Genomic DNA, 70,473 nt, shown 5'->3' with positions numbered 1-70,473 from the left:
AGAACCCTTGCCCAGCGGCGGCCCCGCCCCTTCCTTTCAGGCAGTCCGAGGCCACTGGCGAGAATCCCGTTTCTCAAGCACGTGTGGCCTTTGTTCCTTTAAACCTTTAAGGTTCTGAAGTGCCTCCCAGCTCAAAAGTAATAATAATAATAATAATAATAATAATAACAATAAACATATTTTCCTGTAAAACCCTCCACAAACTATTTCTTCAAGTTTCTTAATCTTCTTCTATTCCCCAATATTCTCTATTTCAAATAAATAGTCTGTTTTCCGGTCTTTTTTTAGCTCTGACTCCAGCTGTAAATACCTTCAGCCCCACTGCCCTCTGTTCACGGCACGGAAGGTTGAACTTTCAGGAGGACCTGACTTTATGAGCCTGAATCCCATTAACTACTCCTCAAATTCCTTATCTGAGCAGCTGCCGCTGGTTACAATTTTATCTACTTGTTAACGGGCACAGGGTGACAAGTTCATTGTAAAATGCTCAGACTCTTGGAGTTTGCAAACGGCCCGTTTCTACAAGGAATAAGCCGAGTCTCAGGAGAAAGCACTGTTTTTATTTTCATTCCGCAGCGTCCGTGTCTGTGCTCGAAAAGTCGTCTTGCTGTGGGGAATATATTCTCATAAATGCGCATGACACAGTGTCTATTTTTAAAGACTTTTCAATCTGGAACTTAAAATTCAAATCTGAGAGGTGATGGATTTTGAAAAAGATACACAAAATCATGAAAAAGCCAGGTCTCATGGCTCCTATTGTACATAATGGAGCTCTAGTTAATAAAAGGCAAATCTAAATTTAGTAATACTATGTGGTATTTTGGGGAATGCGAATACAGAAGTAATGTTAATTTAGAAGCAACATAAATTGACCATCAGCAGGAAAAGAATGTAGCTGCAGAATACCGGCCATAATTCAGACAAGTGGGAAGTAAGTGTTTTGTTATTGTTCTATATTTACACTTTTGCTGATTATTTGTAATCTGGATCCTTAACTTAGTGGGCCAGAGATAATGCCTGTAGTGCGCAGCTGTGGGATCCATCTGAAAACTTCACATGGATGTGGAGACAGCCACCAGTACCTACCTTCCACTGACTTTGGTCTGCACCCAGATACCCACCGAAGGCCTTTTTGCCCCAAGGACAAGCCACTGGATTGCAAATTGGAGCAAATGCTGACACAGACTTTAGAAAAAAAAATAAAAAACAAGTTATATGTTGCTAAATAAAATATGGACATTTGCAACTTGCTTATAAACTCTGACATGCCCTGAAAACCACCGTGAACAGTATTCCTTTTGCTACATTATGAGCTTAAACTGTAGCTCTCTCCGTAGCACATCTTTTGTGTGTTCTGTTGAGAGAGCTAATAAAACTAGAGGTGCTAAAATAGTGCAAAGTGATACATTACACTTTCATTACATAAGGCCTGGATGTAATTTTACACTCAATTTCTACTTTTTTAAATCCGACACATGTTGTTAGATCTGAGACATTATTTCTCTGGAACTGTGCCAAGAAAGCACTGAGCAGCGCCCCTAAACGTGGCAGGATTTGTAACGCCATACAGTTCCGTGCTCCCTGCCACGCTGCCGGTCGCAGCACCACGGCGTAACAAGAAAGTCCCGGGGTGAAGTGCAGAGAGGGAATCCCTCCGCTTCAGACTGCTTCCCAGTGTTACGGTTCTTTTGTCTACTGGCTTTTCCAAAGGACAAAAATTCAATGAAGTTTGACTGTCTCCCTCAAACACAATAAATGTGATTGCCACACACACACACACACACACACACACACGCACACAGAATAAAGCCCTTATTTTCAAAACCCACCATCATGCCATCAAATCATTCACTTCATAATAAAGCTTATCAAATGGAAACTCTGCTGCCATGGAAACTGCTGCGAGAAGTATTTCCATTTCCCAGAAGCGCCCCTCAAATGGCTAGAAGTCCTTCCTAAGCGAACACAACGGATTAGACAGCTCTCGAGGCCTCTGACCGGCCGCCCTGCGGGTCCAGAGACAGAGGCAGGCAGAGGACGATGCGCCACCGCTTCGGGCCCCCTTTCTGCCCCGTGCGTGCTGCGCGGGTGACACTCTCCCTGCGGGGTGATCCCCACCCGGCTCATTCAAGCAAACAGCAAGGGAGCACAGCTTCCAATGAATGAACAGGAAGGCTGCGAGAAATATTTTCAATGAAGCTGCACTCCAGTTTTCATCAGAGGCATGGAAAACACAATTCTTAAACTTGTATAAGTCATGGGTATCTTCTCCCTCAGAAAACCAAAGTCAAAGATATTCCTGGTAAAAGTATAAGTCCATGATAGATATTGCCACCATAACATTAGTCAAGAATAACCTTTAGGGAAAAAATGCCTAGGAAACTACAGTTTGAATTGAAGCAATGACATGTAAGATGCAATTTTTTTTTTAATATGTGTAGTAGCCCTGACTGGTGTGGCTCAGTGTGCTGGTCATTCTGTAAACCGAAAGGTCGCCAGTTCAATTCCTGGTCGGGGCACAAGCCTGGGTTTCGGTTCAGTCCCAGCTGGGGGTCTGTGATCGTCAAGCGATTTCTGTCTCTCTCTCAAACATGGAAGTTTCTCTCCCTCCCTCCCTCCCCCTCTCTCTAAAAAAATAAGTAGAATCTTTTTTAAAAAAGTAAAAAAATAACCCCTGACTAACAGGAAGGCTGACAAGAAGCCGCTGTGACTGAATGCTTATGCTTCTGACCCTGTGGCAGGCACACGCTGTGTGGTCGGACTTCATGCCCCTCCCTTCCCCACAGCCTCTTGCCATTCTCCACACTTCTAGACAAGATCAGTCTCAACACCACGATAAACCATGATTCCAATCTTCAAAAGTCCCCAGTATTATACTACCCAGGGGAGACATTTGCCCCTAGGAGCACCGGTGACCTTACTCGGTATTTCCCAGGGTTCTTCAAAGCACAAATCAGGGCCCCGTGGCCTCCCATGGAGTGGCCGAAAACAGACATCCTTTGGGGGTCCACTGGAAAGTTGGCATTGATGAGTTGGGGAAGCTAAAAAAAATTTTAATAGCGTGACACAAGAGATGAGAGAAAGTGAGACTTTTTCAGTTATGCAAAATAATACCATGATCAATACTTCTAAATCACAGTCTTACAATGGCATGAACTGAAGTTTTTTAAAAAAAATTGTATTTAGTGTTCATTTAAATGCCAGTAGTGGTAAACTCTGGAATTTTCACCAATCAGTAAATCTGTACCATATTCTAGTTAAAAATTCTCAGGGTTTGCCTAGCCTGGTGTGGCTCAGTGGATTGAGCACCGGACTGTGACACAAAGGGTCACCAGTTCAATTCCCAGTCAGGGCACATGTCTGGGTTGCAGGCCAAATTCCCCAGTAGGGGGCGCAGGAGAGGCAACCACACATTGATGTTTCTCTCCCTCTCTCCCTCCCTTCCCCTCTGTCTGAAAATAAATAAATAATCTTAAGCAGAATCCTCAGCACTAGAAGGACTCTTTGCCCCACACCGAGGTTCGTTCCGGCAGCCCCCCCGGGCCACCACGACACGACATGAGCGAGTCACCTCCCGCGTCACGTAGGAGTACATCCGGTAGTTCGCCTTCCAAGGCTGCTCGGTGGCGTCGACGTAGAAGCCCGCGCCGGTGCCGAAGTCCCAGCTGTCCTCCTCCCCCGCGATGCCGCAGCCGCCTGCGGACGCGAAGGGACAGCCCTGCGGTTCCCGCCCCTCGGCAGAGCGGCCCAGTCCTCTGCCTGTGGGGGCACACACACTGCCCGGCCCCCCGAGTGGGGCCGCCCGCTCTCCCCGCTGCTGCGGCCCCGCGGTGCGCCCGGAACCGCACTTGCCCTGTCCGCCTCACCCGGCTCAGGGCCTCCGTCCTCTTTCCACCCGTCAGAACCGCGTCCAGATCCCTTCTCCGATGACCCCCTCCCCCAGTGCCCACGCGTCCGTAATCTGTTCACCGCCGTGGTCTCAGAAGGAGCAGGGGACAAAATGCTTCTGCTCAGGTCACGGTCACGGGTGGGGCGGGGCGGGGCTCCTCACAGGCTTAGAATCATTGTTGCGCCGTGTTTCCCATACCCGCCCACCCCGCACCGGGTCTTCCTGTGTTCCTTTCCAGGCCTTTAGGTTTTGTTGTGCGTCTCGCATGTGGTTGAGCAGCCAGCCACGGCCGTGCCGGAGAGAGGGACAGGAACAGGTGGAGCAGTCCCAGGGGAGTGACCTCTGCGTGGCTCTCAGCCGCCCCGTGCAGGGACACGAGGTTTGGCATCTAACCAAAGAGTTCGTGCATGATCTTCAGCAAATTCTATCCTTTTTAAAACCAAATCTTTGTATTTTAAAAGTTTATCCCTAGATAAGTTTCAGCTGGCATGTAAATTTCATTTCCTGAGACTCCTAGGGTCACGAAACAAGTTTATCGACCTGATGGGTTCAGGCTGCCCGAAGTTCAATGTTCTCTAATATAAACATTCTAACCATGTACAGCGAAACCACTACCTTTTAAACCGTATGATTATTTGACGACCAGCGGCGATGAGGAAACACAACCGTCTTGTGGCAAGACGGCTCACCAGTCGCAGGGAAAGTGTGTAAGCAGCTGGTTGTGTCACGATGCCATTTGAAAGACAGAGAGACAGCGAGAGCATGGAAGGACGCCCCAGTGTCTGCACTGTCTCCCTGAGGCCTGGGTCTCACGAAGGACCCCGGGGTGAGGGCACTTACGGGGGCTGGTGTCCGGAGCAACGACCACAAGTCCGTGTTCGGAGGCGGCCTGATGGAAGCCAGACTTCGATATGAAATTCTGTTCCGTGCATGTTAAACCTGAAGATCAAAAATATGAGCTCAGGATAATACCATCTCACTTGGTATTGTCACAAAGCTTCTTCTTTTTTTTTTTTTTAAGAAACAACCCTGAAGAAGACATTCAGGTTCCCCTTCTCACACAGTTTGTCACAGGGTTAGCCTGAGACCTGTCTTGGGTGAAACACTCGCTCCCAGAGCCGTGCTCTGAAAGTCGCTCGCTGAAGTCTCCGTTCCCGACACCCTCAGGACCAGACGTGCCTGGGCGGTCAGACTTTCCCAAGCTGCAGGATACCCGCGTGGTGCCCAAACCACACGCCGCAACAGCCCCAGGGAGGGCAATGTTGTCACACCTGCTAATTAGACACGTTCCTGTTCCTACATCAAGACCTAACTGTTCACACTGAGAAAATACTGTGGTCATCCTAACACGAGTGAATATTTTCATATACAAGTAGGTCATAGCAATAAAATGCAGCCTCACCATCTCTGTATTCCTCAACGGACTAAGAAGAGAGCAGTGGCCACCATACTCCTCCCTTAAACGGAGAAATTGAGTTTTAGCCCCGGTTTTTACGACTGTTTCTGCCACTTTTCCTACTTCTGTGGTTTTTAGTTGTGTGGTTGGCGACATGCGCTACTTCTGGTTACGGGAGTCTAATGCTAGAGTGGTGGGAGGATGGCCGAGAACGAGCTGGCCCCAGGCGCCTGAGCTGAACAGCACCTAACCCGACTGCCCTGCTCCAGGGAGGTACCCAATGCCCTGCTCATTAACTAGCAGTGCTGCCTGCCAAAGCTCGCTGGTGTGCCCGATGCAGTACAAATTAACTACGGAACACTTTCAAGTTTCTCTCTCTCCCCTACCAGCCAGCAGAGGCTTAGGAAGTGACTGCCCAGCCGAGATTTGATAAGCTAATGAATACAGGACACGAAGTTACAAGCCTCACTGGACGCAGTGTTCCGGGCGTTCACGGAACAGTAAGCCGTGCGCACACACACACTCGCACTAGTCATGGGAGGAGAACCAGGTCCTGGTCTGGCCACCGCGCTCCTCGGCAGCGCCCCCCGAGACCTGAGAGCCCCACCGCGGTGGGGAACTGCCCCCAGGACTGACGCCACAGATGGGTTCAAGGAGGCAGGACGGCAGTGCAGAAACCACGGGCTTCGGGCTCCCGACGGGATCTGGTGCCACACGTCCCTCGGCCACTTCCTGGCTAAACAAACGCAGGCACGTAGCTCCACTGTTCTGGGCCTCAGGTCTTTCATTTGAAAAATGCGCGTAATATTGTCTATTTTTACCCCCTATGGCGGTGTGAGGGTTAACTGCAATAACACAGAGAGAGTTCTGAACTGTGTCTGCGACACGGTGCCTGGCACGTGGGAAGTGTACTCTGCTTAGAGACCAGAGGAAAAACCTTGTTTTGTAGTTATAACACACACTTCTTAATCACGGTAGCAGGGAGTGACCTGGAGACTCTCAGAAATGAAGGCAATTCTACCGGCAGGATTACTCTCGCAAGTATGGAGATGATCACTAACGAACATCCAGGTTTTACCTGATATTGTTCTATGTGAGTGGTGCAGTCTCTGGAAGAAATGCTCGGGCAGGCAGGAGCCAGGCCAATAACTTCCCTACGCTCTCGCCATGGAGTCCAGGACTTTGCACTCCTGCTAAGTTACTGGGTCTAACTGGAAAGAGGTGAAACACTTTGGGTGGGGGGGGGGGGGCGCACAGAAAGCAATACACAGATGACAGAGTTACTTGAAGCCTATATGATTTTATGAACCGATGTCACCCGATAGATTTAATTAAAAAGATAATTTTTTTAAAACGTGATTTTGTATTTAATAGGATATTTGTGGGGGTGGTGATGTGTGTATAAAGCATTACTGTACGAAATCCACAGACTTCTAGTCCTGATTCCCAGTCCTGCTGTGTTTGGATCCTATGAAATTTAACCTGTCCCCTTTCTGCAAGGAGACTGGTGACTTGGGGGGTGGGGGGGGAGGGTTCTTTCCTGGGGGACATGCTGCCCGAGGAGAGCTGTGCCCCAGTGCTCTTGGCCTTCCTCTCCCTAGAAGTTTTAACGGGTGACATTTAGGTTCACTAAACACAAAATTAAACCGAAACAAATCAGCAGTGAAAGGCAGGTAGTGCGGGGGGCCTGAGAGGCCCCCTGGGACACAGCAGGTGCAGACTGCGCCAGGCCCCCATGCCCCTGACACACGGCTCAGAATGCACACTCAGGAGGCCGGACACACGCGCGAGCCGGGCGGGGAGGAGGAGGAGCTCCGCCCCCGTGTGGCACACGCAGGCGGGCACTCACCAGACAGCCAGTAGAGCGCGGGGCACTTCCCGGTGTCCGCCCTGGGCGGCAGGTAGACCGCGAATTTCATTTTGCAGCTCAGCTCCACACTGTAATTGTAACAGTCACACCAAGTCAAGGCGCCTCATCAGTCAGGACAGAGACATAATGGAAGTGACTTAATGCCCCACGTAAGTGACTCCACCAACGTTTAAGGAATAGGCGGGGGTCTGTCTGGAAAAAGTCCAGCCATCGTTGATTTAAGGAGAATGGTTCATACGATCGGTGTAACTGGCAGCCAAGGAGGGCCGACGGGAGGGTCCATGTGTGAACAGGGAGGACTTCACTGTACTGGTCCATGGGGCCGGTAGACACTGGTGAGCGAGCACGTGCACTGTGTGGCCGTCACATTCAAAATGACTGAGCCAGTAGAGCAATGACTCAGCATCAGATTTTGCATTCAGCTTGAACCTTCCTCCACGGAAACTACCCGGATGATGCAGAAGGCCCCAGCTGTGGGCAGCTGGTGACCGGCAGCTTCATTAAGGCAACATGCCCACTCATGCATCGCATCTCGGACAGAGTTTTTTTTTTTTTGGCTAAACATCAAATCACTCAGGTGACTCAGCCTCCCTACAGCCCAGATTTGACGCCCTGTGACTTCTGGCTTTTCCCCAAACTAAAATCACCTTTGAAAGGGAAGGGTTTTCTGACCATCGATGAGATTCAGGAAAATACGACAGGGCAGCTGATGGCGGCTGGGAGAAGTGTGTGAGGTCCCAAGTGCCTACCTTGATGGGGACTGAGGTGTCATAGTCTTATGTACAATGTTTCTTGTATCTGGTATCTTCTTCAATAAATGTCTTTATTTTCCATAGTACGTGGCTGGATACCTTCTAGACAGACCTTTTACCCTGGCCCTTACAGAATGGGGTAATTCTTCAGCTCAGCAGAGTTCCCTATTAACCAACCGGAGCCTGTGCTGAGCATGAAGCTGTCATTTTGGCCAGAGTAAATTTTTAAAAAAGTTGTAATATCCTCAGTGTAGCACTCATATTATTAAAAGAAAAACTGTTTGTTTCCAAAAAAAAAAGTATAAAATTTTATAGAAACTAAATGGTAAAGATCTTAAATTACCTGTTTGCTCACGGCACTGAAATGTGCCACATTCTTCATTTGCTCTTTATCACTAACGTTTTATTAAAATCATTAATATCAAGGCTAGATAATTTTGATTAAAAATATATTTCCGTGTAAACAGTAATTCATGCAACAATAACCTTTCACGGTCTTACAGAATCAAACAGATGGAAGGGAGTAAGAAATACTTAAATCGTATCTTAGTAGTTACCTGTCATGTTCAAAAACTTTCTGGAATCCCCCAAAGCACTTGTTGCTGGAAATCTGTTTCAATGCCATTCTCTCCCTATTAGGGAAGATTAAGCTCATTAATTTCTACAGAATTCGTTCCTGAAAAATTTGAAAGAAACCTGTTTTCCGATAAGCTACTCAAACATACAACAAGTTTTTCACTTGGACTTCTTCACATGCGAATTTTCTCTAATAGATAACATTAAGAAACTGACTCAACTTTCAAACAGTTTCATTTGTTACCACTTTAAAAAATCTGTATACTTTGGTATGTCGTTACCAATTTATTAACAAGCTGTGTGTGTGTGTGTGTGGACTGCCTCCAATTCTTTTTAGAAAGAGGCAGAGTATTGGGTGGGTGGGCTGGAATGGGAGTAAAAGGGAGAAAACTCTACTTGTACAATGATTAAAATAAAAAAATAGAAAAAAAAGAAGAGTATAAATAAGTTAATAATTGACTTTTTTAACATTATTTTTATTCTCTTTTTTTCCATTACCATTTGCCCCCCTTATACCTTTGACTACTTTAGTGTAGAAGATTAAAACTTGTTAATAGCTTACCCGATAAGTATAACTAACAAAGGAGTCAAGGAATTGGCGTGACTGATTATGGTTGATCTTAACACAGGAGGAAAGTGATGTAACCATAATGATGTTGATAACAACAACAACAACAGATAACACTTACTGAACACTCCCAGTGTGACGGCCACTCTTCTATGTGTTAAACCACATGAAAGTACTCATCTTATGAGAGTTTTTCCGGGAGATGGAAGCCCAACTTTTAGACCATCCTTTTCCCCCTGAAAACAAGCCACCTGGGAAAAGGTGAAGCTGTTCCAAGTGAATGAGATGTGCAGCCTGGCATCGGGAAATTTTGAAGTTTGGGAATTCTTCGCTGTCCCACAAATCTTTTCAATTTTCATAAATAATTTTAAACTTAAATGTGAAAATACCATACATTCATTTTTTAGTTATAAAACATTCAAAAACCATCTGTATCTTGGGTGCTTATGGAGCAAGGAGGAACCAGACCAGTTCTGACCGGGAGCTCTCAGGGGAGGGCCCCCTGCGCCCCCCCCCCCCACAGGTGGAGGGGCCACTCGGGCCGCCAGCTTTTCAGTGCACGGTTCTGCGTGCTGGCCAGTCGCGGTACTGGGGTTATTCCTCAAAGGTGTGTAACAATAACCTTAAAAAGCTAATTGTGGAAATGTCTTTGCAAAATTCTCGGTAAGGTCAGTTTCAATCCTGCCTTGAAGTAATCCACTCCACAGATCCAAATACGGAGATTTGCATCGGAAAGCTGGGATTTGACCCAGAAAGTGTGCCCCCCCCCACCCCCCTGCCACCTGCTCTCCGTGGCTGAGCTCTCCTGCCTCCGGAGAAGGTCCCTCAATACATTTTCTTTGGCACTCTAAGATTGACTAAGTTTGTAGGATTAAGGTACCTTAATTACACACAGGGCAATCACCTTCTATTTGCAAATGTATGCTTCTAATGCGTAAAAGACAAATTCTTAAACAATAAACCGCTCCCTAGATGTTATTAATTATTGAATATTAGCTTTCGCTCTTCTTGTTCATGATCCTACCTTACATAATGAGCAGACGCCTAACTTTAACACAGACCCACGTGACCCAGGAATAACACCGATTTGCTGAATCAGCCCACGAGGAAACCCTATTTTCTTACACCTGGCAGGGACCGTTTGTCTTTTCCCAGCACCCTGGGCACCAAGGCTGTCTCTCGTGCCCAACAAGCACCTACGGATCGGTTGTTGAAATAATGAGTAACTAACCTTTTCACTTCTTACCACCTATTATGTGAAAGTTTTAAACATCAGCTTATCATCCTTTATCACCCCTATGCTTGGTGGTTCACTTTAGTAAAGTACAACTAGTCTACTTCCTCTGTTCTTTATTCAAATTCAAAATCAGAGAAAACAAAGTTAAAATACTGTTTGTTTACATTATTTTTAATAGTTCATTTCTTATTGTATTTTTTCATTACCATCTATCACCCTATACCCTGCTCCACCTCCACCGTCTGCCACCCCCCGCACCCGGCAGTCACCACACTGTTGTCCATGTCTGTGAGTTCTTTTCTTTTTGGCTCCACCCCTGCACCCCCCTAACAACCCTCCCCCACCCCCAGAGCTGTCAGCCTGCTCCCCATTTGTGAGTCTGTCTCTATTTTGTTTGTGAGTTTATTCTGTTCATTAGATTCCACACATATGTGGAGTCACGGGGCACTTGTGTGTCTCTGACGGGCTTGCTTCACTGAGCATAATGCTCTCCGGGTCCACCCGTGCTGTCGAACAGGGTGAAACTGTCTTCTTTATTACAGCTGAGTTATATTCCACTGTGTAAACCTGAAACACTAATTTGGAAGACTGTGTGCACCCTATGATCGCTGCAGCATCATTACAATAGCCAAATTTGGAAGCAGCCCAAGTGTCTATAGGTAGGTGAGTAGATAAAACAGCTATGGTACATTTATACAACAAAATATTGCCTTTTAAAAATTAAAAGTAAAACAGATTAAAGTAGATAAATAGATAAAGTAGATTAAAATAAAACAAAAGCTTTAAAGTTTTTTTCTCTAACCACCCATTTTAGAAACTACCCTCAGTTACAAATCAAGAAAAAAGAGAAGCCCAGTAAAAAACAGGACGTAAGCTAAGAACTAGATGCGATACACTCTGATTTATGACATGGCACACTAGGTGATTTACATTTTCCACTACATTTTTTATGAGCAAAATGTTTCAAAGCACATTATTAGGTTTCTCATTCAACTTTCCAGGTAACACACAAGAAATAAAACGTAAACGCACCTGTCCAACTGCTACTTGCTCTTCTGTCTGCACCAAAGGGTAGATGGTCCTGGAAAAAAAACACCAACTGGTTTATAAACGGGACAAACCTTTCACAGCAAAGGTTACACAATCACATACAACAGATTAATCATCCCAGCAGAGAAGACACTCAGTTCTCCTGAAGCGGGTGGCTGCCTCCCCATCCCGCAGCGTGAAAGACGTGGCTGACGAGGCAGCTCCGCCCCCGCCCCTTGGCCATTCACGTCGTTACCCGGACACCTGCTTTGCCTGGTGTCTAGTCAACGACTTGGGCTGGAATAAGATGCCCACGAACACAGTTTATCTTCTTTTCCTTTAAAATAAAATTATTTTTAAAAAGTTTTAAAGTATCATTTGGAAGTAGGAGAGGTAGTCCACTCCTGAGGGTGAAGAAAACAGGAGGGAGGACCAGAAAAGGAGAGGAAGGTTAAAACGCCGGGATCTGCCCAGCCGAGAGCTGCAGGCCAGACTTGTAACATCGTCGGGAGGAAACCGGGAGGAGAGGCGAGGAGTGAGGCCGACTGTGCGGACCGGCTAGAAAGGATGACCCAGTGGGAAGCCGACCGGGCTCAGGACTGATGCTCCAGTGACCTACGCAAACAGACCAACAAGTAAATAAACAGCCACTTACACCGTACGTACGCGGTGTCATCCGTCTTACAGATGTTGCATGTAAGTTCTAGAACAGAGTTTGTGGGAGAAATGGAGTGACAGAGTAGGGTAGAATAACAAAAACCAAAACAAACTCCTTCCCAAGAAAAGCCCAAAACAAAAACAATGTCACAGTGCCAGTGGGAGCGACCTGATTTTCCTGGACAGTCAAGGAGACGAACGACAGTATTCTTCAGAGAACACGGGTTCTCCCAGCGCACCCACTGTGCGCGCCAGGCCATCAGGTAAAAACTAGGGAAAGTTGTCCTTGTCCACAAAGCACATACTTCCCGAAAAGGCCACACTGTCCAATCTTACTGTCCTTCCTGCTACTTGTTGAAACTAAACGTCACCTGCCTCCAGAAGTCTGCTCTTTGCATCTGCACCCATTCTTTCCTGCTTCCCACGGGACTCGTCAGTGGTCCACACGTCTCCACGTCCTTCCTACCCAGGTCACCCCAGCATCGCTGGATGACTGAGCTGCTGGCGGTCACGTCCTTGTCCAGACCCTCTCCTCGGTGAAAACTCAGAACCTGGGTTTTTCTCTTCCGCTCCTCCTCTTCTCCCTAACTCCCTCGTTCTCTTCTCGCTAACTCCCGTTCCCCAAGTGTCAACCACACCTTGCCGGTGGAAGAGTCGAAAGCTGCTTATCTAGATCCAATCATTCTCAAGCATTAGTGCCAGAATTTGAATTTCTGGATGGATCCCTCTAAGATGTGCAGGTGGCTGGTAAAACTCGGGGTATCTAACATTAAGCTTATCTCCTACCCTCAAACCATTTTTTTTTCTTTCCTTTCTTTGTCTTTCTTTGTACCCACGCCTGTCTTGCCTAACCTGTTTAAAACGTCTTGAAGTTACCCCTTCTTTGCCTTCCTGCTGTCACCATCCTAAGTAAACACGAGAAATGAAAACTCAGCCTCCTCTTCTGTTTCCCTCTCGTGTGTCCCCCCAAAATCAAACCTGTGTGGCAGCCTGCTCAATGGATACATATGTGTCCCATTTTCAGGCTTAACACGGCCAAGAGGGGGTTGTTAGCCACTGTTTTTTAAAACTGTGATTAAAAATCATAGCATAAAATTCACGGTCTTAACCATTGTTAAGTGCCTGGTAGTGTTAAGTTTATTCTGTCAATTTAAAAAACGTGGTTGGCTTGTTGTCCACAGTCACCATCAGACGGGACATGCTTAGCCACCTCCACACACACTTCCGTCCCACTTTAACTGTGTGCGAAGCACAGTCTCTCTCCCTTTGTAAAAACTCAGCCAGCTTGCCCATAAATGAATGTTTCACTTATCCTGGGGGAAGATATGGCACCCATGGACTCCAAACACCCTCACTGGGCTCTTAAACTTGCCTTCCATGGTCTCACACTATTTTTCTGGCCGCACTTTCTATTCTACGTTAGTTGAAGTCCACTGTGTAGATTTCTAGTATCGTCTGGAAGCTTCCACTGGGTGGCTTTGCTCAAGGCCACGATGCAACGTTTTTAGAGCAGGTGCTGGGGCCGACCCCTCCAGGTTCAAATTCTGGCTTCACCACGTACTCTAGTGACTTTGGGCAATCCATGTCATCTTGCACACTTCGATGGATTTGATAGTGTTGTTTCCGAGACTAAATGAGTTAATTCAAATACTGCTTAGAAAGCACCGCTGACTATGATATGCCCACAAATGTCAGCTAGTGTTACTCCCGGATCCACAAATGACCTCTGACAAAGTCTGCTCACGCCACCTGGGCGAAGCCATCGGAGAGTCCCCCAGGCCACTGCGGGACTCCAACCGCACCGGCAACACGCCCAGTCCTGAGGGGTCCCAGACGCGGGCGCAGCCCGGGTGGCCGCCGCTCTGCCGGAACCAGGCACCTGGGGCGACCAATGACGCGCTTTGTGGCCTGTTTGCTCAATACACTGGGTGTACATTTTGGGAAAATCTGTGCACGTGCAGCGGACACCTGACAAACCACAGCTGCCTCTCGGGTACGGCACGCCCGAGCGCCGCGAGTAACACACTCGTGGAATCCCGGGGAACTGACAGGAATTCGGGACACAGTCCCCGCCCAGTGCCCAATGCCCTCGGCCTCCTGCAGACTCGGCGCTCGCGCCTGCAGGACTCGCCGGCGGCCGCGGCGCCAGCCCCGCCCCCGCCCCCGCCCGGGCCCCGCGGAGCCCGCGTGCAGCCCGAGACCCAGGTGCGCGCAGGGCCTCGGGCCTCTGCACGGACCCAGCCTTACCTCCCGCGGCGCCAGTAAAAGTAACTGAACAGGCGGTCGGAAGCGGAAGGCGGGGCCCCAACATGGCCGCCAGGGCCCCGCCCCGCCCCCTCGGACGCCCGCCTATCCCCGTCTCCGTTGGTCCGTGGCCCCGCCCCGCCCCCTCTGACACCGCCTATCCTCGTCCCCGCCCGCCCGCGGCTCCGCCCCGAGGGCTCCGCCCCGAGGGCTCCGCCCCCGCGTTCCCGCTCTGGCCCTCACCTGGCCGCTGCGGCTGGCCAGGTCCACCCTCTAACCCGAGGCAGCAGGAAAACGCCTAGGCTTGAATGAACCTCAGCTCCGGTCCAGTGTAACTGGTGGACAAGATTTCCACGTAGCTCTGAAGCTATTTGGAAACCAGGACGTAATTTCGTCTCCTTCCGCCCAACCTCAAAATCTTGCCAGTTCATCCCCTTGGTACCTGGAGTTAATCAAGGACCATTTTTAAATCTCCAGGCACATAGCAAGTGCTCCACCAGTGGTCTGTCTCTTTTTCCCTTCTCTCAATGAAAGCTGGCTGAACTGAGTAATAGTTGCTCGTTGATGGCTTGCAACAAATCTTCCCTTGACCCTTTGCGTGAGTGAACTGACTGTGAGTGTACTTTGCCTGTTGAGAAAATTAACCCAATTACAAAAAACCAACAGCTACACTGACAGATCGTAGATAATATCTGAAAGCCAGGGCTAGTTTCATGGGCGGCAGCCTGTGTAGCAGACCAGGGTTCCTTGCCCAGAAGGACCTGCGCTTGCTTAATTCTCTCCTGGGTTTAATTTGTTACTGTGCCGCCTTGGTTGCTGTGTTTGAACAAGAGGCCCCCTATCTTCCTTTGCACTGGGCCCTGCTGAGAGGACTGCGGGGTGAATGACCCCTGCGGCACTGACGTTGTAAACACGAACGCTGCGCGGAAGACGGATCACCTGCTAGAACCGGTGCGGTGGCCCAGGCCATCTGGCCCCAGTCAACTAGCCTGTGGCTGGAAACTGTGGACCTGTGGATCCACTGGGACTGAGCCTGAAGACAGTGTTCATCTACTCAAAAGAATGTTTTTATTCTGCAAAAGCACTGAAATGAAAAGCCTTTCTTTTTATTTCTTTCTACTAATTTAAAATGCAACTCACTGAACCAAAATTTTCTTCCAACTGAGTGATTTTAATGCCCCTAGTATTTTTGGCAGCTAGAATTAAATGATTTAATTCTGAATTAGACTAGAGGTACAGGCTTGAACTAGAATGTTTCCATTGATTTGGGCGTCACGTAGCTGGTGGTCACAGAGTGAGAAAGCATGTTAGTCGTGTTCTGAAGTCATGTTCTGCGAATCAAGTTCCAGGAGAAAAGTCTAAAAATACACTTTGCTTGAGATACTAGAAAAATAGAGCTACTTGAGCACAAAGCGGTAACTTCATAGTGATGGTCACAAGACGTCTGGTTTCTGCTTTTTGCTTTAAAGATAACATTATTGACACTTAGGAGATATTTTGCAGAACCTTGGCTCTTCAGCCCAGCAGGCCTTGTTCTCACAATGGAATTTTGTGCTGCCGATTGATGTGCTGTTCCTTCGGCACACAGGAGGAGATGCTAAAGAGCTATCCGTGACTAAAGAAACACAGGCTTCTCTCTCAGGTCCTGGGGACTTCCCCGTCTTACTACATAGCCACAGAAAAACTTCCTACTGTTGCTTTTTGAGAGAGACAGATTTGGGAGGCCCTGCTCTCCCCCCGTCTCATCTCAGCCGAATCCAATCGAACTTCCTCTGTCTCCGAGCACCCATGTCTCTGTGTTTTGACCAACTAGCACATCAGGTACATGGACCTGAATCTGGGGAGGTGATTCTGCGGTGTCGCAACCAAAACAACCTTGCAAGCTGTTGAGAGCAGATAGAAAACACACAGTTCCCTTTTTATTTTTTATTAATAATCTTTAAGAATTTTTCAGTGGTACTTAACAGACAATACAGGATGGGGCAAAAGTAGGTTGACAGTTGCGAGGACAAGAATAGCCATAGTTTATTCTTGCTATTATTTATTAATTATTGCATTGTTTTCCATACGAACAGCTGTGAGCCCACTCTTGCCCACCCTGTGTATTAGTTTCGGGTGTGCATTGTGATCAGACACTTATGTAACTTACCAAGTGGTCACCCTACTAAGTCTGGTACCCATGTGACACCATGGCTATTACAATATTATTGATGATGTTCTTTGTGCTGTACTATATGCACCCTTGTGACTGTTTTTGTAACTGGTAGTTTGTATTTCTTAATCTTTTCCCCTTTGGCACCCATTCCTCCAACCTCCCGCATCAAAGTGTTCTCTACATCTAGGAGTTTGTTTCTGTTTCGTTTGTCCATTTGTCTTTTAGACTCCACACGTAAGTGAAATCATATGGTATTTGTCTCTCTCTGACTTATTTTACTCAGCATAGTACCTCCTAGGTTCATTCATGTTGTCGTAAATGACACGATTTCACGACTTTTTGTGGACTTTTTATGGTTTGTTCGCTCTAGAGGTCCTGGTGCCTTCATTTCCATCCCCATTTCTGTGGGACGCAGGCAGGCGGGTCCTCCCAACAAGCAGAGCTGCTTCTTCGCTCTTTAGTGTAGCTGCTAATGGTAATAGCCACCGTGCGTTCAATACTAGGCCAAATCCCGTTCACGGATCTACCTCAACATTTCATTGTTTCGAGGGTCCTCGTGGGTTTCCGGACTCGGTCAGGTCCATCTGGTGGGCGGGGAAAAACCCCACGCATGAGCCAGCGCTCCCACATTCTCCCGTGGACGAGCGCAGGGGCGGGCCAATCAGAGGCGAGTAGCGCGCTGACCGTGTTCGCTGGGTGAGTACGGGCGGCGTTTCCAGGCCGTCCCCACGCTTCTTGCTCTCCAGTCCTGGAGATGCTCAGTTGTCTTCAATTCTTCTTGATCAATCACTCACGAGTAGCTAACATTTCCTATGTGGGGGGAATTCAGGGGAAAAAAAAAAGCGCCGTCTTATTTTTAAACAATTAACACATAGACAATGATTAAATGTGTGCAGGCTGAGTTAGTTTTAGTCTAAATATTATTTTATGTGTATTTAATTATCTTTTTTCCTTTTTTTTTTAAAAAAGATTCTTTTCGGCCTGCTTGTTTACGTGGACTTAATTTCCACCTTTTGGATGTCCTTCTGACACATATCCCCGTGGTGAGCCCTGGGCCACAGACTGTACAGCTTTAACGGTGGAGCCTGGAGCGAGTGGTGTTGAACATCCTCACGTTCAGTTTTCCCCCTAAAACGAATCGCCAACTTGTATGTGCGTAACACTTGTGCCCGCCGCCCCCGTGCGCGCGCTCCTTCTCACTGAGGCCTGGAGCAGCTGGGCCGCCAGCGTCGGGCGGGCGGCGGCTCTGCCTCTGGGGACAGCTCCCCCTCGCGGTGCCTCTGGGGGGCGCCCTGGGGCGGGCGTGTGGGGCTATCCACAGTTACCTCCTCGGCTAGCTCCTGACGAAGCCAGCGGGCTCGACAAAACAAACGTACGTTTTGTACAGAGGCCTGGATAATTCCTCCAACAAACACCGTCCTTTTAAAAAAGCAATCCCACCACCAGACTGCCCTTCCTTCCTGTCTGCGGGACCACATGCATGCACGTCACAGACCCTCACGAGCAAACCGGCCGAGAGGAAAAACGAGTTTGCTGCACGGGTCTCCACCTGGTGCAAATATATTTTTGGCTCTGTGACCAGATAATTATAGGAACCATAAACCAATGGGCCCGTTTTTGATTCCTTTTTCGTATAAAAGGAGAGGAGTTCAGATTTGCAGGGGGAGGGGCAGTGTGAGGCCTGAGCCCCACGGCCGGCTCTGGTGTTGCTGGCAGGTGATCGTGGGTCATTTCCCTAGATTTCCTAGCTCGTCATCCCCACTTCTGGTGAGGGGGGAGCCCAGATGGTGTGGTGTCAAAACTCCTCTCTCAATTAAATTGACCGAGTATGTCTCTTTTTGTTCGCTCCGTTTCAGTGGCTTAGATCTCTCCCCTGGGCTAAATAGGTCAAACGCGTGGAGGGGACCGGGCTCAGTGAGTAGCATGCGTCCACAGACCATCATCTCTGTGTTAGGACCGCCCGCTGCTCTTTTAGGTCCTCGGAGGCGTCAGCAGGATGGTCCCAGCTGCTCTAACTCCCTTGGGGGGCTGGAAGGGGATCTCTGCGGCAGGCTGTTCCGGTCGGAAATGAGTTTGAATGCCTGAATGCTTCCGAGTTTGATTCCACGTGGCATGTGTGTGCCGTGTGCCGGTCCTAGGGTCTCAGGAATAAGTCTAGAGGTGACTGTACAATGTCCGTGTTTGTTTGTTTAAACATCGTTACTAACTACACTAATTCCACCTTCTGTTGAGGAGGGGCGTATCGATTTTTGAGACCCCAATGAATCACCAGCTGGGTGACATGTTCGTGCAAGATCTCGACCAGGTGTGTTTGGTCCAACCTTGGTTTTAGCTGCCAGTGTGGTGAAGGGTCCGAGTCACCTCCCAGTACCAGCGTAAATGAGTCCTAATTGTCATGGGAGACCTTCCCTTAAATAGACTTCAGCTTCTCCCCTAATTCTTTCTGCTTCTTGGCATCACTTTGCACAGAAACAACCTGGACCCAGGTGTAGGTCTCGGCTACGGCCAGGTCATCTGGGTAACAGGTACCCGTCAACATCTGCAGTAACACAGGGCAGGAAGCGCGAAGAGTGCTGTCTCCAGGAGTCGGAGTAAAGGTCGTTTTAAGAGCTCATAATCCCAAGTGTAAATAAAAACTTAAGTGACTTTGGCTCATTTTCAACAAATATCTAGCTTTAAAAAAAGAGATCTTCTCCGCACCATGAATTCTAAATCTTTTTGGGTTTTTTACGTTTTAATCCTTCATGGGACTTGAACTCACATAACAGTGAGAGCACCTGTTCTTCAGAGAGCCCGGGGGCGGGTCAGAAAAGCAGCTGCTACCTCTGGCAGCTCGGCTGTGCAGAAGGGCGGCCGCCGGGAGAGGAATGCTTCAGGGGGAATTCCTCATGCTGGTGTCTGACTCTTGGCCTCACATCTTAGGAACTCCTTAGGTCATTGACAGTTTTATTTTCCTCCTATGTGTCCCATATAAAAGTTCAAGCTGTCATTTATTTGAAATTCATCTAAAGAATTTAAGAGAAAGTGAGAGCTATGAGTTCCAGAAAATTCTTACCACATGAAGCTGTACCTTGGTTTATCAAAAGCCTGACTGGGTTCCTTAGTATTCAGAGAAGCGGAGACCTGGAAGAGACTCCCTGTAAAGGTCATTGGCTTTACATCCTTTATTATACGCTTGAGGGGGAGGAGGCTTTGGCTTGCCCAGCTGAGGGAGTAGCAGCGGACGGACCTGGGTTTCCGGCCTCAGTCTTCCACTCTGGCGAATGGGCCACAGCAGACCCCAAGGTTCCGTTCCGCCTGGGTGTCAAAACTTCCCACAACATGTCGGCTCAGGTGGACATGCTGGTGTTCAAGGTCAAAAAGGAAGAACAGAACTAGGACTGGTGTGTACACCACTAAGGGAAAACGGGGAAACCCTTTGTTTCTGCAAGGCACCTGCAAAAATAATAAAAAACTAACAACAAAGTTTTGTCTTATTGCGTATTGACTATGCAACTTGAGAAAGAGCTTAGTTATATTACTAGTGTTCTCAGTTTAGAAGAAAATCTTCAAAGCCAAGGATGTTTCTTTCAAAAGCATTGTTATTGTACATTAAAATTCAATGTCAAGGTCTAACACTTTATTTAGACTGCGCAGTGTCTGAAAGTACTTGTGTTTCTGCGGCTTATTTGGGCGATGCCAGGAGAACATTTCTCGTGCCCAGATGTTGTTCTCACTCGCCTCCTGGGTGCTTGAAGTGTTAGCCTCCGGTTTTTGCCTTTCGGAGTGTCATTGTGCTGGGCGGCCCCAGGGGTCTCGGAGACAGACAGCAGCCCGTCAGCTCGAGTTCCTTACTGGCGCTGTAGCAGAGAGGAGGAGCCTGAGGGGACGGAACATTGGATCAGGGGCCTCTGATGGGAGCAGCGGGAAAAATTGCCAACAAAGAAACATCTGCCCGTGGTGAGGACACAGCGGAGGCACAAAGGCTTTAAACATGGCAGGCATCCACACAGAGAAGAGCAGAAGCTGTTCATAATGGTCCTATTGCCGGTCTCATCATTTTGTCTGGAATTCGCTCCGGTGGCTAGCGGTACATAGATGCTTTGGGATTTTCCTTTTCAACAACAACACACTCGTGACATTTACAGAGTGTTTCACGGGTCGGCAGTGCAGCCATAGCCATGACCTCACAGAAGTGACGGTCAGCTGGGACAGGTTCCAGCAGCTCCATTTTATTTTTTTATTTATTTTTTAAAATGTATTTTTAGAGTCTGGGTGGGTAGGGGAGAGACATCGATGTGTGGTTGCCTCTTGCACACCCCCTACTGGGGACCTGGCCTGCAACCCAGGCATGTGCCCTGACTGGGAATCAAACTGGTGACACTTTGGTTCGCAGGTCGGGGCTCCGTCCACTGAGCCACACCAGCCAGTACTAGCTGCTCCATTTTAGAGACAATAACGTTGAGGCAGAGAGCAATTAAGTGATGTGTCTATGTTTATATGACCTGTGAGTAGGAAGCTGAGATGGGGACTTGCACCTTTTGGTCTGAACCCAGGGCTCTTCCCCCGTTCCCGGACTGAGCAGGGGAGGGGATGCATGCTTCCGAGTCCGATGACCCAGGCTGGAACTTGCCACTTTTCTTGCGGGCTCGGTGCCCTTGGGCCCGGTACTCACCACTCTGGGGCTCAGGTTCTCCATCTACGGTGCGAGGGTTCCTTCAGGTGAAACAGGCAAAGCAGTCAGCTTAATGCCTGGACACGGCGAGTACTCAATACGCAGAACAACAAACACCTGGAGAAGATACCCACCGTTCCTATTTCACAGACTTTTCCTACAGTTAAAGGTGAAATGACGCATCGGGGCGACTTTTCAGCTTACTCAGTGACGCCGTGTCTCCTTGACTTACTTTAATTCTGAAACCAGCTCCTGTAAACGTGTGTGTGTGTGTGTGTGTGTGTGTGAATGCACTGCACATGTCTTGGGGCACACCTGTACAAATGTGTCCACAGGCACCTGTGCGTATGTGTTGGGGGTGTAGCAGCAGCTGGCTGACTACGTTTCTAGGCTGTGGGCAGCCACACCTGGTGATCAAACGCGGAGCACGTGTCTGCTGGAGAGAACCGGAAAGCAGAGCATGGCTGCGAATCTCACCCGGCCAGGCGGGTCCTCGCGCTGTGACCGGGCGCCAGGAACACAGGCGTCGTGCTCTCACAGGATCTCAGCGATACTGGGAGTGTCCAGTCTGGGGGAGGTTCTGAGCAACGCTCTTCGGTAGACACAGCTATGGACTCACAGAACTGCGCTTATTTTTGAGTAGACTTTATTTACAAGTAGTCTTTCTTTCTTAAAATCTTTTAGAATAGACTTGGTTAAAATCGTTACATAAAATAATCTTGACTTTTTGTTACATATGGCACAGAATAACTTAACACGGAATAAATAGGCTTCACTGATGCGCAAATGGGAGAAGCACCCTTTGCCAAAAGCGCTCCAGTAACTTCGTTCCATTTGGCTACAGTAGCGCTGTACAAAGTGACCAGGAGATGGCGCTGTAGACCAGAGATTAAGTATGCTCGAACCAGATTTTCCTAATGATGGCATTTTTCTTTCTTTAAATAAAGAGGAATCTCCTATGCAACTTAGTAGAGTCAGGCTGGTTACTCCATCTTAATAGTATTCACTAGGGCTGAGCGCTTTAATTACAGATCCATAAATCATTCAAGGGTGGCGCTTCGGCGGGACGAGGGATGGATCTAAGTCAGAAAGTCTCCCAGACTAAACAACGGGCCCAAAGGTGCCCATTTTATTAAAAATCCATCAACTATGTCTAAGGATCGTTGTTTTCACAACCCCCATAGAGTCGTGTTACAGTCTTCCCACAAGCTTAGGTCAACTTCCAGTTTATTTAAAGAACCGATACTTGTTACATTTTAACCCGCAGTGGAAGGTCATAGAAACATTAGTTAGGACATGAATTCACATTGATATCAACGGGACACAAACATGGGTACATACTGGGTGTTCTCGTTAATGCCTCTTCTCCTCCGTATAAATATATAAATATCGAATAAAGTGCATGGGAACATGTCTGTACGTGTATACAGAGATGTGTTTGCCTACATTATACACTGGAACAGTTACTCATGGAGAGAAAAACATACACATTTGTGATATACGTGTCGTCAAAGGACACCTGTCAGGCAGTATTTTATGTTCATTCTGATCAAGATGGAGCACGTGGGTGGAATCTGTAGTCTTTTCTTTATTATATCATGAGATGTGCAGAGTTATAAACTAAGGCCAAAATGCATGAGAGCAGAGACTTTTGAACACTTGTGTCTTTATCATTTAGTCGGGTGCAATCATTAAAGTAATTCAGACCGGATGCAGCCTCAACACGAGGGGCTCGCCCTAAATTCCAGCATTGCAATAAACGCCTGCCAGTGAGTCTGTAAGGGCACAATTAGTGTAACCCTCACGCTTTTCCACGTTACCCAGGGGCACCTCCCGTGTTTCTCAGTTTTTAGTTGTTTGATTTTTTTCAAGTGGTGTAGAGTAAAAAACTATTTCTCATTCAACAGAAAACATGATATCACTGTTTTTGTTTTTGTTTTTTTAATTAGGGAGTCCAGTGTTAGTGGGTCCTAAATGAGTTAGTTTTGGGGGAAGTGGAGCAAAAAGTTTCCTTAAAACTTTGGCGGTCACAGGTTGGGTCCAGGGTGAAGTGTGTATTTCTAAACTAATGGCAAACTTTGACTTCAAGTGATATTTTTCCTCTCCTGTGTTTGGTTGGTATTCATGGGCAATTAACCAGGAAACGCATTGAGAAAACCACCCTCATCTCTAGAAACACACCGCTCTCTGAACCAGGTCAGAGAGAAATAACTTGAATTGATTCTCACACTATGTCTGTTTTTATTGTTGCCAAGGACCATTCCAATTAAGTCCTTTTCTTTAAGGGCAAATATCTAACTTTAAGTATTTGTATATCCTGAGCACCTAGGACTTGTCCTCATAGACAGTGTACACTCCGTGGAGCACTGTGAACCCAAAGGCAACAGGAAGTAACCCGGATTGGCTGTTCCGAAAGCATCGGTTTACCTGATTGGCGGGTGCCCACAGGAAAGCCGTCTGCAGCTCAGAGATGCTCTAAGACTCTATTGCTTGTCAGTAGCCCAAACCCCGAGTTTACTCCTCGGTGCCGGCACAGGGACCTCGATGCGCAAGGAGCGCCCGCACGATGCCCTCGTAAAGGGCAAGGTACCTGGCGCCTCTGTGGTGCTGTGTAGGAGAAGCCGTTTCTAGAAATGTATTTGGGGATGCGAGATTATCCCTTTGATAGGGTAGCTACTAGGACAAACAGTAAACAAGACCGCCTTTGAACTTGAGAGTAAAAGCACAGGTAGCAGGAGAGAAAGCAGCGATAGTTCTGAAACGACCGTTAAAACCTTTCCCACTTCTGAGGAGCGTGGACCTGAAAGGCAGCGGAGGCCAGCGCCTTTGCGAATGTCTCGAAGGGGCCTCCGGGAAAAGGCCGGAATGGGAAAGCTGTCAAGTATTAACTTAGTTATCTCAGCAAGACCGACTTTATAACACTGCTCTTAGACAGTTATTTTTGTTGTTGTTCTAAATGCATACCATGGTAAATGTGTAAAGAGAATTGTTCTTTAAGAGGCCATTGCATTCGCCGACTTTTCACTATTGCTAGCTATTTTTATGTACAGCGGTGGGTGACCCACTCATCGCCACCCGTTAACAACATAATCATAGCCAGGCTTCGGCTGGAAAATAGAACTTGTTTTAGACTTATGTGTGGCCTCGTTATGATCGTACAACAAAAGCTAATTATTTTAAAGGCCTATCATTTACAATGTTAAAAAGAAGTGTCATAAAGCTCACAGTCGACACGCTGTCGGAACATGTTTGAAGTGCACGGTTTCCGGCACCGGGCCCTGCTTTCCACGCACGGAAGACAACCAGGCATCCGGATATGACTGCCGGTGTCACGAGAAACCTGCCTCAGTTTTTTCTTCCAGTCTCCCTGTAATCGTTCCTTCTCTTCTTCCCCTGGTAGGTGGAAATCCGTTCGGAGGGCCCTCCACGGTTGCCACGGCAACGGGCCCGTCACACACAGCTCACCTTCTCGTTCACTGTGCCGGCACCGTCCGTGGGGGCAGCCTCCGCGTTCTGCTGTCCCAGAGGGACCATGGTGGTGCAGTCATTCTCGGTGGTCTTGGGGTCTTTCTTGGAGCTGTTTCTCCGCCCCCTCTGGAGCTGGCTCGATTTGTAGGCCAAGGCCGGGATGGTGTTCACCAAAATCAGCTGCAAGGGTTTTTTGTTCTCCTTGTACTGGCACTGAATGTAGCGCGAGAAGGCCGAGCGGTAGGTCTTGTTGAACAGCGTGTACACCAGCGGGTTCACCGCCGAGGACAGGTACCCGATCCACACGAACACGTTGAGCAGGGCGGCGAGGACGCGCTCGTTGCACGACTCCTTGCACATGACGGCCATGATGTTGGTGATGAAGAAGGGGCACCACATGACCACGAAGAGGAAGAAGACGATGCCCAGCACCTTGCAGGCCTTCTGCTCGTTGCTGATGGACTGCATCGTCCTCCGGCCGTGGGCGCCCCCGGGCTCCCGCTGCGTGGACCGCTGGAAGAGCTTCTCGGACGACAGCGAGCTCTGCGGCAGGAAGCTGAACGAAGGCAGCTTGGCGCGTGCGCCCGGGTCACTCAGGCACAGAGTGGCTTCCTTCTGCAGCGACCTGATCGTTAGAAAGTAGGTGATTACCATGATGGTTAAGGGGATGAAAAACGAGACGAAGGAGCCGATCAGGACAAAGTTATCGTCGGCGAGGAGGCAGCTCCCTTCTTTAAAGACCTTGGAATCGTCCTGAAGCCCGAAGACGGGTATCGGCATGGAGATACCTGGGATTGGACAGAAGGGGAAACGTGACCATGAAGGAAGCGAACAGGCGAAGGCAAGAGCAGCGCCACCTAGCGGCGGCCGCGCGAAAGGGCTTTACATCGACATTGCCCGAAAGCCTGGCATATACTTGCAAAGGAAATTTAACTTTCTCTTGAAGGTACTTACGGATACTAGTTATCTTATACTGATGCTGTATTATATCGTATATACTATCATATGTAGTCATCACATTGTATTCTAACATATATTAATAATATACACTAACTACATGTACTATATTATTCTTTTACTTGTACATTAAATTCCCCTATATATAAGCCTTATAAAGAAGTACAATAAATCTAGCTTTAATTTTCCCGGCTATGTTTTTCTGATCATAACAGTGTGCTTATTTAATGGAAGAAAATACACAGAGAGAAACAAACAGAAATAAAAATGAACAAGGATGCCACCACCCAGAGAGAATCACCATTAACAGCATGATGCCGTGTATCTCATTTCCATGCCGTAAGCTTATTCATGTCTAGTGTGCTGAGTTCAGCGGTCTGATCCATTTTTCAAAGAGATTGCACCTCTTAAAACTCTCCTTTCTCTGTCTGTTCTACAGATTGGCTAAAACGTCCTTATTTCTTACGAAGTCAGTGTCTCACGATAAAGAAAGGTGTGGCAAATCCAGATAAAAAGTACACAGCGATCGGACCAGTAACTGCCACTCATTTCCCACTGCAAATGGCCCATTTTCCCCAGCCCTCCTCTCAGTGACTCCTCCAACCACAAGGGGGCGTGACGCTCCCAGTGCTCCGCCCCCGTGGGCAGCCCCGCGCAAGGCCAGGGCCTGGAAGCCCAGGGAACAGCCATGCCCCACACGGAGTCCGTCTTTTCTCACCACGATGCTGTCCACTTGAGAGAGACACTCACGCACGCATCATGCACACACTTTATAGCATTATAAACGTATTTTCTTTTTAGAAAGTTTGAAAAAAATACAAAATGGTAACAATGAGTTAAAGGAAATATGCACTCCTACTGGCCAGAGATCCACATTTTGAGCCGTTTCTTCTATTTACGGGCATATGGAAATCTGTCCACATCATGCAGTATCTGATGGACAGTTCCTGACCCCTTCACCTCTTCCAGCCAGCCCCCCAATCCCTCTCCCCTCCTAGGGCAACCACCACTCTGTTCTCTGTGTCTTATGAGTCTGTTTCCATTTTGTTTGTTCATTTACATTGTTCTCTCGATTCTGCGTATAAGTGAAATCATACAGTGTTTGTCTTTTCTCTGTCTGACTTATTTCACTTAGCATAGCACCCTCTAGGTCCATCCGTGCTGTTGCAAATGATAACATTTCATTCTTTTTTTTGTGGTCGAGTCGTGTTCCATGGTGTAGTATTGATGGGCTTGTTGATGGGCACCCGGGTGGCTACCATGTCTTGGCCACCGTGAAGGCCGCTGCAGTGTGCATAGGGGTGGGGCTGGCCTTCGGGAAACTTCTGATCGTAAGAGCTAAGACACGGTTTCTGAGAAGCACGTGTTGTTTTCCAAGTGTTGGAAACTAGACCCGTCAGTGGTGTTTTCTGTGCTCCGCTACAAGCTCCCTGTTTCACAGCGTTGCTGTTCATTGATTGGATGGGGCGCTTTGCAGGGATGCAGACCTGGATCCGAGTCTCCGCCCTGGTCCTTTGCTCCCGGACCTGTAACATGGTCCCCAGAGGCCTCAGCGCCTGTCTACCGAGTGAGGGCGGCCCACACGTGTCTCCCTGGATGTGGTGAGGCTAAAATGGATCAAAGATGCAGACACCCAGGACAGTGCCCAGTCCAAAGCGGGTGTTCTCCCACCTGGAGTAGCTCTCTCTGCAGGATTGTTCAGGTTGAACACATTAACTTCATTGTTTTCCTGACTTTGTTCTGTTTCCCTGGGTTTATAGATGCTGGACTTGAATAGGTAATAGATCTTCTTAACCCCAAAGAGGCTAAAAAGCATTTTGGCTGTTGGCTGCATAATTAATAATGACGCGATTAGTAGCTTCTGCCAGGGGCACACAGGGACTCAGTTAATTCTAATTTTGTGTGGCTTGAACTGTTGATTGCTTTTCCCATGTGATTTGTCACAGCCATGACTAGTAATCGTGATACAGAGAAACAAAAATATCAGCTGTCCGAGAACAGGCATATTATTTTGCTATTAAACCCGGCGGTGCCCACGTTCCTGATTAATGCAAAGGGAATGGCCACCTTGTGAGCTTTCTGTCCTACTTGCTCAGGACCTGGTGATTCATGTAAGTGGCAATTTTCCATTGACCAGAACGCGGGATTACTTAAAATAGCAAATTCTCCAACCATCTGCAGGTCAGATGAGCGTTCTCGTTCGGGGAGGATGCACGCACACGCGCACACACACTCACACACACACACGCACATGCTTCCAGCATGGCCCCCCTCTGTGGTCGGGGAGGGAAGGGCTGCTGGACCAATGCCACCGAAGTTGAGGTTTCCCCTCGGGTTGCCCGGGCTGGAAGGGCCACTTCGAAGCGGATGCAAAGAGGGCACCGGCAGGCAGTGCAGACGGGGCTCCTTGATTTGGAGGGGGGATGCACGCCTAGGCCTTTCCATGGCCCATTCCTCTTCGCGTGTAACAAAACTCTCCTACGTACCCTCATATGCCCTTCTCCTCCAGCGCTTCCTCCATGGGGAGCGCCAGCCGGGGCTCGTGGAAGGAATAACCAGGCAGTGAAAGCCACCCTCCGTGAAAGAGGAGACAGGACTTTACATCAGAGAACCGGAGCTCTGAGGTGGGCTCTGCGGGCACCACGAGCAGCTCAAAGCCCACTCGTGAGGAGAGGTGGGAGCTCAGGTCCCCGGTCACGGCCCGGCCGTCCACAGGGCACGCATTCCTGGCTGTGTTGTCTGACACTGGCTGCCTTTGGAGGCCTGGCATCTCCTCCAGCTTGACGTTTCTGCACAGAAAGCAAATTTCTTTCTGAGCAAACAGAGAGGAGCTTGAGCTGCGTGACTCTGCACTCTGTTTGCTACATTCTTTTCTGGGGAGTGGAAGACAGCAGTCGAGCCGCATCACCTGTATTGGCGCCTCCGTGCATGTTTTATTTCTTTTCATTGAGACTCAGATAATTCAATAAACGGGAAACACCGACACCCCCAAACACACAGGCCCTGGCTGGTGCCTCTCCTTCGGGGGACCCCTGCTTGCTTTCCGCACGTAAAGCCTGCGCCTATGGTTTACACGTTGCCGCAGTCTGGGTGAACAAACGGCCTGAACGCCAGAGCTTTGGCTGCGAAAGACGAATTTTGTTCTTAATCCTGGATTTAATCTCTTGGGCCCGAAGGTACTGCAGATACGGAGACAGCGTTCCTTTGGGGGATGAGAAGGCTGCTCTTCTAGGCGGCAGCCTCGGTTTGGAACACCGCAGCGGGGGTCCCCAAGGCCTCTGGTCTCTTAGGATCCCATAGGAGGGGGAGGGGAAGGAGCACACCCTTCAGGGCTCCTGTGAAGAAGAGCACATTCTGGCCCATAGTTCTCATTTCCTCTGGAACTCCTTCGCACTTTAATTCATGCTGAGTTTTTTCAAGTCGGAAGAACAGGTTTGCTGGCAGTGTGACAGAAAGGACTTCCAGTGAATTCTGCAGGCAAAGGGCCACCCTGGGGGGTGGCGGGGGGCTAACAGGGCGGCGGGGGCTGGGGCTGCGGTCCCTCTGGTACAGGCTGCCAGGCTCAGACGTGGGGGAAATGCTGCGTCACCTCCGGTCGGCCGGGGAGGCAGGTGCGTGGAGGGAGGGGGGGGGCTGCGGATGCCTGCCGCTGACCCGAGAAATGGTGGGTTTCTGTGAGAGCCATTCTAATACTCAATCATACATTTTCAAAGCACTTTCACCTATATTCATTTACTCTCAATTCGCTTTTAAAAAACGTATCGATTGACTTGAGAGAGAGAGAGAGAAGAAGTGGGGGAGAGAGATAGATTGATTTGTTGTTCCACTTGCTGATGCATTCATTGGTTGCTTCTTGTATGCGCCCTGACCGGGGACTGAACCCACAACCTGGGCGTATCGGGAGGACCCTCTAACCAACTGAGATACCTGGCCGGGGCCCTCAGTTGACTTTTCAAAAATAAAAGTGTACAGAATATTAGCTACACTGCTCTATGGGCAGAGAAACAGTTCACTTTAGAGAAAGACCGAGGCCTAGCAAGCGTCAACGGTCTATGCAGACCACGCAGCACTTCAGGGGCAAAATCAAGACTCAGCCTTAGGTTCCTCGATCCTGACGGCTGATTATTTTAACCTGCTGCTCTGCCCCGTTTATGGTGGTTTTAAAAGTCTATGAGCATGTCACGTGGCCTAACACGAGTTTCAGGAAGACTGTGTTAACCTTAAAATCTGCAAAGTTTGCATATATGTGCATTGTTTTGGAGAAAGCGTTTTCTTCAGATTCTCAGGGAAGTTTCTGCTCTGCGTGTAGTTAGTAAGCACTGAATTCCATCAACGCCTTAAAGGTGGACCCCTCTCCCCGCCCCGATGACCCCTGCACCTGGAAACTTCCTTCTTTTTTTTATTCTTTAATCTTGGAGCCTAACTTTCCTCTGGCGAGACGTTGTTATTTGAGGGCAGACAGATTTCAACAACACATTCCTTTTTTATATATATATAGAAGTTATTCTTAACTTGGACCGCGTATCAAAATGATCTGGGGAGCTTTTAAAAACGGCGTTGCCTGAGCTCCGTCCTGAGAGGCGCTGGTACCAGCGCTTAAAAAAGACTGATGCCCAGACCCCGCGCGCACGTTATCGATAAAACGGAAGTGCACCCGGGGGAGCCTGATTCGCAGCCCCTGTTGGGAATCTGGGGTGTGTGGGGTTAAACGCGCAGTGAAAACGTGTTTATTCCGAAATAAAACTACGTCAGGTACGGCTTCTGCACAGCGCCGCCCCTTGTCCCGAGGAAGCACGACTGTTACTGTCCCCGCAGGCGCAGGCGCAGGCTGAGGCTCACGGCCCAGCACCGAACTGACGGGGAGGGGCCAACACGTGCCCTCGACTCCTCCCCCCATTTGTGCACGAGTTACTGGAAAACAAAAAGGCTCAATCTCCAAATAGGTTCTGAACCTGCGTTCCGTCCCAGGTGGCACGTGGTACTGGGGGGGGGGCGGGGTGGGAATGCTGACTGTCCCCTCGCCCAGCGGCCGTGCCCTGCCTGGGCTGCTGGCCGCACCGTCCAGTCCCTGCTCCCCAGAAAGGCAGCCTCCTGCTCCCCGGGCCCTAATCCCTTCCCCTTTCTGTCTCACGCGCCGGACGTTGCGCTTTTCAGACGACTGCACTCGGCCTCGCTGGACGCGGGTCGTCGGCCGTCACAGAGGGCCTTGTCGAACCTCGTCTTTACGGCGCCACGTCCCCCCTCCCACGCGTTTGCAAGGAGACAGGTTCTGGGGCCCTTCTTTCTGAACAAGAAGAGAATGGGTCGCCCACGGGTCGTCTCATTCCTGGGACTCCGGTCTGGAAGGTGCGTGGACGGCATCAGGGGGTTTGGACACTCAGCTGGCAGCGGGTGCGCACGCAAAGCCAGGCCCACAGGCTCTCCCTCCTCCGGCCTCTCTCGGGCACCCCTTCCTCGGGTACCACGTGGGCCACGTTACGTCAGGAAGCACTACAGCCTCCCTAGTGCCCGGGCCTGTACCGGCCATGGAGCCGGCCCACAGAGTCCGTGTGATCTGTCCTTATAACGCGATCGTTCCGTCTGATGCAGTCACGGGGCATCTCTCTCTTCTTTGTGTCACGCCTGGACCTATCCGGAAGGCCCACGTATAGTCTGGTCCTTCCCCTAATCACCTAGTGGGATCCGAGACACTCCCAAGAGCTGCCTGTGCCCACAGGTCTCTTCCTAGCGGCCTGTGTGGTGCGCAGTGGGACCCCCGTTAGAGGGAGAGGTCCCACCACTCTGTGCACGCACCTGGGGCAGCTGGGAGGGGGCACTCTGAGTCCCCGTGCAAGGTGCGGGGGTTCAGAGATGCACAGCAGGGGGGACTCCTGAGGGAATGGGCCTTGGAAAGGGAGGTGGTCACAGGAGAGAAGGCACGGAGGGTATCTCAGGGAGGCAGGCCAGGGAGGGACGGGGGTCAGTGGCAGGTTGGCTGGGTCGTTCCTAAGAGCCTTGAGCACCGGGGGGGGGGGGGGGGGGAAGGCGCAGGGTTTGGAGTGAAAAGGGAACCACAAACTCACGTCGCCCCTTGGCCCGGGACCAGCTCTGATGCCATCTGCCTCCCTGATACACTCTGTGGTGGCCCCAGAATTCCTCTGCAGCAGGGGCCTCGGGGGGGCTGCCAGCGGGGTGTTGGGGAGCAAGGCCACCAGTCCCGTGGCTCCGTCAGCAGGGGGAGCACGCTGCTGTCCCCCGACTGTGCGGTGATTATTCGAGGGTGCGGTGGGGGCTGCCCAGGAGATTACGTTCCCAAACCGTACCCCACACTTCTTTTAAGACCTATGTCCGGACATCTTTCCCCCAGACACCCCGGTATGAAGCCTTCCCTGAGCCATTTCTCTCTTTAACAAGAACTCCGCAGTCTGTTGGCACCGCCCTGCCTAATCTGCACTGTGCTAACTCACACTGCTAATACCTTAAGTCTTTCCCTGGCAGTGGCGTCTCCCGTGAGGGGATAATCTCATGAATGCAGGGACGTCTTTTCCCGTGCTTCTGCTGAGCCACCCCAGCCTCCGAGACAGCCCTGCTCAGCCCAGGAAGGGGCGGGGCGAAGGCTCGTGGGACGGGCGAGCATGTGACGGCACAGGGCAGCAAAGGCAGGGAGTTAGAGTGAATGCAAGCCGCAGTGCATTTTATAGACACAGCTTGCGTTCACTGAAGTAGTTCATGATGCTTTTCTTCCCTTTTGCCGGGAAAACCCAGTACATGAGGTTGCCAGTGCGCCACGTGGGGCGGGAAGAGGGAAAACGTGTATGTACGTGATGCCTAATTCGGATGTTCTCCGGAGGGAGCTCCGTCCAGTTAGGTCACTGGCACCCGAGCGGACTGCCCCAACAGCTCGAGTCCCCCCAAAAACACCTCTGTGGGATGCGGTGCCTGGGAGACCTGGGTTTCTTCCTGTCTGTTCTGCCTTCTTCTCAAAGCTCTTGGTCAAGTTCACGAAACAAGGGTGGGCAGGAAGAGGGCCGAACGGGGCAGCTCAGGACCCAGGCTCGGAGCTGAGTCTGCCCATCACGGCTGGCCGGCCTTGGGCGGCCGACCTTTAACGCCTCTCTCTGCGAGGGGGAGGTGATGAAAACAGAGCTTCCCTCCTCTACACACAGGGCGCGGGCGAGAAGGCAGTGAGGCAGTGTGTCTGCGTTACTTGGCAAAGTGTAAGATGAAAATGATGGTAGTTTACCAAGCAGGAAGCCAGGCTCCGTGGGTACTGCAAAAGACCTCTGAGAACCTTCCAGAAGCCTAGGATCTTGCAGGGAAAACCCGATCCATCGTGATCTAGTAAGATGGCAGTGTGGGTCAGCGCGAGGTCAAGGGCAAAGAGGCTACCACGGAAGCCACGCCTACAGGGCGCGGCTGAGTGCGGCTCTGTCTGGCACGTGGCTGCGTGCTTAGCAGCCGGCACACAGGCCGCATCCCAGGGGCGCCCAGTAGAGCGGGTCCTCCCTGCATGGCGGTGATCAGTGTTAGACCTTCACCCACTAATCACATACTGAGCACACAGAGGACTGGGCGCTCCAGGAGTTCGAGAGGAGGGAAGTGCTTGGGTCTGTCATCCCGACTGGACCCCCCAAGCCTCCTGCTGTCATCAGCCCCACGTAAGACTGGAGGGCAGGCAGCGTGGAGACGCAGACGGGAGAGTCGGCTCAGCACTGGCATCCACGTTTTCAGAATCATGCAGGCAAGGTCCATCTGTATCGACCCTGGACTATTTTCTTTTTAAGGCCGCTAGAATGCAGGATAGCAGTTCTCCAGTGTTTGGGTCTCAAGACCCCCACACGCCTTTAAACATTATCAAGGATTCTAAAGAATTCTTCTTGTTTTTGTGGGTTGGGTCTATAAGCATTTCAAACTGAGAACACAAACATAATAATTAATCAATTCATTTAAAAATAAAGCTAATAAGCCCAGTACATAACATACAATTTCTATGAAAAATAATTCTGTTTTTCCAGAGCAAATCAAATAGCGTGTCCCTGTGTTATAATTTCGAAAGCACCCTCCTGGAAGACGGCTAGACTCTCATAGACGTTTCTGCTTCGGCCGGTTGTTCCGTCACACACGTGCGCCCCGGGAAACTCCACTGTCCCCTCATAAGCAGATGACACGGGAAAGGGCAGACGACACCTTATTTCTCCCAGCTTTGTGGAGATAAAACGAATGCTGAACCTTGTGCGAGTTTACGGTATGCGATGTCATGATGGACACACATACACGCAGCCAAGTGTTGGCTGTAGTAAAGTTTGTTACCTCATTGTTCACCTCACACCGTCACCAGCTTGTGACTGTTTTCACAGTGAGAACCTCAAAGCCCTCAACTCAGCGACTGTCAAGTGTGTATCATACAGCATCAATGACTGGGGCGCCACACTGCACCCTGGATGCCTGGACCTTATTCGTCTCATAACCAGACGTCCGCGCCCTCTGACCGTCGCCTCCCCATGACCCTCCTCCTCACCCCAGTGACCACCGTTGTCCTCTGTGCGAGTTCAACGTGTTCAGATCCCACACGTGAGTGGGGTCGTGCGGCCCTGGCCTTTCTCCGTCCGACTCGTTGCGCTTAGTACAGCGCCCTAGATGGTCCCTGGTTGCCCCAAACGGCAGGACTTCCTCCTTTTTTTATGGCTCAATAAATTGCACTGTGCACATATCATCTTCAGGTGCTCATCGGTGGACACCCACGTTGTTTCACGTCTCGGCGGTTGTGACGACGCTGCAGTGAACCTGGGGCTGCAGATATTTCTCTGAGGCAGTGGTTTAATCTCATTTGGATATTAGTATCATCACATTAATAATTATAATTGGTACTGACCTCCCTGAAGCATCCTGGAGATGCCGGACACCCCCTTTGCAAACCACTGATACGGAAGAAAAAGCCACCAGCTTAGAATCAGAAAACCCCAGCCTGGATCCCCTTTGACCTGGAGCAAACCACTTACTGTCTCTGAAGTTTTTTTTCTGTAAAATGAGCATTATTTAATAGAATAATCTTTAAACGATTATCCCGAGGAACATAAATGAGAATTGCTGTGCCGTGGGCAGTAAATCTACAGCTGACCCATGAACAACGCCCATTGGGTTGAAAATTCGTGCGTGACTCAAGTGGGCCCTCCACCCAGGCAGGTCCCCACCTGAGCCTGCTCCATGGGGATTCCCACCTGAGTCTTGAACGACAGGCGGAGGAGCTGTGGAAAGCAGCCGAGCTGAGTGCGTCGGTTGAAAAAGGATGTGTGTATAAGCAGATCCCTGCAGTCCAAACCCACGAGGTTCGAGGGTCGCCCGTAGCACTGGGTAGCAGACAGAACTCACAGAGGAGAATGTCTGACAGCCTCCGCGAACATGCCCCGTTCTTCCTTGTGTCTACAAATCCTTCCTGTGGTTGGAACCTCCTTACACCTCTCGTGTGGCTCGAACAGAAATGGAAACCAGCTTGCCATCACTCTTATCAGAGTCCAACTTCGGTTCTGGCACGTCTCCCGTCTCAGACAACTCGGTTCTCAACCGAATTGTTCTCAGAAAAAAAATGTCTCAGTGGTCGAACAGAACTTGGGTTCTTGACTGGTCAGCCTTTTCACGTTGAGCCCTGTGTGATCAGCCAGGCGTCTCTCCGTGTACAGACAAATCGCTTCTGGAGCAGCCAGAACAAAGTTAGTCCGAGAACCAAGGTTCCGCTGCGGCTCAGTTTAATAATCTGTGCCTCGTGCGCCTCTGCTGAGGAGGGATCTGTGAGGAGGGCGCCGGTGCACCCATCACGGTGGGACCTGGTGGAGCGCAGCCGTCTCTGGGACGTCTGGGCTGGATTCTCAGCTCTGTCCTTCCCCACACCTAAGTAGCCAACGGTGAAAATCTAGTGACTTCCTCCGTGAGTGGTAGCTCAACAGCCGGGATTTCTGAGCAATGGGTGTGCGACGTGATACTGCTTTAGAAGTGTGTTTTCACTACAAGAAACTGCCATTTTAATTAGTTTCATTTGTGGTAAAGATGTCACTTTTTTCTATCAGTATCAAGGCTCTGGAATTATTACACTCTGCGAAACTTCCTGTTTTCTAAAGGCATGACAATACGTGGGGGGAAATGTGGAATTAGTTGTAACTTTGCATGTTTGCAGGGTGTATTTCTTTTCCAAGTCACACTCAGATCTCTGCAGCAAAAGCGTTGTCATAATTTGTCCTCGGCTTCAAATGTTCTTATATGGCCAATTTCTTCTCATTTTCCAAGATTTAGCTAAAATAAGAAAGGTCAGAAAACCCTTCCACGACACCTTGTCCAAACGGTTCCCATGATTGCTACCGTGCTGCTCTGTCCTGTTCACCCACGGCACTTCCACCAGCTCCCAATTATATTTTTGTTTGTGAGCAGATGTGTCTGTCTCATTCTGCTTAAGGTCTGCGGTTGGTGGCTGTGTGGTACAGGCTGGTAAAGTGACCGTCAGCCCTGGCTCGACTTCTGATCTGAGGCCAGATGCTACGTCCTGTTGCTGCATAAGACGCAGAAACCTCCACAGTTAATTAGGCTGATCTAAGAAGAGGTCCCAGGTGGCGGTGCAGAGAAGTCACAGCCAGCACGCCGCCGGTGCGGTGCATGGGCGGGTGGGTCTGTGCGTGTGGGCGTGTGTTGGGTCTCGGGTAGGGGTGTCTGGGGCAGGGGGGGATGGCGGAGAAGTCCCCTCCCTTTTCCTTTGGCAGAAAGATGGTGGTGTTGCTTCCGAAGAAAGTGGAGAGGGTTACTGAAAGCCCCCAAACTTGAACGACGCTGATTGTGAGACTCGATTCTCCAGGGGAGAGATGCGGAATGACCCTTCCTCCAGAAGTTGGCTTAATTGGATTCCAGCGGAGCGGGATGAATTCTTAATCAGAACATGTTTCCTTTGCACAAAATGGATATTGTCAGAGTTCCGCCTGTTTACCCACCAAGTGGTCATGAGCAGCCATCAGCGGCTGACCTTGACAGATTCCATGACAGAAATAATGAAGTCTGCTGGGTGGCAATTATTAATGTTTGCTAATTGTTTTGCATTTGCAGAGCATTAGACGGGAGTGAAATAGAGCCACACACCCAGGTGGTTTGACCACAGGGAGAAGACGAGGCAGGCAGCAATGGAAAGTACAGGGTGCTTAACGAAAAAAAAAAGGATAGCTCCCAGGAATAAATCCTACAAACAAATGCAAATTCAGATGCATCTTTTTTAATCACTGGATTGAAAAAGTTGATTACTTCAAATTAGACTCACCAGGTGTTTTTGTTATAGGCAGCTAAGTGGGAAGATAGGAATTTATCCTCTTAAAAAGTCCGAGTTATTTTACAGCCACTGAGAGAAAACTGAGCTAAAAGGATAAAAGGAAGAAAGCAACCAAGTTCAGAGGGAAACGGAGGAGAACAGCTTAGGAGCAAGAGAAGGAGAATAAATAAGATGAAATCCCATTGAGTGCTGGCATTTCTGAAATTTTGGCTGATGTAACAAAGGATGTGATTTCATTTTTTTTTCTTCTAAGCGGCTTTCTTCTCACTGACATACTTTCAGATGATAAAAATTTTCCTTTCCTTCTCCTCAGAACCATGATTGAATTCCTGGAGCCTCCGGGCACGTGACTCGGCAACAAGAAATACAGCTCAGCTCCTCCCCTTAACCCCAAACGGGATCAGCTGCGGGCAGAGGCGCGCACTGGCCTTCTGTGATGTAGGTTGGGGGACATCGAAAGGCCTGTTCTCACGTTCTCTCTCACCTTCCTGACATTTTCCCATCCGAGGTTCATTTCTTTGTATCCATCAATCACCTCCATCTTCCTGGCACCCTCTGCTGAAAACGCGCACTTCTGGAAGAGGTGATATCTTAGGAGCCGTTAACTTTGGTCAGTCCTGGGGAGACTAAAGCAGGTGGAATGCATTTGTGTGTGTGTGTGTGTGTGTGTGAAATTCGCCTTTGGAAAAGGGAAGAACTGGCAGGTTCTACAATTCCAGAGAGAAGTTCCTTCTCCGGCTTCATCGACCCCCACTGCCACAGCTCCCCGGATCACTCCTTCCCCAGCTGAAGTCAGTTTCCCTTCCACGCCTTTGCGTCCTCACTGCCAGAGAGCCCAGGGTGAGGATGGCTGTGGAACACCCACGGGGCAGCCTCCTCCGGGAAACAAAACGAGGTTCTCTCTTGCTGCTGCCTGTCTGCAGGGTTTCCGGGTTGGTGGTCCAGGCCCCTGCTGGTTGCTTCCATAAGAAGTTAGCTGTGGACTTCAAAACGACCTCTGTCCACGCATGAGAAATAGAGAACCGGATGACAAGTGAGTTCCTTGCCAGCTGTGACTCAGGTGCACTAAACCAACTGTGCCTTCCAGAAGTGTCCTTGGAATCACAGCAGAGAGGCAGTGCCTGCGTAGCTCTGAACTGGTCAGTTTAAGCACATCACACTTTAGAGGAGACGGACAATAGGAAGCTTTTTAAAATCTTCCCCCCCCCCCCCGTGGCTGCCTTCAACCATTAAGGGTCCGCTTTGTGGAAGATACCACAATCCAGGAGTCCAGGCGCAAGCACTGCAGAAGATACGATCTATGCACATGAATGTACTACTAGGGAAGATAAACTGTTTCACCATCAAGGTTAATAAAATATTAACAGAATGAGGAAAACGAGCAGGGAACGAAATACTGTAGAATTCACTTTGCCACAGGTGAAGGTGGCATATGGGTCCCCGATGAGACACCCCAGGAATAAGAAGGGGAAACGGGAAGATAAAAGCCCCCCAAGCCTTCGCTGGGAGATAGATCGCGAGCAGCTTCTATTCAATGAGCTTTCCTACGGCAGCCTCTGACTCCTGCCCGGTCACGCACGCTGGGTGTCCTCTAACTGACAGTGGACCCAGTGGTAAAATCCACCGGCCTGCACAACTTGGAGCCGAGACCTCCAGGGAGCATCGGGGGCGAAGTAAAGGGTGAATGATCTGGTGTTTGCAGGGGGAACCCGGGAACTGGAGAAAGTGCAGGCAGTCCTTAGGGGAGACAAGGAGCCAGGAAAGGGGGCGGAGGGATGCGCAGGCGTCGGAGGCAGAAGGACCCGTGCAGCGTTGACGCCTGGGGAACGCGGGCCAACGTCAGCCTCAACGCAACGGGAAGCCCTGGAGATGTCTGAAAAGCCTTTCGTTACACAGCTCGCATCCCTGAATTCTGCTGAACGCCTGCAATCCACCAGCGTGTCCGACCGCAGATGACTGGGCTGGCGGGTATGTCTATTGAATGAGCATATAAAAACCTTGGCCCGGGCTGAGCACTTCATCAACATTAAGGCCTTTTAAGGAAATGAAATCTACAGAGCCCGCGGGCCACGGGGTGGGGGCATGACGGCATGCCTCCTTCTTCAATGTGAACTCTGTCAAGTCCTGGAGTCAAATCTGTAATGAAGTGCTGTGAGGGAGCTTCCGGTTTTCTCAATGCGACAGAAGTCGGTGGGTGCGGATGACTGTTCCAAGTAGCGTTTCCGGTGACACAGAAAACTGGGCAACGACTCCCAGGAAAGCAATACATTGAAAAAAAATAAGCCCTTTGGTTAATATAAGGCGATTGTATTTGACTGTCCCTATTTCAGAGCATGTGGAAGACTGTGTTAGCACTGACTGGGAAAGACAATCCTTCCCCCAGAAGCGGTTAGCAGGGATGGAAACATTTGCATGTTGGGAATGAGGTAAGCTTTTCTGAGCTTTTCTCCAGTCTTCCCAGGAGGCCTTTCCGCCGTCTTTCCCTCACACGCTCCGCCATTCAAAACCCTGCTGTCTTCGTTTTGCCCCTGCCCTGGGAGTCCTGAGCCGATTTGCTAGCTCGAGCTCCCTAAGTTGCTCTGCAGATTACGGTTCTATAGACTGACTGGGTCTGTTCCTCTGGGCGGCCCTGACTGGGAGAGGTTGCGTGGGCAGGGTTTGCAGGACTCCGCCGGCGTGAGGCTGGCTCACGCAGACACAGGCGGACCCAGTAATCCGCTTTCCAACCTGCTCACCTGTACAGCTGACCTGTCCTGCAGCACCCCCAACCCCCTGGACTCACAGCTCTGCCTGTGTCTCTCCCTCCTTCTCCTGGGGCCTCCCAGCACCTGGGCAGAGATAACCTAGACAGGCCTCGGAGGCGCGAGGGTAGTAAAAAGTGGAAGAAAGTCAGTGTCACCCACGGGAAACAGCCATGGCCTTGAAGTCCGAAGACCTGCGTTTGAGTCCCCACGTCGCCTTGTCAGTTACGGAGTCCTGACTAGCCCCTCTGGGCCTCCTTCTGGCATTGGACAAATTGATTGAGCCCTGACCGTGGACTAGGCATTGCGTTTGGGGCCGCAGAATCATCAGGGACCTGGACTAGAAACCGTTACCCCCACGGAATGCACATTCCAGTGAGGGGAGCTGAAGACAAAACGTAAGTGAACAGGTTACATAATAGGAGGTAATAAGGAAGCTACAGAGAAAAAACGGGGGAAAATAGCTGGGCGAAACAGGTGGGGAGTAGATGGGAGGAATATAACTTCTCGGGGGGGGGCAGGGCGGGCCCCACTAACAAATCAACCTCTGAGCAAAGGCTTGCAGGGAATGAGGCGATAGGACATGTACCAATGGGTAAGAACGTTCCACGTGGTGCAGGCCCAGAAACCGCAAGACAAACGCAGGAAAAGAAGTCCTTGCTGAGCCTTATCTGCAACTCAGAACAATGACCTCAGCTACTCTGCAAAGGCTTGCTTACTGTATGGCGGGACCAGAGTAGCATAAAGTCTCTGGCACGAATTTTCCATCTAAAATATGTTCTATCGACTTCATGTCTACAAGCTGGTGCCAACTGACCTTCCTCCCGGAATGGGAAGGCTGACATCTTGACAAATGATCGGTCTCGGGGAAAGGGCCATTTTCAGTGTGAATCTGTCTTGCTCCACGGCTCACTCTGTATGAATTTGTATCAGCATCATGGCAGCGCCCGGCACGCCTGTGGGTGTGCGGGGCGGCATACAACTGTGGGGAGACGGTTCTCCACGGCTCTCCGACTTCCTGCTCCTCCAGAATATTCCCCAACGGCAGCGACCGTGTCTCCGTCGGGAGCAGAGGGTGGGCTGCACGCTGCTCATCATAAATGACCTGGGTTCCTTCCCCGTGCTGCAGTCTGCTGGCTGTGTCATCGCTTCAGGGCCCTCTGGCATCACCCTGTGGGGGTCCGGGCTCGGGCACCCAGTGTAAGACATCGATGAAGCCCTGGCTGGCGTAGCTCAGTGGATTGAGTGCGGGCTGCGAACCAAAGCATCGCAGGTTCGATTCCCAGTCAGGACACATGCCTGGGTTGCAGGCCACGGCCCCCAGCAACCACACATTGATGTCTCTCTCTCTCTCTCTCTTTCTCCCTCCCTTCCCTCTCTAAAAATAAGTAAATAAAACCTTTAAAAAAAGAATTTGTAAGCTGTAAAAAAAAAAGAAAAGAAAATGACGATATCCTGCCTGTTGCTATTACAGGGAACCTAGGATCTAAGGCTCTCGTGTGTCAGCCGGCGCCCATGAGCACCTGGCAGGTGAACTTGGAAGATCTGCAAGTAGAGCGAAATCTAAGGCCCACCCTTCAGTCTTCATATCTGCCACTGGGATGCATGAGGGATTTTTTTTTAGTGTTAGTTTTTTTTTAAGATTCTATTTATTTATTTTAGAGAGGGGGAGGGAGGGAGAAAGAGAGGGAGAGAAAAACATCAATGTGTGGTTGCCTCTCATGTGTCCCTGGTTGGGGACCTGGCCTGCATGCAACCCAGGCATGTGCCTTGACTGGGAATTGAACCTGTGACCCTGAGCCACGCCAGCCAGGGCTGCATGAGAGATTTTGTTAGAATGGGAGAATGAAGGCATTTAAACAATGACAAACCTCATAAACAAGCAACTGAAGATTTTTGAAGTCTACATTTTAACCTCCTTTGTCCTGGCCCAGGTACAAAACGCCCAGATCATAAGATGGAAAAGGAAAAGGACAGTTCATTAGCCGCCCAGCACTGTTGCAAAGAGACAGTCGGTCCTGCAGTAGCGGGTCTGTCAGGCAATTAATCGGAAACCCAGATGGTAAAATCTGCGAATTTCACAGACTGCCTATGGAAATTTTATTTCCATTTTAAAGCGCTTTTTCTTTTCTTCTCTCTCAAACTATGGGGATGCCTTTCCCTGGAAAGGTCGGACTTCGGGAGGCACACAACATTTAAATAATCTGAAAGGTTAGCACCCTCGCATGTGCCGACTGCCCGGGCTGGGTCAGGGAGTCGTGCTGCGTGAAATGACCGAAGGCTGCCCCACGGCTGGACACGCGGTCTGGAGGGGAAACGGAGGCGAGTTCCCATGGCTCAGTATTGAGATCGACACTCGTCCAAGGACTCTGTGGGGCAAGGCGTGATCAAGAACAAACCCCACTCAGCAGACCACGGGTTGGCAGGAATCCACTGCAGGACCATCCACAAACCTCAACTAAAGGAATTACGTGCTACCTGTCCAATACCGTCCTAAAATGAGGGGATTCGCGCCCTGGAAGACATGGGTATAATTACTACACCTGGTTATTTGAGAGAACCTGTTCGTAGGGAATACACCTTCAATTCCCTGTATTTAACTCAGTTCCTCTTTCATGCTTTCTTACAGCGTTCTTATAATTTATCTTCAGGCACTTCCCCAAGGAAGTCTAGAGTGGCTATTCATTCTTCAATCACCCGAAAGTGCTTTACAAACGGCACCTACGTTCACTAGCTACTAAAATGCTGCCATTTAGAAACGTGGAAGGAAAAGTTATGCATGGCTATACTAACACTGCCAAACAGAACATTTTCAATACTTACTAAAAGATTTTTAAATAAGAAATTTAGGAAAAAACTCTTTGCAAAGATGTTCACTTTTTTATTCCGAGGTTGTTTTATTCCAAGGTTGTTCAATAATATAACTTGTGGTGATAAAGTAACTGGAGGAATCTCAAGGGAGTAAAAAGGGAAAATAAAGGGAAGAAATAAAAAGGGATTGAAGTAAGTGTCGCAGGTTCGATTCCCAGTCAGGGCACATACCTGGGTTGCAGGCCATGACCCCCAGCAACCGCACATTGATGTTTCTCTCTCTCTCTCTATCTCCCTCCCTTCCCTCTCTAAAAATAAATAAATAAAATCTTTAAAAAAATAAAAAATAAAATAAAAAGGGATTGAAGTAGACATAGCACCAAAAACATAAGCAACAGAAAAAAAAAAACCCAGATAAATTGGACGGACCTCACCAAAAGTAAACTTGCATGCATCTGAGGACATTATCAAAGAAAAATGATAACCTACAAATGGGAAAAAATTTGCAAATCACAGCTGAAAGTTTCAATATTGTAAACACTCCTAAGACTACCGTGAAAACTCCTAAAACCCCACCAAGGGAACATTCCAGTCAAACGGGCAGAGGACTCGCATGAGCGCAGAAGACAGACAAAGGCCACAAGCACCGAGACAGTGTCCGGCACTGGGGGCGTGTGAACTAAAGCCACATTGAGGTCCCACTTCACACGGCTGGGGTGGCTAGGACGAAAACCAGCAGCTCACAGGCTTTGCGGATGGAAAGTGGAACTCTCCTGCTTTGCTGATGGGAACGTAAAATGTTGCACTTACTGTGGGAAGTGTTTGGCAGCTCCTCAAACACTAAACAGATAATTGCCCTGTGACCCAGCAACCCCACTCCTCGGTCGATGGGAGGACTGGAGACCGGACCAGAACAAAGCCCTGTGCGCCGATGTTTATCTCAGCCTCGGGCACAGCAGCCAAAAGGTGGCATCGACCCAAGAGTCCATCAGCAGACACTTCCATACTCAAAGTGTACACACAATGAACTGTTACTTAGTTGTCAAAAGGAATAAAGTTTTGATACATGCTATAATATAGATGACCTTTGCAAGCACGCGTAGCGAGGTAAGCCAGAAACAAAGGGACAAATGTAATTACACTTACGTAAAATATCTAGGATGAGCAAATTCACAGACAAAGTAGATTAGGGGTTAGCAGGGGCTGAGGTAGGAGAAAATGGGGAGTAATTGCTTAGTGATTAGAGTTTTGTTTGGGGTAATAAGTTAGGAAAAAGATAGTGGTGATAGTCACACAAGATTGTAAATGTAATACCGAGGAATTGAAACTTAAAAATAGCTGAAATGGCCAATTTGTTATGTTGCAACAAAAAAATTTTAAAACTGCATGTTTTTATCTGTGATTTAAAAACAAAATGCAACTTCTCAATTGATCAAATAAAAGCTTTCTGAGCAGAAAAAAGTGAAAAAATCACCAAACTAAATATACCTGAGGTAATTATAGATGAATGAACCCAAATATAGACTGCTGTAGGGATAGAATAAGATAAATCACATCAAAAGCTAATTTACTGTTTTTTTAATCTTATTTATTGATTTTTAGAGAGAGAGAAAGGGAGCAAGAGAAACACTGATTTGTTGTTCCATTGGTTTATAAACTCATTGGTTGCCTCTTGTATGTGCCCTCATCGGGGATCGAACCTGCAACCTTGGTATATCAAGGCAACACTCTAACCAACTAAGCTACCCAGCCGGATAGTTTTTCCTTCAAATTATTGTTTCGAATATACTACTTTATTAGTCAAAACTAAAAACAGAATTGGGAGAACGACTACCAGATTTCAGTGTTACACCAACGCGAGGGAATAGTTTGCAGCCATTAAAATCATAATCATGAAGCCCACATGGAAAAATGGAAATTGCTGATAACTAGCTGAGGGTTTCAGTAGTGTAAGCTTCTCATGTTAGTACAATGTTCTGTGAAAATATCAGAATATAGAGCAGCAGAAAGGATGTTATCTTTGTTGAAATACATAGTCTGTGAGGGACAAATCGTAAGAACAAAGATGGTTCTAGGATTAAAGTATTTCAAATGCTATTGCTTTTTTCAATTTTTTTACAGAAAAGGAAAAATGAAAAAGAGTGGTTGGCTCAACACCTCACATCTCCATTAAGATAATTACCTAGTGTGCAAAATAACTTCGGAGTTTGGAGACAGATTTTCTTTAGCCTGGAGCTGTTTCAGTTATATTCCATTTTAAACTGAAGACTGTTCTTGTCTAAACTGGGCTAGAATTAATGACAGCAGAGATGAGCAAAGGATTTAAAGATAAGTTCAATTCCCCTGAAGTTTTGCTCGGGATCTCACTAAATATTCTCGTTTAATTCCAGCTTCAGGGTTCAGGTTATATAACTAACTCTCAGACTACAGACTCGACAATGAGCTTAGGTATCTGGAGTCCAAGCTCCTCATTGTGCAAATGAGGAAGCTGACATGTGGGCGGTGCCCTCTGGCTGGCAAAAGCTGGGATGCTCAGGTCACCTGGGTGCTAACACTCACCAGAGCAGCTTCTCACCGCATGCTGAGCTCTGCGTGACCGTGTGTTACAGAGACAGGAGGCTGTAACTCCAAACGTTGTGAGTGTGTTGTGTAATTTATCCTGAACCAACTAAACGCACCGTCCCTTCTCTCCTCCCTCCCTCTCGCCTTTTAGAATCTTTTCCATTGTGGGAATTATTTCAACTTATCAGTAACTGAACTTCAGTGGGTGCTTGAAGCTTCATGTCAAAAAAAACTTTCAGATAAAACTGTGAATGCAACCTGACTCCGATTTCTTATTCTATCCTTGTGAAAAAAACCTGTGAAATGCTCATAAATGAAAAAAGGTCAGCTTTGGCCTAAAAAAGACACAACAAAACAAGGGAAATCAATCACAAAGCCTTGCATTCCTTAGGAGGACTACTCAATTCTTGACACGGGAGCTGGTGTACAGCAGACCACCTTCCGCCCACGGGTCCTCTCTGGGCGGAGGCTACTGCAGCCCCCTTTCAGCCGGCTGAGCCCCTGGCTGGGTTGCTAACTGTCGTCTGCTCTGCATTCAGTCATCGGAGAATAAGAAACAAGCAGATCATCCTGAAAATAGACTGCGTGGCGTTGCTCTTTCTCTAGGGTCAATGACTTAGTTGATTCACCCAAGAGCCAGTCCTGTCTCTAAGGAACTACAAAGTATTCGTATACGCTCCAGAAGGTCAAGCAGACTGGTGATACAGATGCACCGCAGGTTTTGGTCAAGCCAGGAAGAGGTTGCAGCGCCCGTCCTTGTATTTTGACGCCCACCTTGCTCTAAGCGTGACGTGGAAATTCCAGTGGAGACCCGGAAATAGAATCCCTTGCTATTAGGGAAAAAGCATCTTTGTTCAGAGGCTTGCTGACAGTTTGGGGTATTGAGGCCTAACCGCAGAAAAGGGAATTAGAGAGCTGAGAAGGGTTATCAAAATGTAATTTAATTCTAGACAAGTCTCACATGAGACCTGATTTTTCCTAAATTACTTCAAAAGAGCTCCAGGGAAATTACTTTAGTTGTGTCTTTCATTTTTCCGCTTGAATTTTGGTAATGTGTCATCGATGGGCAGTAGCACCTTTAAAAGATTGTGGTGCTCGTTGTCATGGGAAAAGGCACCTTATTACCTGGACCAATGTGGAGTAAAACCTACTCCACAAAGTAATACCCTTAAATTTAGTTTTTACATCAAAGATAATGTGACAGAGACTGTAAAAGGTCAAGGCTGATGCACCTGCTTGAGGAAACCGGGATTGGCTCATTAATGGCCAGTTTTGCGAGCATTTTCTGAGTGCCCAGTGCTCGTGGGGAGGAGCTCCAAGACAAGTAAGGCCTGGCCCCGCCCTTCCCTGAGAGGCGAGAAACCCAGTATGCTGTGGTGCACAGTCTGACCGCTCTGTGGGCGACTTGAGGAAGAGCTTACTCGGTTTCTTGCAAATAAGGGGACACGCAATGTGCACATCTGACATTTTAAAACGTATCTATGCGATGCAGCCTATGAGAATGTACGTGAAACATCTATCCAGAATCAAAGCTGATAGTAGCGGTAGTGCTTCCTGTCCATCCCTCTGAGACGGATGATCCGGGAACAGTCCCCAGGGATGCTCGGTGCCCAGGGGCCCCAGTGCACTTCCCGCGTTTCTTCACAGCAAGGTCATCACGAACGGAAACAAGGCCAACGGTTCTCGTCCAACAGTGAAATTGTCTCCAGGGATGGGTCATTATTTTTGTTACTTCGCACTGTCTCAGAAACTAGTCTAAACATGCTCATTATGGTCGATTAGAAAATACGTTTTGCCTGCGGTGTTTGGGCTCATTCTCGGAGTCTTTCATTCACTTTTCTTTAACATTCTCACACATGGTTTAGCAACACGTGAAGGAAATACCTACTCAGAACAGGCAGGCGACTCAGTGCTGGCTAGGGCGGGTCACTGAGGGTGGCAGGGCTGGTAACAGGGTTCTGAAGGTCACAGCCAGAGTCTGAAAGGTCTCCATCCCCCCACTGAGGAACAGCCCCTATTAGTGGTGTTGCTGTAATTGCTTTCACTTTCATGGGAAATATAAACATTCGACAATGAAACCTCATTAATATAATGAAAATATTTCCTGCCTGAATTAATAGGGCTGTCCCCTGCTGAGTTGAAAGTGCCATGTTATGAAAAGACAAACGTGTGACTTCCAGCTTGTGCCTGAAGTCAGAGTGTGAATTTCTCATGGTGTGTGTCTCTCATCCTTCGCTTCTCTCTGTGACCGCCTTCTCCAAGCCCGTTTCTATGGAAACAGGCATTAAATCTATGAAGATCCCGGGAAAGCTACTGTACAGATGTTTATCTGCACGTCTATTTGCTGTGCTTCGCCAGGTGAGGTCTGATATGCAAAAAAGGGGGTCACAGGTGGACATACTACTTTGAAGATGACTTGCCCTGGGGGGTGGGGACCAGGGAATCCACAAAGGCCTTCCAGGGAAACTGTTTTTCTCCCTCCCTTTATGTGCTTATCCTTTCCTTCTTTTTCTTTCTCCTTTTTTTATTCATTCATTTTATCGAACCTGTCAACCAATACAACTGAGCTCTTCTGTGTGGTTAAACACACACGCACTATTTTTTTCTCCTACATGAGTTAAGGAGACAAACTAAGCAACTGGAGTACTGTCTTCAATGCAGGGAGCGAGTCTGTTAAAAACAGAAGGATGGATGGTTCGGTGCCTTTGCACGGTGAGCATTCAGCACGTGATGGCTCAGTCTGCCTCTGAGGATGGTGGTGCCTGCGTGGAATGGCTGGACGCCCAAAGGAGCACTGGCAGATGGGGCCAGGACCGTGCTGGGGAGCTAGGGAAGCTGGGGACATGAAAGGAACCTCTCCTTTCCTCTGAGTAGGGGGACCACGGGTGCACAGTTTGTAACACCCCATGGGCGTTTGCCAGGGGTTCAGAGCCAGCGCCCAAAATGGAACTAGAGACAACAGCCAGCCCGCCAAACACAATAAATGAAGATCAGCTTTATTCTAGACAGGGCTGAATGTCTTTCACGGGGTGCAACAAAATGTTAATAAGTGACAGCCCTTACCAACTAGGTGAGGTAACGGCTGTATCAGAACAGTAAAGGATGCCTGTGAGTTAGATAGGCCGTTGGTTTCTGTATCAACTGAGTGGTTGCTGAAGTTCCTGCATCACACGTGTAAACCAGGTGTTGTTGAATCAAATGAACAGTGGGAATGAACTTGGTCATGTATTAACCTTTTGAGGGTAACCTGCAAATGTGGTCAGTTATATACATCTTTACAATGGTTCATTTGGGAGTTACCAAGGAATAGGAGGGCTCCTGGTCAGGATGGCAGAGCAGGTGAACACCCCACTCGCCTTCTCCCACAAACACATCCACATGACAATTAAACTACAGACCAACCGTCCTTCAGAACCAGCAGAACAGAAGTCCTACAACTGAGGATACACAGAAGAAGCCACATTGAGACTGGTAAGAGGGACGGAGATGCAGAATAAGCTGGTCCCACACCCATATGTGACAGACAAAAGTCAGGAGGCGTATCTTGGCTTTAGAGGTTCTCCCAGAGGAGGTCCCAGCCCCACACCAGGCTCCCCAGCCCGGGGTTCCAGTGCCAGGAGGAGAGTCCCCATAACTTCTGGCTGCAAAACCCAGTGGGGATTGAGGCTGAGTGAGGGCTCTGGAGTCCAAGGCGGTTCCTCTTAAAGGGCCAGAGTGTGGACTTACACAGATCACTGCCTCTGACCTTCAGTGCTAGTACAGCCGCTCAAAAGGCGCCAGGGACCTCTGGGGAGAAACCAAACTGTCTGGCACCATGGTGAGAGCTGGAGGGTGCCAGGCAGAGGAGCTGGCGGCAGCCATCACTCCTGTTCTGAGCCCTCCTCCACAGAGCTGGCGGGCAGGTGCTGTGTCTGAGTCCCCATCAAACCGGCTATTGAGGTTCGCTCCACCCTGGCGATTCCCCGAGACCCTGCCCAACTCAATTTGCTGGCCCACCCCAGCTGTTTCCCGTGGCTTTTCCGTATGAACGGCCTGTCTTGACTCATGATTAAGGCTTCCCTAAAAATTCTCAAATAAGCAGCATCTGGCCTCTGAGTGCGCTGCACCTCTCACTAGGGGGCCCCAGGCCCGGCACTACCAGCAACCGGCCTTGGTTCTCAGCCTGGCCTCTCCTGGGCACCTCCAAGCCCAGCACAAGTTGCAGTCACCTGCAGATCACTTTGTAGCTCATGCTGGGTGGTCCTGGGGAGAACACAGGCAGTGGCTGGTCTTGGCCTGCACTTCCAGGGAGGCCCCAGAGCCAGAGCACCTGATGGACAGCTTCAGACCTTGTGGAAGCATCACCCAACCACCTCCACAAATGACACACTTAAGGGGCAGACTCTGGGCACCAGAGTCCTGCTTTGTGGGGTGGCCCCCTGCACACCTGATCCTCCATAGTGGTCACAGCCAGTCCTTGCAGCTGCTCGGCCAGGTGTAAATCCCTCCCACTGACACGCCAACAGCAATCAAGGCTCAATAATCAAGGCTACACAGCCTACATGGGGGATGTGGGTGAGAAAGGGGTGGAGCTGTCCCTGAAGTGCCCAGCTTGGGTGAACAGGGAGGCTGTGCCATTGGACCCTACTGGACACCTACTACATTAGACCAGTCTATGGAGCCAGGGAGACATAGCAGCTCTACCTTCTAATACATAGAAACAAACACAGGGGGGGATGCCAAAATGCAGAGACAAAGAAACATGTCCCAAATGAATGAACAGAACAAAGCTTCAGAAAAGAACTAAACAAAATAGAGACAAGCAATCTACTAGACATAGAGTTCAAACCACTGGATGTAAGAATGCTCAACAAACTTAAGAGAAGAGTAGATGCACTTAGTGAGACCTTTAACAGCGTAAAAAGGCCATGGAAATCATAAAAAAAAAATAACCAATCGGAAAGGAAAGATACACTAACTGAAATGAAAAATAATTTACGGAGGATCAACAGTACAATAGACGAAGCCAAGAATCAGATCAACCATTTGGAATATAAGGAAGCAAAAAACACCTTGAACAACAAAAGAAAAAAAGAATTCAAAAAATTGAGGACAGTGTAAGGAGCCTCTGCTCCAACATCAAGTATATCAACATTTGCATCATGAGGGTGCCAGAAGGAGGAGAGAAAGAGCAGTAGAGTGAAAACCTATTAAAAAATAACGACAGAAAACTTCCTTAACCTGGTGAAGGAAGAAGACGTACAAGTCCAGGAAGTGCAGAGAGTCTCAAACAAGATGAACCCCAAGAGGCCCACGCCAAGATGCATCATATTAAAAATGCAAAACATTAAAGACAAAGAGAAAATCTTAAAAGCAGGAGGAGAAAAGCAGTTAGTTACCTACAAGGAAACTCCCATAAAACTGTCAGCTGATTTCTCAACAGAAACTTTGCAGACTGGAAGGGATTGGCAAGAAATATTCAAAGTGATGAAAATTAAGGGCCTCCACCCAAGATTATTACTCTACTTAGCAAAGCATCATTTAGAATAAAGGACAGCTAAAGAACTTCCCAGGAAAAAAAAAAAGCTAAAGAAGGTTATTACCGCCAAACCAGTATTGCATGAAATGTTAAAGGGTCTTCTTCAGAAAGGAAAAAAGATGAAAAATATGAACAATACAATGGCAATAAAAACATATCTATCAACAACTGAATCTAAAAAACTAAACGAACAAGCAGAACAGAAACAGACTTGCAGATACAGAGAACATTTTGAGGGCTGCCAGATGGGGTTGGGAGGGTGGTTGAGAAAGGTGAAGGGATTAAGAAGAACAAATGGGGCTGGCTGGCATAGCTCAGTGGATTGAGCGTGGGCTGCGAACCAAAGCATCGCAGGTTCGATTCCCAGTCAGGGCACATGCCTGGGTTGCAGGCCATGGCCCCCAGCAACCGCACATTGATGTTTCTCTCTCTCTCTTTCTCCCTCCCTTCCCTCTCTAAAAATAAATAATAAAAATAAAATCTTAAAAAAAAAGAAGAACAAATGGGTAGTTACAAAACAGTCATGGGGCTGTAAAGTATAGCATAGGGAGTATAGTTAATAATATTGTAATAACTATGTGTGGTGTCATGTGGGTATGGAATTTATTGGGAATATCATTCAGTAAGTTAAATAATGTCTAACCACTGGGCTGTACACCTGAAACTAATATTGTATGTCAAGTGGAATTGAAAAATTAAAAATGATTTAAAAATTAAAAAAGGAATAAGAATATGAAAAGAAATCATGATGAATCAATTCCATGGAAATTAGGAGAATGTAGGAGACCAATTAATTCGCCATTCTGAAGATGTTTTGAAAACGTGGATAATGGCAAGCATTAATGACTGTCCTTATGGGCACATTCTCACAGGAACTGGGCAAGAAGGTTCTTTTCACCTTCATTCCCCAATAGTCTTAGTTCCAGAAATCAAGTAGCAATTTAAAAAAATATCTATGAGGGCAGCTGAGAAACTAAATTTAGGAAGATATTTGGAAGTGCCGGGGTACTTCATGATTCTTGACTCCTTGTAGCTAAAACAAAGGCTGTTACCCTCAACCAAGCACAGGCCCAGAAAACAGGGAAATGTCACAAAATACCACCTTCAGGAGTGAAAACCAAGAAGGCTTTGAATAAAAATGGGTGACATTGTTCGTTGGCAGAAATCCTTCTAGAAGTGACTTTCTAGAAGAAAGGTTTGAAGATGTTTCTGATAAACACATAGCTCTCTGTTTATCCAGGATTCTCTAAAAGTCAGCCAGCGCCCATCCTGTAGCTGAGATAAGCAAGTCCTGATCTTGGAACTGTAGTATAATGTGTAATAGAGTATTCTGATGACCAAGATGAAATGTTGCAAAGGAGTCTGATGGCTAAGAAATCTTCAGCATTATTTCTGCACCGTCCAGGGGAAGGATGTTCTGATTCTAGACAACTGGTCTTGCTTATTTAGAGATAAACATCCCTAGAGTGGAAAAGGGCAATTCATCACTATAATAAAGTTATCAAAAATCCTCTAAAGGACTTCAAAGCTCATCTATCTCAATCTTTTGTTTACCGAGCTATACTGTAATGTCTTCCCTCCACATTATTTTCTCTTCTTGGAAAATTCTGTCTCATCCTCCGTTTCCCCAGCTTCTGCCCATCTTTCGAACCTCAACTCGAACATCACCATCTCCATGCATCCTCCCCTCCTCCCCACCTCCGCTGCGTTCTTTGCGTTTTTTTGGACTTGAATTTTTGTCTCTTTGATATTTTATTTGTATTGCGTTTTTCTTTACCATGTATCCCCCTCATGCCACCCCTCCCCCACCACAATCGCCACACTGTTGTCCCCATCCGTGAGTTCTTTTTCTTTTTTGCTTGATCCCTCCACCCCCGACCCCTCCCTCCCCAAACTCTCAGCCTGCTGCTCTCTATCTGAGTCTGTTGCAATGGCAAAGCCTGTTTTCCGTTATAGCTAGTCTTTCTCCACCAGCCCATAAGCTTTTTGCTGTGTGCTTGTACTTTAATTCCTGTTTTTAAAAAAAGTTTGAGATGTATGCATCATGTCCTCTGCTAAGTGCCTCCACCTTCCCTCACTCCTCGCCGGGCCCCTCCCAAGCTGGTAGGTGGCTGCCTGTGCTGTTTCCATGACCTTCTGTGAGGACTTCCCCCCCAGGAAGGACTGCCTCGCAGGTGAGCGGATCCAGGACGATAGGTGCACGATATCTGTGTGCTAAATGAGTCAGTTTCCTGCAGTTGGTCTAATGCGAGTCCACCTTCCCGAGTGTGATCATCCCTGGCTAAAGGAGAAGAGAAATCTGAACTTGCGGAGTTGAAGCTTGGAGTATAGAGTGTGAAAACCCCACTAACGGTTTAAGAAAGCCAGGTTCAAGGCAAACGACCCTGAGAAGCTCTGTACAGTCTGACACAAGAGAACCTGGCTTAGAGTACGGTGACTCTCACTCACATTCCAAATGAGTCTTAAAATCTCAAACCAAAGCTCACCAGCTGGGGGGGGAAGCGGGGGAAATGCACCAACATCTCCCTCTTACCGACCCTATTATGTAGGCATTTATCATAAACACCACGTGGTTGGCATAAAGTGAAAAAATGAAAATAGTCTTTTTATATAAGTATTTGCTTTCCCCATGCTTTACAGGAAAGCCTATCTAAAAATCGCTTTTTGAAACCTAGCATGTAAGAAAATAAACTCCCCACCCTGGCTGGTGTAGCTCAGTGGATTGAGCATGGGCTGCAAACCAAAGTGTCGCAGGTTCAATTCCCAGTCAGGGCACATGCCTGGGTTGCAGGCCACGGCCTCCAGCAACCACACATTGATGTTTCTCTCTCTCTTTTTCCCTCTCTTCCCTCTCTAAAAGTAAATAAAATATTTTTTTAAAAAAAAGAAAGAAAAGAAAATAAACTCCCTTAAAGGAGCTTTCGGCATCGGACTCCAGAACGGACTTGGGGATGCAGGCGGTCCTGGATGGGCGTCCGCTATGAACTGATTTGGGCTCAAGATGAAGTATAACTTTTTGTTTTCTTTTTCATTTCTTGTTCTCTGAAAACTCATGATCCAGTGGGGGAATACACGGGGCATGACATGTGGGAAGGTAATATACAGAGGGGCTGGTGACAGAGGAACCAAAGCAGGGCAAATGCCCAATCCTCGGAGGGAAGGGGTAAATGGAGAAGGCTTCCTGGAGGAGGTGATGTCAAGAGAAAACCAGAAATTAGCTAGGCAAGGAGATGAGAAGGGATGTGAAGCCGGAGACAGAAGAACATAGGAGAGGCGACACGGGAACCATGGGCAGTCACTGTAGCTGGAGAACAAACAGACTGGGACGCAAAGGGACCAGAGGTGACACAGCGGTGCAGGTGAGGGCCACGGTCACAGGAGCCTTGTCTGTCAGTGTAGGGCCCGTAATCTCCCAGCAGCAAAGTCACTCCGGGCTTTCCAAGGGGAGAGCCATTTAGTTACATCTGCGTGCCCTGCGGCTGACTTTCGTGACAAGGGGAAGAAGGACAACAAAAGGCCCGTAGATGGAAAAATGTTTACAGTAGCACGGGGGAGAGAGGGTGAGGGTTGGATGGGAGGGGTGGACTGACATAGGAAACAGCTGGCAAGGGAAAACCGAAAGCCTAGCCCATAGCCCGGAGGTGGAGATGAGGAAGGCCAGGAGTCCGTCCTGGGTGTCTAGCACCCGAGTGGACGCAAACCCCGTGTTCGAAGGTGGAGAGCTCAAGAGGCGGGTATCTCAAGGAGTGCAGCGTTTGCCAGAACACAGCCGAGGTGTCTGTGGCCGGAATATGGATCGGTGGGTTCACCGGTGTTCTGCTGACAGCCGAATCCATGGACACGGAAGCAGCCCAGCAAGGGAAGGGGGAATAAAAGGTGAGAATGTGGAGGCTGCGTCTCTGGAGAACACTGCCACTTACGGAGTCAGAGGAAAAGCAGCAGGGAAAGACCAGAGAAGGAAGGGAAGATGCCGAGGAAGGAGACAGTTGGAAGGGGAGAGACCAGTTCGCAGAATTAATTAAACGCATAAAAGGATAATAAGGAATGATAAAAAAATGCACCTGCATATGCACCTATAAAATATTTTGGTGGAATCAAGATAGCATCCAAGCACAGGTGCCTGTGCTTCCTCCCCCATGAAGTTCCAGTTAATGATGGCAAAGGGTAAAATGCATCGGTCGGAACAAATCACAACGGCCTGGGAAAAGGGAAGGGCTCTCTTCTCATCAGCATTTCAGAAACGATGGGAATCTCTGGAAGAGAGGCAGCAGGTGGGACCTGGTTTACGGAGCAACAGCCTTCGGAGGAAGGGCCAACGGCCATAAAAGAAAGAACTGCAGGCCAGGACGGTAGGGTCCGGGGGGACCGCTTGTCCATCAAAGGGGGTGCATGTGGAAGGGGATGGAAGGAGGGGTACTCTCAAGGGGACGAAATCTGAGGGACACCTCCAGAGCCTGCAGACCCCTGGCTGCCCAAGGCAGGAAGTGGGCAGGAGGGCCAAGCATGTGGACCCCGGTCCTGGGCTTTAAAAGGCCAGAAGCTACATATGCCCCAGCCCCGTTCCTCCTCCCCTCCTTCCTCCCGCTTCAAAGAATGACGGGCCGAAGAGCAGAGGCCCTCCTAGCCCGCAGGCGGGCCAAGTCCACGGGCAGCCCGCAGGCGGGCCAGGTCAGCAGCCTGCCCAAGGCTAGAGCATTTCTTCCCCGTCGCCGGGTCCTTCCATGGGTCTCACCAGGACCCGGGGACCGCGGAGGGTGCGCGCTACTAACTGTTGTTGGGTTTGGCGTGCTGTCCCACAGTGCTGGCCAGAGTCTGCCCCGTGGGGACAAGTCAGCTGTCACTCTGCCTGGGTGAGCCTCCTGAAGGACAGACAGCCTGTCCTCTCAGAGCACAGCCCCCCTGGGGGGTGAGGCTCCCACACATGGCCAGGCAGGGGGACGCCCCTAAAGTCCGCTGCACCTGTGGGCAGGACGGGAAGGGCTGCTGCACTCAGAGGACGAGGGAAAGAGGCGGCAGGGCACGGGGTGGCCTGGCAAAGCCGTTGGTTGGGGCAGGGACGGTGTGGCTGGCCCCTGGGCAGCTCTCCGGGGCTGGAGGCTGGCAGCCTCTCTCCCCGTGGCCGGGAGCAGCTGTGCCGGGACACTGGCCTCCTCCTCGGCAGGCGGCATGGAGCCTGGAGCCCCCTCCTGAGCTCCAGCCAGGCAGAAGGACAGAGAACGGGGGAAGGCAACTTCGCTGCGCCCAGGAGAAAAAACGTGGGGCTAGAGAAACTGAGGGGAAGGGCCGTTAGACTCATTCTTCCCCAGGCTCCTTCTGCAGCCTGGAAGGTTAGGGGCTCACCCACAACGAGGTCCCCAAGCAGTGTGTAGGGACAGGCTGCCTGAGGGCTCTCTGGCACCTACCCTTAGGCGGACTCCGGGCAGCAAGCGAGGGGGGCAGAAGCCCGCCAGGCCCCCGTGGAGAGGGTCCCGGGCGGGCTCCGCAGATGCTCTGCCTCAGGCGGTGGGGCTGGCCGCACGCTGCCCAGAGAGGCCGGCAGAACACCATCTGCTTCCCGGCCGACTTTATGCAGCCGATGTACTTCGTATTTTTCTGAGCATTTTTTCCCCAGAAGCTATGGTATGATAGAAAAATTAAACATACGTATTTAATGATTATGCCTCTCGGACCTAAAATGTGCATGTAACTTTTAAAACCCTGAGTGTTAAGATTTTTAGTAGTTATGTTTGTTGACATATATTCACTTCATTCCATATACAATCTGAGGCTGCTCACACACTCCAAAAAAAAAAAAGATAGAAAAAGAAAAACAGGACCCAAAAAAGTACATAGGTGTGCCAGCCAAAAGGTCGAGAGGTTTGATATATAAAGTTACACGCAATTGCAATAAGAAAAGCAATTATTTTTTTTTCTGATAGAGGTTGGGTTTCTAAAACTCATGTGAGAAGCAAATGAAAATGGTCCAAAAAAAGGTCTGAAAGAGAAGAAAATGAGGGCCCGGAGGATCTCAGAGGTAACCCTATAGAAAGCTGTAATTCTATACTCTGGATGGAAAGCGGGCTCCAGGGGCCTGGACAGATGGGTCATTAGAAGAGAAAAAGTCCAGAAACAAATGTAAATACAGGGTGCGGAAAACGTTGTTCATGTGGAAAGTAACACAATCATTAACAAATGGTAACACCAACATAAACTCACGTACTCACAGCTGTGAACCTACGTTTGCCCCCCCTCCCCCGCCAATATGTGGGAACTCCGAGCGTGGGAGAGAGGGTGGTGGATCAGGCCAGTGGGGAAACCATGGGACTGGTATAAGCAGCTGGATGGGAAAAACAGAGTGAAATCACAGATCCGATTCTAGGTGGTTTAAAGACGAAACTGTCAAACAAAACCATCAAGGTCAGGGAAGGGAAGGTGGCAGAGCCCCTTCGTAACTGTGTAGGGGGAAGGCAGTTTTAGTCATGACTTGACATTCAGAAGCGGTAAGGGAGATGGACATTCATAAACAAAAGGGATATAAAAATAAAACTCCCTGTGGAGAATGCCACCATAAGGCACCCGGAGAACCCACGGAAGTGTCACAACACAGCCAAAGCACGAATCCCCCGCATGCATGTTAGAAAACACCGAGAACCTTACAGAGAAAAGCTCGAATAATGTTGCACACGTACAACACTTGTGACAACACAAACGCGGTATCGATTCACTTAATCATCAAAACGGCCTCGTCATACTGGTGCTGTGACTCTCAGCGTTTGTTCCGTGGGGACCTGAGGGACAGAGCTCCGGTCACTTGCTCCCGGTCACCGGGTGTGCAAGTGGCAGGACGAGTCACCTCACCCCAGGATCCCTGCTGACACACACCAAGCTCGACAGCAAAAACCATGGGCAACAAACAGTCTTGGAAATCAAAATAGGACTTTGCTCATACCCGTGAAAAGATACTCAAAGTCTTAAATACCAAAAAACTACAATTGAGAACTATGGTGAGACACGTCATCTCTACCGTCCCTCAGAGCTTCTTAAGAAACCTGCCCCATCTGCGTGGGAAGGTGGGTTTCTGACCTTCCTGAAGGCCGGGGGGGGGGGGTGGCGACCCAGGGACCTAGGCTTGGAGCTTAGAACTGGGGCACTGTCGTCACCGTTTGGAAAGGTACAGGCCCCACATCAAGGTGACACGGCTGGCCTTTTCTCTACAAAAGGAATAATGCATGAAGTATGTGGTCATGCTTGGCCTTGATGGGGAAAAAAAATTGTTTTCTCTTGAGATCCATTATATTTCAAAATTCCTCCATGAACTACAAATATATCTCTGAAATGAAATAAGTGCAATGAAATTTAAATTGGTATCTCTGCGTGCCTGTCAAAATATGACAATGGGAAAATAATCATTTCCTTTTTTTAAAAAAAATCTGATTTATGCCTTTACCTGCTGCAGACAGCTGAGGACTAAGTAGCACCCTTTTTCTTTCCTCCGGTGGCATCAGCAAGGCCAGCAGGCCGAGGAAGGGTGTGCTCGCTGGGTACCGTGCAATGAAGTCACAGTTACCCCTGGTCATGAAGAGCAGTTTGTGCAGGAAAAAATGGAGTGCACAGAGAACCCCGGGCTCATTCTTGATCTAATGCGTTGGTCTTCTCTCTCATCCCTCCTTTACTCCGAGACGCTCACGAATAGAAAATGCAACTGCAACCCTGGCTGGTATAGCTCAGGGGATTGAGCTCAGGCTGCAAACCAAAGCATCGCAGGTTCGGTTCCCAGTCAGGGCACATGCCTGAGTTGCAGGCCACGGCCCCCAGCAACCGCACATTGATGTTTCTCTCTCTCTATCTCCCTCCCTTCCCTCTCTAAAATAAATAAATAAAATCTTAAAAAAAAAAAGAAAATGCAACTGCCTTGTAATTAAACTAATTTTCCTCAGCATTAGATGGAAGCCTTGGGAAAAGGCAAGTGACTGCACTAGTAGTGGTGCACCGTGGGCAAGCAGCAGCACCCCTTAGAGATAACTTGAGTTAGGAAGCTGAGTGATGGAGGAGGGCGTGACCCAAATGCAGTCGTTACACCCTCACAGACTCTGAAGGTCAGCCACCTCCTCCAGGAAGCCTTCCCACCCACCTGCCAGTGGAACTGATTTTTCCACACCACTTTCCCATCGTCGTCTTGTTTGTGACAAAACTATACAGAAGCACGTAAGGGAAAACATCACACCCCTGCCATTCTTTCAAAGTTCTCCTTCTTGACAAGTGTGAAGTCTCCCAACAGTTTCTCAGTGCTAATACATAGCTATCTCCACGTATTACTGCTATTATTGTTGTATCAGAATGGGCTCAGATCATGCACACCACCCCAAAACTTGATTTTTGCACTGAACGTTATTCATGGACATTCATCCATGAATATCAAATAACCCCAACTCCATATTTTTAAATGCTGCAAAATATTCCATAATTTAGATAAAAACAACCGTAACATAATGACATCCAACCATAACCCAACCTTTCCACTCGTTCCAAAATTGCTACTCCCCCAAATTGCTGTATTAAAGGTTTTTATGTGTACTTTTGTTATTTGTAGAAAAGGTTCTCTTGAGGGAATGGCAGGTCAGATTTTAACAACTTCTGCTACACTGTCCAAGAACAAACAATTCACATTGCACGAACTGGTTACAATAGCACATATGACCCTGTGCCCCAAACCACACCGCCTGTTTTCACTCATTTTAATTCTGCCAATCAGATGGCTAGGAGTGGTATTGCGTTATTGTCTTCAGTTACATTTCCATGACTGTTAAAGAGGCTACACATTTTTTTCATGAGCTTTAATACCCACTTCAAATTATGTGTGTCTGTGAATTGCCTATTCATATGGTTTATTTCTCTATTGAATTGTCTTTTCATTTTTTTATCAAAATGTACGTTAAGGAGATCAATCCTTGTCCTTTTTTCATATACACTGAAATATATATTTTTTATTTTGCTTATAATGGAGTTTAGCCATAGGCACTTACAATTCCTCAGGTGGCCAGCTTTATCTACACGTGTCTTTCTGGTTTCTGCATTTCCCACTCTCTTGCTCCTAGTACAATGGGTCCAAGACTGCACGGGCCCAGGACCCACAAACAATCTGGGGAGCAAGAAGTGCTCCCTAAGTAAGGAGGGGCTCCGGCAGTGAGGACAGGGCCGGGCACTGTGGGTTCGGCCCCACTGCTCCTGCTTGCTGGCTGTGAAACCGGTCTCTACCGCACGCCCCTCGTCTATCCCACGAGGGTCGCGAGATCTTTCGTCTTTGCCTCCTTCAGACTCGAGCGTGCAGTTTGACATGGAAGACAGCTGAGACTTCTCCAAATTTTGAAAACCACGCAAATGTAACTTGCGAGTATTCGCATCACAATCAAACGAACACTTTGCTGTGTTGAGGTGAGTCTTGCACGTCCTGATGCCCACGGCCTCACCTGCAGAACGGAGCTACCTACTGTTCGGGTTACAGCATAAGCCGCAGGGTGAAAACAAGAACCAAAACCAAAGATCGTGCACTGTTTGCTTGTTATAAATTTACACTCTCGTGACGAAGCTGTGGGTGCACGCGTGCCTGCCATCAAGTCCTGCGGTCTCTCACGTTAATAGATCCCGACACCCAGGCGGCCATGAGCAGGTGCAGCATTTCTGCCTGCACAGCTCTGTGACTTTAAAACAAATCCCGGGGACGCTCTGGCTACAGAGGAAGCCTGTTGAGGTGACAAGTGCAATGACTCAGCTGCCCAGAGCTTCCGTGACCTGGGCCTTCCTGACTGCAAGGTGTGGGTGGAAGGTCAGTACCGGCTACAGGTGACTGCGTGTCACCAGCCCCAGGGAAGCAGGTTGAAACCCTGTGGTTTCGAGGTGTCCTAAAAGAAGGAAGGGGTGCAGAGGCGCTGGGTGGGCTGACATGCCTGCCCCCCCCAGTACACTCTCCCACCAGCTCCCTCTGAGTTACAGCACCTGGCACCTTTCCTAGTCCCCAGAAGTCTCGAATTCTCCAGTATGGAGCTCCGTAGTCTCGTACTGACCTCCAGTCCAGGGGTTATAAGCGTTGAGGCCTCTGGGAAACCCGAGACTTAGAGCAGTGACTTTGAAATTTGTGGGATGGGGAAAAAGTTTTAGAAGGTGCCCAGTCACAGCTTTTTTTTTTCTGACTTTGACTCTACTGGCATACACATTCTTCCTTGCACAAAGCAACACTAATTTAGGTTGTCAGCCGGTGACGTGAATGGATGTTTTGCTCCTAAAGCCAATCTGATAGTGACGATGTTGCAACATACCTTGCAACAAACAAAACGATAGATTCGGGGCGTTCGGTCTCGGCGCAACAAAAAAGAGCACGTCTCCTCGGAAGGCGTGAACCGTCATTGCAAACGGGACTCTGCAGCGTTGTTCCCACTTACCTACGGATATGGTCCAAACAGCGATGATCTTCAGGAATGCCTTCGTCCTGGAATTGAAGCGGCTGTGGTGGATGGGGTTCTGGATGGCCACGTAGCGGTCCAGCGAGATGGCGCAGAGGTGCATGATGGAGGCCGTGGAGAAGAGCACGTCCAGGTAAATCCACACCGCGCAGAGCTTGCTGGGCAGCGGCCACCGGTAACCTGGGGGGCGGAAGCTCAGGGTCAGCATCAGCAAGCAGCAGGTAGCTGCCCTGGGCCCTGCGTTCTCCCCAGTAGCAACAGTCTCGTCCTGGGGAAGGCACGGAGTGGGGGAGGCAGGGCAGCAAAGGGCAACAGAAGCTATTTTCAATGTTTCAGAAGAGCCAGGTGGTGAACTGCAATAAGATTGCCCTGGCTGGTGACCCCAGGCCTGAGAATTCCTTCTGGCTGGGGCTGTTTCAGTGTGTTAAACAGGTTCCTCTTACCATCTCCTTCCCTGTCTTCTGCCTAACAGAATATCTCTCTTATATATTTTTTAAATTACTTAGGTCACAAGTTATGATCTATTTTCAGCTCCTCCACTGAAATCCTCACCGTGTACTGTCCTGACTTCTTCACATACTTTGGGTGTCTCGAGGGTCGGCCCAACCCTTAGTTACCATCGTAACTGCTCCGTCCTGCCCCGGGATGGCAGTTAGTGGTCTCTCAATAAATGCTATTGGCGTGAGGGAATAAATGACTGAAAATCCAGAATGAGAGTCTTCTTTACTTGTGAACATGAACGATGATCGCCTAACAATGCTTTGGGGGTTAAACTCAAACCTGGGGCTTGTGGGTGGGGGGCGGGGGTGGGGCCGGGGATGGGGATGAAGACGATGGTGAATTAGAACTTGGCCTTTGTTCGGGTCCTGCACTGTTTGGGGGTGGCGGGCCTCCAGCTTCGGTGGGCGTTGTTTCAGGGGGGCCGCTGCCGACCTCCGAGGCTCTGACTCTGTCAGTCTGCAGTGGGGCAGGGTCCCCAGGCCGCTGCTCTTGCTACTCCAGGGACCCACCTGGGCAACCACTGTTCAGGGTGCTGGTTCTCATTCCCGGCCTCGCAGGATAATCGGCCGGAGAGCTTTAGAGAGATCCCGATGCCCAGAAGGGTGGGTGTGGGTGGGTCCCGGACACTAGATCACTAAATGTTTCTAGCTCTGTGGGTGGTTGGACTGGGGGGACCTCTGCCCCCGCCCCGGGGTCACGTGCTGTATTAGGGAGCTAGCCCGTGTTTTATGGGCAGAAGTGGAGGGTCCTGTTTCTCTCTCTCTCTCTCTCTCTCTGAGTGTGCGTGTTTGAGGGGGATCCAATGGTCCTATAAACCTAATTAACATTGGAAACAGTATAAGCAATGGTGTCAGACCTGTGTGCACGTGAGAAGCGAAGTTATAAAGACCCCCTTTTCTTTCCCACAGCCCAGCGCCACAAAGCGGAACAAACTCTCCATTTTTCAAACACACTCCCTCTACCCAAAGGCCACCACGGGTCACCGGGAAAGTAAAGGTTACGCGATAACGAGCCTAACTTGGTGCCCTTCACAATGATCATCTGCAAAGGCCTGGAGCTAAAACGACAGCCTTTCCTTGGCAGCGCCCCGGGGGGAAGCCCTGCTCGGCTGAACGGAACTGATGCTGGCCCTGCGAGGCGTTTTCCCTGCGCCGAGGCAGCCACAGGCCTCTGTCCCGGCTGGCGCAGCCGAGATAAGGAGGGGGCGTTTCCTCGCCCCGGGAGGACGCGCCCGCGGAGCTCGCGGCGGGAACCCGCTGCACGCCGAGCGGCAGCCGCCAGGGGCGCCCTTCTCGCCGGAGCCGGAGCCTCCGGGGCAGGTCCCAGCCTCCGAACCCAGCTGGCTGGTGCCTGCGCCCCACCCCCACGCCCCCCACCACCTGCCGCTCGGGGTCTTCCCCCCAACTCCCTGGGCGCTTTGGTTCCCGGACAGACCCTGTGGAGAGTCATCAGTCCGATTCCTGGAATCGGCCTCGGCGAGGGGTGCGGTTGTAGGCAGGCAGGACCTCTCCAGAATGTCTGGGAAATGACAGGCGGGCTGGACGGAACAGTCTGGTCGTGACATTGGAGTGGTCCGGCGGGCTGGTGTTGCAATGAGCCTTATCCAGCCCGTGCAAACCCGCGCCTGCTCTCCCTCGCTCCCCTCCCTCCTCTCCACGCCGGGGGGCTGGACTGATGTGTTTTTTAGCCCCTGGGACTTGGCCAGAAAATCCCCTCCCGAAGACAGCACTCAACAGCAGTCTCTATATTCATTCTCTCTCTGTTTGTCTGTCTGTCTGTCTCTCTCAAAGGAGAAGTCTGGCCGAATTACTCATAATTTGGAAAGAATACCTCATTCTGCCCCCAGCCGCAGCCGCCCCAGCGCTGGCTGACTTGCTCAGAGCTCTGACTCTTTCCAACTCTGCTGAGGAGAAAGCAAGATTAACCTCTTCCCGTTTGTTTCCCACCCCCCTCCAGCCAGACCCGCGGAGTTTATGCATATGCATTTTTAAAGAGTTTGAGGGCATCATTCAAAGGCACCGGTCCAAATGAGCTTCCCTGGGCCCGGAACAACGAAACCGGGAGTAATTCATTTATTCTAATGGAGGCTGCATATTTTAACATTAAACCCACTGCATCACGATGTTCTCTCTGCAAATGTTCCAAGGTAATTGGGAAGGTTTTCTCACTCCATTAGAAGTCCTGAAAACTGTGACAAAGATTGAACTGCTCTGTCCTAAAGGCCGGGATATTCTGGAATAGAAAGGAGTGGAAAATCAAGTGGATTTAGGATGACAGATAAGTTATCTGCTTTAGGAGTGTGTGAGGGCATTTATAATCATCATTTCTACCTAACATGCACAGGTTTCCAAGCCAAAACTCTCCAGTGATCACAGATCATAGGTTGCCTTTTTTAAAAGAAATATATGAAACCCCATTTTGAGAGTGAAGTTTAAGTAACTAGCATATCACGGTACCCTTGTTTATTAACAAAGCCTCGTGTTTATTTTGTCCCTGAGCCCTGGCTCATCCTCTGCTAATGACATGCACATGCTGTCCACTACTCGTGTGGGCACGGCTGGGAGGCTACGGCCACTCACCATACAGGATGGTTAGCATGGACACAGGCATGACAAGGAAACCCAGCAGCATGTCAGCTATGGCAAGGGACATCAGGAAGTAGTTGGTGGCGTTCTGCAGCTTTTTCTCTAGGGACACAGCCATGATGACGAGTATGTTGCCCGCGATGGTGAGGACGATCACCACGGCCGTCAGCAGGGCGGACCAGTTTTTCTCCTGCAGCTGGAGGAGCAGGCAGGGCGGCGAGAGGCAGCCCTGGCAGGAGAGGTTGGTGCGGTTTCCCGAGTCCACCGTCCAGTTAAAGGCATCCGAGGCGTTCGCGTCCCCGGAGTGACAGCTGTCACGGTGGAGCCCCGTGCCGTCATTCGGTTGCAGGAAGGGGTTCGTGCTCGAGCTCAGAGAAGTGTTTTCTTCACAGAGAAAATCCATGGCTCAGCTGGAACTTGAGGCAGGCGAAGTGTAGAAAAACTAAGGAGGCATAGGCTACGCTCACCATCCATTTCCACGTCCCCACGCTCGGTCACCCTGAGGCCGGGGGACCTGCGGGGCTCCGTGGGCTGGCTCTTTTCCTCCCATGGTTGCCATAGAGTTAAAGGACCGCAGTGACAATTTGGGTGTCCTTCCTTCACAATTTCAGTAGAGTCCTCTGTTTCGTTTCATTGCTTTCTCCAAAGCAAGGTCAAAAAGAAAAAAAAAAAGCAGAATGAACTTTTAGCATAGAGGTTGCCGAGTTTTGAGCGTTCGGGGGGAGAAAAATGTGTTCCTGGCCAAAAAAGAAAAGTTTGTAACTACCAGGAATCTCCTTCATCTCTATGTCATTCTGTTGGTTACGCGGCTCCCACTAGGTTAGCCACAGCAGGATTAAAATAGCATGCAATCCAAACCAGCGGGGCAGCATGCCTTCTACATTAAGAAAGTCAATTAAAAATACATCCAGCGTTAATCCCATAGTAATTGAATGTACTTTGGGTTATAGTTCTGTCTGAGGCTAAATCGCCACAGCTGCTGTCAGGAATTTCAGCTCGTATTATGTTGCTTAGTTAATGAAAGGCAAAAAAAAAAAAAAAAAAAAAAAAAGAGTCTTAAGCCAAGATTAACAACTTTCCACACTAGAAATTCTCCTTGTGAAATGATTACATTTCAACCCAGCACGACTGCAAGCCAGCAAGAAAATTACACAGCAGTAACACAGAGCGTGAGACTCCGGGAACTTACGGTGGTGTTCAGGCTCCGCACCTCCGGCACACGCCGCCGCGGCTCCGTGAGTTGCCCCATCTCTCCTGGCAGTTAAGCTGGTGGCATCCGGTCCCTTCTCCTTGAGCCTCCACCCTCATAACGCGATAGCAATTTGATTTCTGTTTTGCCGATTTCAAAAACTGCATGTAAGGGTCGAGCCAGCTGCAGCACGGCGAGGTGCCCAGGTCCCCATCGGCTTCCTCTGCCCTCCCTCCCCCCGCCGCCCTGCGTGCTCCGCAGGGTTACCCCTCCCCGGCGGCTGGCCTCAGGGAGGCACGCGTTGACGCATCATTCATTCAGAAGCGGCTCTCGGAGCCACAAAGGAAACCGCACAGCCGAGTGGAAGGGCTGCCGGCTCCCAGGCACGCGTGGTTTCCACGGGGATGAACCAGGCGGCTCTCTCTCAGGCTGTCTCGTCCGCGGCGTCAGACCTCCCGCTGACTGTGTCATAAACTGCAAGGTAGCGACAGCCAGGAGGGCGGACCGCACAGGCGCTTTTTTTTTTTTTTCCCTCTTTTCACATGTTAACGCTGGGAAGTTTTCCTTTGTTTTTTGAAAGGAGAGAAACTGGAGAAACCGCCTTTTGTTCCGGTTGCTAAGGTAGGTGAGCGGCACCGGGGTACGGATTGGTGTGCAGGGTGGAGAGGGAACTCCAAACAAGGCTAGAGCGCGTCTTCTCCCGGGGAGGGGTCCCTGCAAGCCGGGTGCTTCCCCCAAACGCCCGCAGCACCCGAGCCTGAGAGTGGAATTACCCACGTTGGCGACTTCAGCACTCAGTGGCCAGGCAGCTTTGGATCGAGAACTCTGAAACTGTTGGTACTATTTTAATTTATTATTAAATACCTACACCATTCAGCTAGCTTCCTTTCCTCAGCAGAAGCTCAAACTGGAAAGAGAAAAACTTGTGTGCTCAGAGATAACACCAAGGCAGCCCGCTTTTCTTGCAAGAAAGCCCTAGCCCAGGTTTCTAAGGGAAGGCAGGTGTGTGTGTGCAGGGATGCACACACACACACACACACTTATTTTTGCATATGAGAAAATGGATTTTTTTTCCTGAAAAGTTGGGGTTTTCTAGATTTCTCTCCACTCCCATCTTCTCTTCTTACTCTGCATTCTCCCTAGACAAAATCAGCCACTCTTATGACTTCAACTTGTTTGGGGCAAATCAGTACCTCCTTGGCAGATTATTTTCCTCAGCCCCAGACCTAAACATCCTGCTGTCCCCGGGGCCTCCCACCAATAACTCGGGACACCTCGGCCTCAGCGCTGTCCACCCCTCGCCCGTTCCTCTGCTCACCCTGGGCGTGTCTTTCCACCCAGGCTCCTGGGTCACCATCTCTTCCGACAGGGGGCTGTTGTCCACGTCTCCACCTTCATCCTCGGTGCCGGAGCTTCGGCTGCAGTGCCGCCTCTGGATGCTCCTTTCTCAGATGCCCTCTCTAGCCCACGGCTCACCCTCCGTCGGTGAAAGGCTTCATGATGTGTCTGTCTCCTGGGCTGCAACGTGCATGTGCCCCTTACCACCTCTCCCCGCTTCTTGGGGAAGGCGGCTGGGGGCACAGGCTTGGTGTGGGGTCCCAGGTCTGTAAACGCTCCAGCAAGTGGAACCCTGGACTGTCTGGTTGCCTCCTAGGAGGTCGAGTATTCTGACCGGTCTAAGGAGACAACGATAGTGCCTCCCTCCAAAGACAGCAGTGAGGCTCAGGTGAGGTCATGTGTGCAAAGGCTTAGCCCATCTCTGGCTTCTGCGACACTTTGAAGGCACGTTAGCCATTTTTTTATCCTCATTAGATAACAAATGCCACACCCATCAGCTCGTGCCTGCATCCCCGCAGTCTCTCCCTGGTGGGGCTCGCGCCTCACCTCCGCCCGCCCCGCCCTGTGCCCACATGTCAGGCCTGGACGCCTGTTCTTGTCCCGCAAACAACTGACATGCAGGTGAACTTGCGGGTTTCTGGTGGTTTTTAAACATCCCTCCTCACATTCCCCTGTGTCCGCGATGCGTTCCCCTCCCCTTCCCCCAACTCCTTTCCTGTCCGGCCGACTTCTACTGCGGTTTCAAGACTCAGGTCCGGTTACGTCTCCCGTGAATCCCATTGCTGCCCCTTACCACCTGGCGACCTTGATTAAGCTACGTAATCTCTCTCTGCTTTAATTGTCTCATTGGGAAATAGGAAATAATACCCGCCTCAGGACTGACTTGAGAGTTGCGTCAATTTACATATGTGCCTGGCACATTTTAAGTCCCCAAAGATTAGTCGCCATTATTATTGGTATCCAGCTTATTGTTCCTGAGCTTTCTGTAGCTCTCCCTCCGCAGGTGGGCAAGCCCTACAGTGTCCTTGGCTGCCTCCACTGGGGCACCACTCACGTGGCACGTGAGCCCCAGAACGGCAGAAGCTGTGTTTATCGTGTTCGTGGCTGGCACGTCGTTGGTGCTTTGTCGTGTTGGTTGAGTGAATGCGTGGCTGGTTTATAATCACCTGTGCACCCCCTTGTCTTTATTAGACTGTGATTAGACGGTGCGCTTCTTGTTCACCTCGGTACCCTCGGCCCCAAGCATGGCATCGCCTACGGAGTCCTCAAGGGGTGTGTTTTCAAGGGATAAATGCAGCGATCGTTAGCAGGCGTTAAAAAGCAGCACCAGTGACAAATCTCAAATCGAGAACTCCTTTTTCCTTACTTTGTCCAGCGGGATACTCATTTAATTGTGTTACAATAAGCAAGGGGGTATGTGATTTAAAAAATTCCGGGGTTGGGAAGTGCCTCTGGAGCTTTTTGGTGGTAAGTTCTCGTACGGGTTGCCGAGTTATAGTTCTCCTTGGAGACATCTGATGGATGCAGGCCATCAGCCCCCGTGAAGAACAGTGAGGTTTCTAGTCCTGGCGAGTCGATGCGTCCCTCTGTAATATGGTTTATGCTGTGAAATAACGTTGTTAACACCCATCTGTGTATTTGCAGTTGTTATGGCAGTTTTAGGAATACTCGTTCTGGACACAGCAACGTGGGTAAACTCGAGGCTCCCGGCTTGCCTATGAGGAGCATGAGATTTAGATTTGGGAGGAGGGGCTTCGGCAGGTTTGGAGGAAGAGGGGTTTCGGATTGGCCACAGGAGTGGGCCCTCGCGTGCAGCTCCGCCCCCACCCTAGTGTGCAGCTCCGCCCCCTGCCTCACTCGCCCCTGCCACTGAAATGAGTGGCTGGTGGCTCTCAGCGGATTCTCCCTCTGAAAACCCCGGGGCCGCCCACGCACAATGATTGGTCTGTTGCGAGGGTGTAGGAGTCTGGCCTGCTGGCCTGATTGGCCTGCTGGACAAGTGAAAGGCCACCTGGTCTCAGCACTCCCCGCAGGACGGCGGAAGCCTCTGTGGTCACCGCATCACAGGTAGCAGACTCCCTCTGCCTAGTATCGCTTCCCCCACTCCCCTCCAGGTGTAGGTGTGGGCCTGGAGCTCGCGCCAGCAGATCGGCAAAACTCTGCGTCGGCTTCCTGCGGAACCGAACCTAACACCTCTGCTTTTTAACTTGCGTTTTAATGCCCTCACGCCCCCTCTGGATGAGTTGCATATTTTACAGAGGACAGGAAGATAGGTGTTGTCTCTGTTGATGAATGCTTCCTGTCATAAACGTGTTCTTCACCAGACAACTGGTTTTACTATCTAATTGCTGCCAGAGGAATCTAAAGGCTGCAACTCCGAAAGAAAATGTACTACTTTGGGCAGGATCGCTCCGGTGATTAATGGAGCTTCTATGGGGGGGACAGTCTGTAACTTGTTCATTCTGGATGGCCCACCAGAATAGGATTGCTTAAAATTAGATGTTGACTTTTTATTTTTAAATGGCTGCAGTGGTATTCATAGCCTTTTGCTTGGATCTTTTTTTTTTTTTTTTTTTTTTTGCAGGCTAGAGTTATTGGTTTCTGAAACATTAGTGCCTTATGGTGCTACTACATGGGAGGAAACATTTTTCTTGAGCCAAGGATTCTAGAAAACACTGCATCCTGTAGACTCCCGTTAGAGATCTACAAAGCACATCAACATACAGAAGGCTGTGAGGAATCCCGCGGTGAAGGGATCTGCTTACAGTTATCTTTCCCACCCCCGACCCCCGCCGGCCACAGAGCACTCGCTGAAGGACACTTTCATTTGTTCAATGAATGTAAACTATAACTCGATTTAAAATGCAAAGATTGTAAGTACTTAGTTCGAGGTGTGAAAAATATATATACACCTTTACAACCTTTACCCAAATCAACATAGCCACCATTTCCGTCGCTGCTGAAATGTCCCGCCTTCCCCCTGTGGACTTGCAGCGAAGTGGAAACGTGTGGCAGAGACTCATTTTGTGTCTGGTTACTTTTGCTCAGCGGCATGCGTGTGAGATTGATTCTGTTGCTGCAATTAATTGGCTTCTTATGGATCATAGCCTGAGAAGCTATTCAACAGCCTGGACTTTTGGAAAATCGATCATTTATTCATTTTTTCTCCTGTTCAGAGAAACGTAGACTAGATTCTTGTGTTGCCCGACCTTTGGAAGCTTCTTGCATTTCCAGATAGTACCGAGCCTCACGTGCACCCTTTGACTGGATGTGGTTTGACTCTGAATCGGCAGCAAAGATTTCTTTCATGCCGTGTTCTTTCTTGAAGAATATGCCCCTGAGATTTCTGCTCTCCAGATCTTACAGATGGTGTGAGAATGAGAACAGATTTTCACAGCAAATTTTCTGAATGGTGTGCAATCCATCACTTTCTTCGGATGCTCCAATTCTCAGGTCTGGAACAGCCCAGATCACCTGGCTGCCACATGCTTGGAAAACGATGTCCCGAATTGCCTTCTGTTAAGCCACTGGTTGCATCGAAAGGTGCAACTGCTTGAAATTAGCTAATGATTGCCATCTGCCCTTTCAGAATGCTCACGTTGGTGCTTCTTGTAGCAGTGCTCACCAATTTGAAGATCAGCATTGAATGCTGTGCTAAGCACGCTTCTCATTGCTGAGCATAACCATGAAGATACACGGGGTTCCTGCCTTAATGCATTTACTTAAGAAACGGTGGTAGTAAACATGAGTGTAGGGTTTAGGGGAGAGGTCTGAGGACTGAGCCCTGGGTTACTCCCGTGTTTTGAGGTCAGGAAGGTGCGGAGAAATCAGTCAGGCAGATTAAGAAGGCACACCCAGTGGGTGAGGAGGGATACACACGGTGGTATTCTGGAAGTCAGTACGGACAGGCTTGAAAAGGGGGAGAGACAGTGACCAGCTGAGTCATCTACTCCCGACTGCGTGCGTATAATGAGAACCAAGAAATGACGGTCCCATTTGTAAAAATAGAAGCCTTTGGTGGCCTTGACTGGAACTGTTCCAGTGGAATGTTTGGGGTAAAAG

General features: G+C 49.3%; 2 protein-coding genes and 1 long non-coding RNA gene across 7 annotated transcripts in view; 1 reads left to right on the top strand and 2 right to left on the bottom strand.

Moving 5' to 3' along the window:
- ESD (esterase D) overlaps positions 1 to 14,313 on the bottom strand; it is a 17,967-nt gene extending 3,654 nt beyond the window's left edge. Inside the window, exons 1-8 of one of the 4 annotated variants that reach the window (XM_028526824.2) lie at positions 14,222 to 14,313; positions 11,321 to 11,369; positions 8,465 to 8,539; positions 7,135 to 7,223; positions 4,730 to 4,828; positions 3,572 to 3,696; positions 2,922 to 3,041; positions 1,087 to 1,185 (exon numbers count right to left, since the gene is read on the bottom strand). In XM_028526824.2, the coding sequence (XP_028382625.1) occupies positions 1,087 to 1,185; positions 2,922 to 3,041; positions 3,572 to 3,696; positions 4,730 to 4,828; positions 7,135 to 7,223; positions 8,465 to 8,532 (600 nt within the window). In that variant the 5' untranslated portion in view covers positions 8,533 to 8,539; positions 11,321 to 11,369; positions 14,222 to 14,313. Of the gene's footprint in view, positions 1 to 1,086; positions 1,186 to 2,921; positions 3,042 to 3,571; positions 3,697 to 4,729; positions 4,829 to 7,134; positions 7,224 to 8,464; positions 8,584 to 9,045; positions 9,068 to 11,320; positions 11,370 to 14,221 lie in introns of those variants that run through there. The other 3 variants (XM_036011206.1, XM_036011207.1, XM_028526823.2) reach the window with 3 other exon arrangements.
- Positions 14,314 to 22,681: 8,368 nt separating this feature from the next.
- HTR2A (5-hydroxytryptamine receptor 2A) lies at positions 22,682 to 65,548 on the bottom strand. Of its 2 annotated transcripts, none has more exons than XM_028526815.2 (3): positions 63,879 to 65,548; positions 60,778 to 60,978; positions 22,682 to 25,283 (listed from the first exon to the last, which is right to left on the bottom strand). In XM_028526815.2, exons 1-3 carry the CDS (start codon positions 64,285 to 64,287, stop codon positions 24,478 to 24,480), a joined length of 1,416 nt encoding a protein of 471 aa, XP_028382616.1. In that variant the 5' UTR covers positions 64,288 to 65,548; the 3' UTR covers positions 22,682 to 24,477. The 2 variants fall into 2 exon arrangements, with proteins under 2 accessions (XP_028382616.1, XP_035867098.1); XM_036011205.1 differs by having other exon boundaries at positions 65,074 to 65,548.
- On the top strand, positions 60,871 to 61,506 carry LOC118497293. The gene is made up of 2 exons (XR_004899816.1): positions 60,871 to 60,931; positions 61,305 to 61,506. It is a non-coding gene; the product is annotated as an uncharacterized LOC118497293 (long non-coding RNA).
- Positions 65,549 to 70,473: the final 4,925 nt, after the last annotated feature.

The sequence above is a fragment of the Phyllostomus discolor genome, chromosome 11, assembly GCF_004126475.2.
Source record: "Phyllostomus discolor isolate MPI-MPIP mPhyDis1 chromosome 11, mPhyDis1.pri.v3, whole genome shotgun sequence".
NCBI classification, from domain to species: Eukaryota; Metazoa; Chordata; class Mammalia; order Chiroptera; family Phyllostomidae; genus Phyllostomus; species Phyllostomus discolor.
Note: the sequence above shows the minus strand (reverse complement) of the source record. Positions and strands in the feature narration are given on the sequence as shown.

Excerpts from the sequence above, each read along its gene's own strand:
- HTR2A (XM_028526815.2), bottom strand. The coding sequence starts at position 64,287 with ATGGATTTTCTCTGTGAAGAAAACACTTCTCTGAGCTCGAGCACGAAC. Across the intron at positions 60,979-63,878 it reads CATGCTAACCATCCTGTATG|GTTACCGGTGGCCGCTGCCC; the intron begins GTGAGTGGCCGT and ends TCCGCCCCCCAG. Across the intron at positions 25,284-60,777 it reads TGTTTGGACCATATCCGTAG|GTATCTCCATGCCGATACCC; the intron begins GTAAGTGGGAAC and ends GTCCAATCCCAG.